The following is a 72089-nucleotide window of genomic DNA, read 5'->3' on the forward strand; positions in this document are numbered from 1 at the left end:
CCCAGCAATCTCATTACTGGGCATATACCCAAAGGAATAGAAATCATTCTATTATAAAGACACATGCATGCATATGTTCATTGCAGCACTATTCACAATAATAAAGACATGGATTCAACCTAAATGTCCATCAACAGTGGGTTGGATAAAGTAAATGTGGTACATAGACACCATGGAATATGATATAGCCATAAAAAGAAATGAGATCATGTCCTTTGCAGGGACATGGATGGAACTGGAGGCCACTATCCTTAGCAAACTAATGCAGGAGTAGAAAACCAAATACCACATATTCTATCTTATAAGTAGGAGCTAAACGATGAGAACACATGGATGTATGGGGGAAACAACACACACTGGGGCCTGTTGGAGGGTTTGGGGTGTGAGAAGGGAGAGGATCAGCATAAGCCTATCTGACTAGTAAACCTAAGCAAAGTTGTCTCAATTACTTTTAATACTGACAATTCTGAAGACATTCCTAAATAGGAATTTTAACAAAATTTAACAATAATTTTAAAACTAGTTTTATTTACTGTATGTTATCTTAAATCACATAGAAATATCATGTAAACAGACAGAGGCACATCTTATAGCTTTCATTAAGATTTTTCATTTGTCAACTTCCAAACAGTTTTTATTTTCCCCATTCAGACTATCAGTCTTCCAATGGCCTGTTTCATTGCCCTAAGCAACTGTTACCTAGGCAGTCCTAAATCTGCACTTCTAAAGGGATAACTTCTAGGTGAAACAAGGTGGGAAATTTATATCTTAAAAGTATGGAGCTGAGACTTCAGACCTAAATATCCTACCATCGTTTCCTCAAACCAAAGAAAAAGCATGTAGGTAAAAGCCTACTTAAGACAAGATAGCCAGGAAAAGCACCTTAAACAAAAGTAAGACTTGTTATGTAAATGAAAATCAATGGTAAGAATTTCTAGTGACTCAGTCCTTCCTCTCTTTGGTGTACAGAGGCAGACACCCTCACAAATGGACAGTTCCTTTAGAGATGTAAATTTCTTTTCAAAAGCATTTCAAAATAGCCACCCAAATGCCATAAAGGTATATTTTGGAGACTGATTTTGTTCCATAGGTGGTCATTTTAACTCAGCTTCTGTTTTTTACCTAAAATTACTGCATTTAGGGTGACGCCCATTAAGGAATAGAGAAAACCAAGCATTCTCTATGTGTAGACTCATGGATAGCTCTGAAAAGAAAAACAGGAAGCCTACTTTACCAGAAGGTCTACCTTTTACAAACACTTTATCCAGTTTTCTCTTCACCTTCAGGGCAGGGTAGTAACTAGACTAAAAGGTTAGAAGACTTAATTTTTCTTATCAATTAGTTGCTTAAGCTTTTTGTCTTTTATAAAGAGCTTTCTTAAAAATAATAAAAATAATGAAATATTTTTAGAAGCATCAGCACATCAATAGGCATCCCTATACTATAGGTAGGTGTTGCTAGAAGATGGAGTACTCAGTTCTGCAGTAATTAAGCAACCCATTTTTACATTTAATCTTCGCTTAATTCTCAGATCCCCTTGATGAACTTAGCCAATGATTTTTCCCTACCTAAGAGCACAAAAGAAACAGAAGATACAAATCCCTGCAAATTTTAGAAAGCCAGAGTTCACATCCCCTGCAGTACTGATGCAGGAGTTACGAAGGAATTAGGCAGATAGCAAGGGCACCCCCAAATCATTTTCTAACAAAGAGCAGCCTGCAAGCTGGGAGCTTGCATGGGTGAATACCGCAGAAGCTGAGGACTAGAGATTTTCAAACTGGTGGCTCCACTTTCCCTTCTCTGCCAGCCACGTGTATTGTAAGGAGCAGACAAGATGAGGCCAATCAACTGAAAAGCCCATTTGCATAAGATTAGGGTAAGGCAACCAGCCTTCCCCATGTGCCATGTAAATGTCATACCTAATTGAACCAATCTGTGAGCCCTACAAAAATCAGACACCTCCTTCTCATACGATACTAAAACAATGGATGCGTTCGCTGCCAGCCAGTGTTTTTTTCTGCGCATCCTTTCCGCATGTTCTTTTCTGCTCAGAGAACCTTTCCTTTAGGGAGGAAGCTGTTTCTCTTTCTCTTCTTTTCTACTTATTAAGCCTCTGCTCCTAAACTCCACGTGTGTCTGTGTCCTAAATTTTCTTGGCCTGCAACAAGGAACCATTGGCATTATTCAAAGGCTTCTGGACTGAACCCGGGCTCCGACAGTCCGTCCAGGTGTTGGTAAAGGATCTCCAGCTATCCCATCACAAAATTTTCCTTTCTTTTCTATCCATGGTCGTTGTCTCCTATCCTCTCTGTATATGCAATGTGCAGGAATGTTTATAATTCAGGGAAACAGTTCTGTTAGGAAAGATCCACAAACATGCAGTACCTCAATGAACGTCTTTGCCATTTGTCAGCAGAGTACATGGTATTTCCAGGCCAACAGCGCCACCTAGTGGAAACAGAAATCTTTTTATTATTATTATTACACTTTAAGTTCTAGGGTACATGTGCATAACGTGCAGGTTTGTTACATATGTATACTTGTGCCATGTTGCTGTGTTGCACCCATCAACTCGTCAGCACCCATCAACTCGTCATTTACATCAGGTATAACTCCCAATGCAATCCCTCCCCCCTCCCCCCTCCCCATGATAGGCCCCGGTGTGTGATGTTCCCCTTCCTGAGTCCAAGTGATCTCATTGTTCAGTTCCCACCTATGAGTGAGAACATGCGGTGTTTGGTTTTCTGTTCTTGTGATAGTTTGCTGAGAATGATGGTTTCCAGCTGCATCCATGTCCCTACAAAGGACACAAACTCATCCTTTTTTATGGCTGCATAGTATTCCATGGTGTAGATGTGCCACATTTTCTCAATCCAGTCTGTCACTGATGGACATTTGGGTTGATTCCAAGTCTTTGCTATTGTGAATACTGCCGCAATAAACATACGTGTGCATGTGTCTTTATAGCAGCATGATTTATAATCCTTTGGGTATATACCCAGTAATGGGATGGCTGGGTCATATGGTACATCTAGTTCTAGATCCTTGAGGAATCGCCATACTGTTTTCCATAATGGTTGAACTAGTTTACAATCCCACCAACAGTGTACAAGTGTTCCTATTTCTCCACATCCTCTCCAGCACCTGTTGTTTCCTGACTTTTTAATGATCGCCATTCTAACTGGTGTGAGATGATATCTCATTGTGGTTTTGATTTGCATTTCTCTGATGGCCAGTGATGATGAGCATTTTTTCATGTGTCTGTTGGCTGTATGAATGTCTTCTTTTGAGAAATGTCTGTTCATATCCTTTGCCCACTTTTGGATGGGGCTGTTTGTTTTTTTCTTGTAAATTTGTTTGAGTTCTTTGTAGGTTCTGGATATTAGCCCTTTGTCAGATGAGTAGATTGCAAAAATTTTCTCCCATTCTGTAGGTTGCCTGTTCACTCTGATGGTAGTTTCTTTTGCTGTGCAGAAGCTCTTTAGTTTAATTAGATCCCATTTGTCAATTTTGGCTTTTGCTGTCGTTGCTTTTGGTGTTTTAGACATGAAGTCTTTGCCCATGCCTATGTCCTGAATGGTACTACCTAGGTTTTCCTCTAGGGTTTTTATGGTATTAGGTCTAACATTTAAGTCTCTAATCCATCTTGAATTAATTTTCGTATAAGGAGTAAGGAAAGGATCCAGTTTCAGCTTTCTACTTATGGCTAGCCAATTTTCCCAGCATCATTTATTAAATAGGGAATCCTTTCCCCATTTCTTGTTTCTCTCAGGTTTGTCAAAGATCAGATGGCTGTAGATGTGTGGTATTATTTCTGAGGATTCTGTTCTGTTCCATTGGTCTATATCTCTGTTTTGATACCAGTACCATGCTGTTTTGGTTACTGTAGCCTTGTAGTATAGTTTGAAGTCAGGTAGCGTGATGCCTCCAGCTTTGTTCTTTTGACTTAGGATTGTCTTGGCAATGTGGGCTCTTTTTTGGTTCCATATGAACTTTAAAGCAGTTTTTTCCAATTCTGTGAAGAAAGTCATTGGTAGCTTGATGGGGATGGCATTGAATCTATAAATAACCTTGGGCAGTATGGCCATTTTCACGATATTGATTCTTCCTATCCATGAGCATGGTATGTTCTTCCATTTGTTGTGTCCTCTTTTATTTCACTGAGCAGTGGTTTGTAGTTCTCCTTGAAGAGGTCCTTTACATCCCTTGTAAGTTGGATTCCTAGGTATTTTATTCTCTTTGAAGCAATTGTGAATGGAAGTTCATTCATGATTTGGCTCTCTGTTTGTCTGTTACTGGTGTATAAGAATGCTTGTGATTTTTGCACATTAATTTTGTATCCTGAGACTTTGCTGAAGTTGCTTATCAGCTTAAGGAGATTTTGGGCTGAGACAATGGGGTTTTCTAAATATACAATCATGTCATCTGCAAAGAGGGACAATTTGACTTCTTCTTTTCCTAACTGAATACCCTTGATTTCTTTCTCTTGCCTGATTGCCCTAGCCAGAACTTCCAACACTATGTTGAATAGGAGTGGTGAGAGAGGGCATCCCTGTCTTGTGCCAGTTTTCAAAGGGAATTTTTCCAGTTTTTGCCCATTCAGTATGATATTGGCTGTGGGTTTGTCATAAATAGCTCTTATTATTTTGAGGTACGTTCCATCAATACCGAATTTATTGAGCGTTTTTAGCATGAAGGGCTGTTGAATTTTGTCAAAAGCCTTTTCTGCATCTATTGAGATAATCATGTGGTTCTTGTCTTTGGTTCTGTTTATATGCTGGATTATGTTTATTGATTTGCGAATGTTGAACCAGCCTTGCATCCCAGGGATGAAGCCCACTTGATCATGGTGGATAAGCTTTTTGATGTGCTGCTGAATCCGGTTTGCCAGTATTTTATTGAGGATTTTTGCATCGATGTTCATCAGGGATATTGGTCTAAAATTCTCTTTTTTTGTTGTGTCTCTGCCAGGCTTTGGTATCAGGATGATGTTGGCCTCATAAAATGAGTTAGGGAGGATTCCCTCTTTTTCTATTGATTGGAATAGTTTCAGAAGGAATGGTACCAGCTCCTCCTTGTACCTCTGGTAGAATTCAGCTGTGAATCCATCTGGTCCTGGACTTTTTTTCGTTGGTAGGCTATTAATTATTGCCTCAATTTCAGAGCCTGCTATTGGTATATTCAGGGATTCAACTACTTCCTGGTTTAGTCTTGGAAGAGTGTAAGTGTCCAGGAAATTAGCCATTTCTTCTAGATTTTCTAGTTTATTTGCGTAGAGGTGTTTATAGTATTCTCTGATGGTAGTTTGTATTTCTGTGGGGTTGGTGGTGATATCCCCTTTATCATTTTTTATTGCGTCTATTTGATTCTTCTCTCTTTTCTTCTTTATTAGTCTTGCTAGCGGTCTGTCAATTTTGTTGATATTTTCAAAAAACCAACTCCTGGATTCATTGATTTTTTGGAGGGTTTTTTGTGTCTCTATCTCCTTCACTTCTGCTCTGATCTTAGTTATTTCTTGCCTTCTGCTAGCTTTCAAATGTGTTTGCTCTTGCTTCTCTAGTTCTTTTAATTGTGATGTTAGAGTGTCAATTTTAGATCTTTCCTGCTTTCTCTTGTGGGCATTTAGTGCTATAAATTTCCCTCTACACACTGCTTTAAATGTGTCCCAGAGATTCTGGTATGTTGTATCTTTGTTCTCATTGGTTTCAAAGAACATCTTTATTTCTGCCTTCATTTCGTTATGTATCCAGTAGTCATTCAGGAGCAGGTTGTTCAGTTTCCATGTAGTTGAGCAGTTTTGATTGAGTTTCTTAGTCCTGAGTTCTAGTTTGATTGCACTGTGGTCTGAGAGACAGTTTGTTATAATTTCTGTTCTTGTACATTTGCTGAGGAGTGCTTTACTTCCAATTATGTGGTCAATTTTGGAATAAGTGTGATATGGTGCTGAGAAGAATGTATATTCTGTTGATTTGGGGTGGAGAGTTCCATAGATGTCTATTAGGTCTGCTTGCTGCAGAGATGAGTTCAATTCCTGGATATCCTTGTTAACTTTCTCTCTCATTGATCTGTCTAATGTTGACAGTGGAGTGTTGAAGTCTCCCATTATTATTGTATGGGAGTCTAAGTCTCTTTGTAAGTCTCTAAGGACTTGCTTTATGAATCTGGGTGCTCCTGTATTGGGTGCATATATATTTAGGATAGTTAGCTCTTCCTGTTGAATTGATCCCTTTGCCATTATGTAATGGCCTTGTTTGTCTCTTTTGATCTTTGATGGTTTAAAGTCTGTTTTATCAGAGACTAGTATTGCAACCCCTGCTTTCTTTTGTTCTCCATTTGCTTGGTAAATCTTCCTCCATCCCTTTATTTTGAGCCTATGTATGTCTCTGCGTGTGAGATGGGTCTCCTGAATACAGCAGACTGATGGGTCTTGACTCTTTATCCAGTTTGCCAGTCTATGTCTTTTAATTGGAGCATTTAGTCCATTTACATTTAAGGTTAATATTGTTATGTGTGAACTTGATCCTGCCATTATGATATTAATTGGTTATTTTGCTCGTTAGTTGATGCAGTTTCTTCCTAGCCTCGATGGTCTTTACATTTTGGCATGTTTTTGCAATGGCTGGTACCGGTTGTTCCTTTCCATATTTAGTGCTTCCTTCAGGGTCTCTTGTAAGGCAGGCCTAGTGGTGACAAAATCTCTAAGCATTTGCTTATCTGTAAAGGATTTTATTTCTCCTTCACTTATGAAACTTAGTTTGGCTGGATATGAAATTCTGGGTTTAAAATTCTTTTCTTTAAGAATGTTGAATATGGGCCCCCACTCTCTTCTGGCTTGGAGAGTTTCTGCCGAGAGATCTGCTGTTAGTCTGATGGGCTTCCCTTTGTGGGTAACCTGACCTTTCTCTCTGGCTGCCCTTAAGATTTTTTCCTTCATTTCAACTTTGGTAATCTGGCAATTATGTGTCTTGGAGTTGCTCTTCTGGAGGAGTATCTTTGTCGTGTTCTCTGTATTTCCTGGATTTGAATGTTGGCCTGCCCTACTAGGTTGGGGAAGTTCTCCTGGATGATATCCTGAAGAGTGTTTTCCAACTTGGTTCCATTTTCCCCCTCACTCTCAGGCACCCCAATCAGACGTAGATTTGGTCTTTTTACATAATCCCATACTTCTTGCAGGCTTTGTTCATTTCTTTTGCTTCTTTTTTCTTTTGGTTTCTCTTCTCGCTTCATTTCGTTCATTTGATCCTCAATCGCTGATACTCTTTCTTCCAGTTGATCGAGTCGGTTACTGAAGCTTGTGCATTTGTCACGTATTTCTCATGTCATGGTTTTCATCTCTTTCATTTTGTTTATGACCTTCTCTGCATTAATTACTCTAGCCATCAATTCTTCCACTTTTTTTTCCAGATTTTTAGTTTCTTTGCACTGGGTACGTAATTCCTCCTTTAGCTCTGAGAAGTTTGATGGACTGAAGCCTTCTTCTCTCATCTCGTCAAAGTCATTCTCCGTCCAGCTTTGATCCGTTGCTGGCGATGAGCTGCGCTCCTTTGCCGGGGGAGATGCACTCTTATTTTTTGAATTTCCAGCTTTTCTGCCCTGCTCTTTCCCCATCTTTGTGGTTTTATCTGCCTCTGGTCTTTGATGATGGTGACGTACTGATGGGGTTTTGGTGTAGGTGTCCTTCCTGTTTGATAGTTTTCCTTCTAACAGGACCCTCAGCTGTAGGTCTGTTGGAGATTGCTTGAGGTCCACTCCAGACCCTGTTTGCCTGGGTGTCAGCAGCACAGGCTGTAGAAGATAGAATATTGCTGAACAGCGAGTGTACCTGTCTGATTCTTGCTTTGGAGGCTTCCTCTCAGGGGGGTACTCCACCCTGTGAGGTGTGGGGTGTCAGACTGCCCCTAGTGGGGGATGTCTCCCAGTTAGGCTACTCAGGGGTCAGGGACCCACTTGAGCAGGCAGTCTGTCCCTTCTCAGATCTCAACCTCCGTGCTGGGAGATCCACTGCTCTCTTCAAAGCTGTCAGACAGAGTCGTTTGCATCTGCAGAGGTTTCTGCTGCTTTTGTGGTTATCTGTGCCCTGTCCCCAGAGGTGGAGTCTACAGAGACAGGCAGGTTTCCTTGAGCTGCTGTGAGCTCCACCCAGTTCGAGCTTCCTAGCGGCTTTGTTTACCTACTTAAGCCTCAGCAATGGCGGGCGCCCCTCCCCCAGCCTCACTGCTGCCTTGCGGTTAGATCACAGACTGCTGTGCTAGCAATGAGGGAGGCTCCGTGGGCGTGGGACCCTCCCGGCCAGGTGTGGGATATAATCTCCTGGTGTGCCTGTTTGCTTAAAGCGCAGTATTGGGGTGGGAGTTACCCAATTTTCCAGGTGTTGTGTGTCTCAGTTCCCCTGGCTAGGAAAAGGGATTCCCTTTCCCCTTGCGCTTCCCAGGTGAGGCGATGCCTCACCCTGCTTCAGCTCTCGCTGGTCGGGCTGCAGCAGCTGACCAGCACCGATTATCCGGCACTCCCTAGTAAGATGAACCCAGTACCTCAGTTGAAAATGCAGAAATCACCGGTCTTCTGTGTCACTCACGCTGGGAGTTGGAGACTGGAGCTGTTCCTATTCAGCCATCTTGCTCTGCCCCCACAGAAATCCTTTTCATGAAGCACATTGTGAGTCCTTTGCCATCAACTGCAGTTTCCCAATTCTTGCTTTTCGCACTGCTAGAAAAGTTTCATCTGTGAATGGGAAAGCTCTGCCCTCAACGATTAGGAGTAAAATGTCCTCTATAGCCAAATTTTAGTCTCAATACTGTCCCATCGGTAGACAAATGGCCATTCAGTCCCTATGTTCTCTTACAGCACCTAATCTGCCTCCAATTAGAGTGGTACCTTACTAGTAAGGGGATTTTAAGTTCGAAAGTTAGCCAAAACCATTCTATAAAGGTAAATGCTTCAGCACCGGGCATAATAGCAAGATACAGACTTTAATCTAGCACGCCCCTCAACCCCCCCCCCATTAAAGGTGCCTTGCCCAACTATTACATAGTTTTTCTTGAGATCCATTTTTCAGGGAGCCAGGTAGGTCACACAAGTCTAGGAAGTCAAAAGGAAATAGAAGGCAGAGGACTAGAGCCACCTGGGTGAGCATGACTAGCCCCAATCACTTAGTTCCTCTGGAGTGCATTCTGAAGCACAAGGACTCCTGTGACTCTGAAACTTTAACAAAAATGTGACTCATTTTATTTTGCACAAGGGCATGGCCTTTTTACTAGACCTCTGCAAGCATTGCAAAATCAACCCAGCTCTTTTAGCAATCATATCAGGCAGGCCCAAGGAGAATAATTCCCCAAAATTAGAGAAGCAACTTCCAGGAGAACTATCTGAGGATCCCCTTTATTTGGGGCCACTTCAAGTTCTCTTCTCATTACAAGATCTTAGACAAATAAAGGGAGACTTAGGTCAATTTTCTAACAACAATGACAGGTACATAGAATCTTTCCAAAATTTAACTTAGGTATTTGACCTCTCATGGAGGGACGCTATGCTGCTCCTAAGCCAAACCCTAACCACAGCTGAGAAGCAGGCAATTCTGTAGGCAGCAGAGAAATTTTGAGATGAGCAATATGTCTCCGATAGCAGGCCTAAAAGGAAAAGAGAAAATAGGAAAGGTGAAGAAATAGGGGAAATACTGTTCCCAATAGGAAGAGAGACAGTACCTCTTGACAACCCTCATCGGAACTCCTTGACTTTTCTATGGTGTTTTTCCTTCTTTCACAGTTTAAAATGGCTCTTTTATAATGTTCTTCCTACCTGGGAAAACTTAATTTCCCCAAATCTTAAAATGCTTGGCTTAGAGTTGAGCTAGGAGGAAGGGAGCCTAGAAGCCTGACATGCCAGCAAAAGGGTAAAATATTTTTTATCCTTTGGCTTCTCTCCCCCTATGAAAACTGGCAAAAGGGATAATTATTGTTTATATTCTCTGTAAAGTTTTAATTAATGAAAAAGAATTTGTGAGGTTAGTCTTAAGCTATAGCCAATCTGGTATGCTTTGTGTGTCTTTCTGTATGGTTCTGTCAAAAGAAAGGTACCTTAAATTAGAATGCAGGCCCAGGACCCCACAAGCCTGCTGTTCAAGCCAGCCCAACAAAATAGTAACAAACTTGACTACAGACCTCCATCTTGTTTCATGTCCTTGGGAACATGACCTGTAACCACGTGGCAATACTTTGTTTTGGTCTCCACCATTTTACAATGGTGGTTGTCTTCTTGTGTTAAGTCAGTTCCTGGGTGAGGCCACATAATCAGATAAGCCAGTCTGTCGATCTAGGTGGTGCCAGCTGGTCCATTAAGAGCAGGGTTTACAAAATATCTTAAGAACTAATCTTGAGAGCAGTTAAGGGAGGGTCAGAATCTTGTAGCCTCAGCTCCTTGACTCCTAGGCCATGGTTTCTAATCTTATGGCTAGTTTCTTGGTCTGTTCCCCAGGCAAGAGGTAAGCATTTCTTAAGAAGGGGCTGTTACCATCTTTGTTTTAGACTGTAAACTATAAACCCAGCTCCTCCCAAAGTTGGTTTGGCCTATGCCCAAGGATGGGCAAGGACAGCTTGGGGGCTGGAAACAAAATGGAGTTGGTTGGGTCAGATCTCTTTCACTGTCTCAGTCACAATTTTGCAATGATAGTTTCAAAAGCTGCTGATCACCCCTTTGAAAACACCATGTACACTTGAGTTCAGTCATAACCTAATTAAGGCTTGTAAGTTTCACCTATGAGATTATCTTTTATAAAGTTCACAACCTGAAAATCTTAATTGCTTGACATGGCTAAAGTCTAGTAACAAGAGATTTAAAAAGATTTTCTTAAAAAGCTCTCAGCTTAATTAAAAGTGGATATTCAAGTTATAGGTATAGTTAAAAGGCCTTTATGTGTTTCCCTTCTTGGATCTTGTCTCTCTAGAAAAAGGTTTTTTTCCTTCTCAGTCGACTGAATTATTTTTCTCCACTTTTTGTCTTGCCACTTTTAATGCATGCATGAGAGGCCCTAAGATAATTTCTGGTAGCATGGGACTCTGAGGTACCACAGACCCCGTTTTGGGAAAAAACCTTTGTTTTCCTCATGAAACCCCAGGAATTAAAAGCAGATAGTTTAATCTTTAACAGTAAAAATAGTCTCAAGGATTATTGGTAAAATGCAAGTATCATCAAAATGCAAATAGGTGGCCTAAATCATTCAACTTAGATACTAGGTTTGCTAAATAGTTCAAGGTTGTGTACCACCTGCTTTACAGTTAGGTAAGGCCCGTGGCATTAGAAGCTGGAAAGAGACAAGCCTTATCTGCACTTCTGTCTGGATCCTAAGCTACACACATGGTACATAATTAAAATCACTTACTAATGAGGTTTTTCACCAAAAGTAAAAGTTGCTAAGAGTTAACAGTGCAACATGTATTGAGATCACTAAATCATTTTATATTAAAGGCATATAAAAACAGTAAAATGTGTTTTTAGTAAAAGATTATAGGAAAGCATGGAAATGTTAATTCTGCCCAGGGATGAAGGATTATATTAAATTTGATAAGCTAGAGCTAGAGGTTTAAGCCAGTTAGAGAAAGATTGTAAAAATTAACCTTGCAAAAGTGTGTAAACATTAATTCAAAATCATCTTTTCAATATATGGTCTTTTCATAAACTGAGCGTCGAAATAAAAGCACAGCAAGGTTGTCTTAAGATGCTTATCTGGCCTTTAGCAAAAGGGTTATAAAAAGTTTGTAAAGATTTCACCTCATGGTCAAATTGGTTAAGATTAGTTGGAATCATCTATAAGGTTTCATTTAAACAAATTGGGGCCGGGCACAGTGGCTCATGTCTGTGATCCCAGCACTTTGGTAGGCCAACACAGACAGATCACTTGAGGTCAGGAGTTCAAGGCCAGCCTGGCCAACATGGTGAAACCCCATCTCTACTAAAAATACAAAAATTAGCTGGGCGTGGTGGTGCACACCTGTACTCCCAGCTACTCAGGAGGCTGAGGCAGGAGAATCGCTTGAACCCAGGAGGCAGAGGTTGCAGTGAGTTGAGATTGTGCCTCTGCACTTCAGCCTGGGTGACAGAGTGAGACTCTGTCTCAAAAAAATAAAAAATAAATAAAATTGGGTTAACATTAATAAGCTAATGCAAGGGTAAAATATGGCTTTAAACAGGATTTTCATGTAATAGTAATGCTACTAAAAGGTTTTTGCCTTTTGAGTTATTGTTTTGGCAAAATAAACAATTTATAGCATTCTGGAATTCTACTTCATAACATCCAGTGTTTTAAACCTCTAACATTTAACAGACATCCCAAAATCAAACCTCAAGTTTCAAAATTGTCTTTCCTGCTGCCTGGCTTTCTGGATGGTTCCGAGGACCCCTGAAACATCCAGAGGAGAGGTAAACAAGATTATTTGACATGTTTAGTCACATGAGATTTCCAAAATGATGACCAATCTTCTTTAAGTCATAATTTGGTGAATAATACTAATGTATGTTCCAAAATTGTATGAGATTTCTAAAATTCTAATGTCTGAATATATGCTATCAGTCATAATTAAGGGTAAAGTTATCATAAGCCGTGGAGATAACTAAACTTCTTTGTCAGTCATGTTTTAACTGTAACTACCATGAAAATGTTGTCATTTGCAGACAATTGTTGTCTTGCTTTGTTCCTTCTGAAAAGGTGGGCTATAGTAAAGCTATAAGACTCTAACAGTTGTTCTCAAACCAGGTTTTTAATAGCTTTGAAGATTGTAACATTGGAATAGAGAAAGAATGTATCAGACTCATGAAGAACTGAAATGTTGATGAATGTCAAGCAAAACAAGAACTAAATGGACTGCACTCAGAAAGTTAAAGCAACCTTTTGAAATTTTGCTTGGAATATTTCTGGTCTTTTCTTCTGCTCAGTCCTTTCCACTTGCTTGTTTCTGCTCAGAGAACCCTTCCTCTATGGAGGAAGCTATTTCTCTTTTTCTTTTCTTCTACCTATTAAGCCTCTGCTCTTAAACTCCTCATGAATGTCTCTGTTCTATATTTTCCTGGTGCATGACAACGAACCCCAGGGTATATACGCCAAACAATATAGCCGTTCAGTACTGCCATTTACTGCCAATTTCTGTCTGATCCAGTCAGCTATTCGAGGCTTCTAACTAGATCCAATCCAGTTGATTATCAGACCCAGTCTGATCCTTCACCCAGTCCAGTTTCTGTCACAACTTCTGAGCCCAATTCAGATAAAAAATGTGCTCAAACTCATATAACTCAAAACACAAATTCATGGAGCTTTAGAATTGAAGCAAGAACATACCCATGACCCCCGCTTCCCCACTTACTGTGAGGGAGCAATGGACACGCGGGTCTGACGGGTACCTCGCTGGGTCAATCAATGCTTCTGGGGATCACCGAAAGCTCTAGTTTTAATCCCACTTCTAACACCATCTGTTAGAAGATAAACTTAAGACAAATTTAATAGAGTTTAACTGGTGAAAGAATGATTTGTGAATTGTGCAGCTCTCAAAACCAGAACAGGTTCAGAGCAACTCCGGGGCTGCTACATGATCTAATATTTATGTAGAGGAAAAGGAAAGTGACATAGAAAAAAATGGAAGTGAGGTGCAGAAACAGCTAGATTAGTTACAGTTGAGCATTTGTCTTACTTGAACATGGTTTGAACAGTTGACTGCCTGATATTTGTAGAAAATAACATACATGTGGTGGTCCATTTTCAATTCTAAAGGCCTTAAAATAGGTTTAAGCAGGCCACAAAGAAACAAAGAAGCAGGATGTACTAAGCCATCCCCTCTTCTTGCTTTCCCCTTTCACCCAACAGCTAGGCGCCTGTCGGTCGGGCCCCCCCTTAACTCCCCTCTCCCACCCCACCAAAGAATTTGGTTTAGGCTAGTTTACAACCTAGATAACTATACCCTTTCTTATCAGCTAAGCACAGCCACTAGGGCCATAAGTCAAATGTTTAAAGAGTCCTGAAATAGTCACAATGCGTTGTGGGCTGCAATAAAAAGCAGCAGGAAAATCCTAAAGAACACACTTGAAGCCTTAACCCAACTACCAACAGGGGACGTTTGGGAAGATTGTAACCTCATAGTATTCAGCCAGTGAGGAACTGGGGAGGGACTTGCTCACTAGGAAATAAATTGCTTGTTGTAACCATCCCAGGTGTGCCTGCATGCCAGACACCAATCTTGCAAGACTGCCATTAAGTCTTGCTTCTGCTATTCTCCGGGTCCCTGAGTCCATTCTTTGGGTTTGGATGGGTAAGGGTATTTTTCAGAGATTGGCTACAACTTTCCTTGATACAAGAGTAGGTTATAGTCTTTACACATTTCTTTAGGTTACAGTTCACTACTAAAGAGAAACTTTTAGACTGAACTTAAAATATGGAAGGAGGCAGCTTTAGGCTAAACTTAACAAAAGTTAGCACGTTGAACCCTGAACGACTTTAATGGAAATGGGATGTTAATGCCTGACCACAGTGTCTTCATAAAAAGCTTTGCTATCACTGCAGAGACAAATGGCACAGTGAGGTAAGGAGCAGCATTTGTTGTTCTTGTTGTAGTTTATTTTGTTTTTATTTTTCCATAGGTTATTGGAGTACAGGTAGTATTTGGTTACATGAATAAGTTCTTTGGTGGTGATTTGTGAGATCTTTGTGCACCCATCACCTCAGCAGTATACACTGCACCCTATTTGCAGTCTTTTTATCCCTTGGTCCCCTCCCACAAGTCCCCAAAGTCCATTGTATCAATCTTACGCCTTCACATCCTCGTAGCTTAGCTCCCATATATCAGTGAGAACGTATGATGTTTGGAGCAGCATTTTTAATGGAAAAAGAAAAAGAATTATAAACTGAACTGAACAGGTAAAAATATTTTCTTGATTTCATGCTATACAAGCCACACTGGATCACACATGCTTATTATCAGATGAGTGATCATCTTATAATAAACTTTGTGGCTAATAAATTTGTTAAAATTTGCAAGTACCTATTGTCTAGTACACATTCAGATCCCCTCATGTCATTTCCTATCTTAAACATTCAAATGGCTTTATCCTTTGGATAAAGTTCATACTCATACTGCTTAGCAATGGGAATAGCCCTGCATGATCTAGTACCTGCTGTCTTCTCCAGGGACTTTCCTATTGTGTGATGTTCTATTGTGCCTCTGTGTCTTTGCATTTGATGTACATTCTATCAGGAATGGTTTTTTGTTTTTTTTTTTTAAATCAAATCTGACTATGGCTATCTCTCCGTGGAACTAGGACTGCATTAGTATTGTTTACACGGTGTGTCAATTGTACCCTTCATCTCACATCTTTGCAGACTGGGGAAGGTGGTGTAGGATAGAGTAGCCCACGTGCAACTCCAAAGATCATGTGTAGGCAGAGGGAAGCTTTAGAGAACATTTAATACCCACTTCTTTTTGGCTGTCCCTTTCCAGGAAGCCAAGGAGATTGCAGGAAAAACTCAGCCTCAGAAGGAAACTGCCCCCTGCCCCCTCCTTCTTTTCTCAGTACAGAGGGCCTACAAGAGTCTCTGCTCATCTCCAAATGGCTGGGATGGTCCTTGTTCCTGTTTTTGACTGACTACTCAAAAAGACATTTTCCAAGGGATAGGCAGAAAAGTCCTCAAAGCACATTTGGGTGCCAGGGTCTGGCCCCCAACAATTACTTATGGTTGGGCTGGCTTCTGTGAAGATTCAAAGTGGAAGCAAACACTTCTCTTCCCTTCCCTATGGCAGCATTTCCATTTTCTGTTGCTGTGAGATCAGATTGTAGGATGAGGTCCAGGCAGTGAGTCCTTTCCTAGCAGGTCTTTTTAATACTCCACTCAGTTTCCACAGCAATTTGTTCTAGTCACTCAGCAGAAATGTATTCAGCATCTAATACATGTCAGGCACAATCCTGGTGCTGATGGCATGGTGATGATCAATACCTGCCATCAAGGTTAAACTGAACAGGCGTAGTCATCACAAACTTTGAACCACTGTCAAATTTCCAGTGTGGGGAGGTGTTTTCAATCCTGTACCACACAGCATCAAGTAGTTTTTCCTTCCTTTATAGTTGCCATGTGTAACTGCAAAACACTGTTAGACATGGTAGATACATTAGTAGGTGTGGTAGATACATCATTATTTAGTGGAAACACCAATTTTATGACATAAGTATTATTAAACCTAATTTAAAGACAGGAAACAGGCCTAAAGGGAGAAATCGGGTAACTTACGTACAACCTGAAGCATGGCCGGTGATCTCTCCACTACTCAGGGTTGCCCAGTCTATGAACCTATGAATAAGCAAAGGATTGATAAAGACAAATTGGATGAAGTTGTTGTAAATAATAGCATGGTATATTTTAAATGTATACTTATATACATATATTTATGCATATGCAATATACTATGTGTATATGTACATATGCACACACAATATACTGTACCTGCATGTGTATATGAGTATGTGTGAGTGTGCATATGTATGTGTCTTCTCAACCAAAATATCACTACCCATGTTATATGGTGTGATATGATTTGGATTTCTGTCCCCACCCAAATCTCATGTTGAATTGTCATCTCCAATCCAGTGTTGGACTTGGGGCCTGGTGGAAGTTGATTGGATCATGGAATCAGATTTCCCCATTGGTGCTGCTCCCATGGTAGTAAGTAAGTTCTCACATGAGATCTGGTTGTTTAAAAGTGTGTAAAACCTTCCCCCCACGTCCTCCTGTTTCAGCCATGTAAGATGCCTGCTCCCACCATGAGTCAAAGTTTCCTGAGGCTTCCTCAGAAGGCTCTTTTCTTTATAAATTACCCAGTCTCAGGTATTTCTTTATAGCAATGCAAGAATGGACTAATATACCATGCTAAAGGTTCATAGTTCTGTGGGAGGGACACTCAGCCACAATATTCAAAAATAAAATGTTCCCAAACTCAGGGATGCTACATTGATAGAGCTGAAGGAAAAAAGGATTCTCGTGCACACCAGGGTTCAGATCTCAGCTTGGGCTCTTGGGTAGATAAATTAGAATCTTCATCTGTATGATGAATATGACAAATCCTCATAGAGATGTTACAAAAATTGAAATGCATATAAATTTACTAGCACAAAATCAATAATAATAGGGATCTTTCGAGTGTTGTTTACATATAATTCAAGGATTAGATATTCTATATGTTTTTAAAAAATCAAATTATGTTCCTGGATATATGTGATAATTATCCATGTCCAGAGGTGCATTGGTCATCTGGGTCTGTGTTTCATAACCACCCTTAATCCCAAATTACAGTTATAGTGTCAGGGAAGTACCAATTTAAGCTATTTATTAAGCTATTGGCAAAGGCCTCAAAACAAGTAACCCTCAATTACAAAAAAAAAAAAAAAAGTAGACCTTCTGGTGTCTAAAAACTCAATAGTATGAAAGAGAGTAAAGTGGATGGAGAAGTTGTTTGAGAATTGATTTGGCAGGTAATCTGAGTTATCACAGGTTGGGAGCCCAGAAATACAACTGAAATGTTGATTTTAGTTCAAGTAGTTTATTTGGGAGATGATTGCAAGATGAAATAGATGGGGAATTAGGAAGAAGGAAAAGAAAGAAGGGGAAGGGAGGGGAAGGGAGGAGAGGGGAGGGGAGGGGAACAGAAGGGAAGGGAACCAGTAAAGGGATCAGTTTATCCTCATGGGCAACTGGGTCTCAATTCCTTTAAAGATCTCTTGGAGGAAGTAAAACACACCTGAGAGTTGTACTACATGAGGAGTAAGAAAGCGAACATCTTCAAGTAGGTTACCACTATGGGCAACTAAAACTCAGTTCCATTAGAGATTTCTGGGAGGGAGTAGAACCACTCAGGGAGTAGAACCACCACTCAATTATACCACCCAAAGAGTAAGGAAGTTGGGTAATGATCCTCCAACTTCCATTTTCACTGGCTAAGAGATGCTCCAGGACTATTAACTTCCTGGCATTCCTGGTTTGCCACACAAGGGAAAACTTTCAGATAAGAGACACAGGCTTGCAGTAAGACATGGCACCAACAACATCTGGTATACATCTTATTTATGGAGAAATCATCAAGAATCTTAGGTTTATAGATGATCCTTCCATCTATAAACATATCTACGCCCATTCTTGTCTCTTTTTCTGTATATAGAGTCAGGTATCTCTCCTGTCCAAGATAACTTCACCACCTGTTCTCTGAATACCACGCCCTCCCCTATCTTCTAGGACCCATCCTATCAATATACATCTCATTTGTATCTTTAGCCTCTTGTTCTTCACTAAATCTGTCCCCTTAGCAAAATCAGAGTACCTGTCTATCTGCTGCCTTTATCTCTATGACCTTTTACAACCACTCTGAACCAAATAATATACTTCCATTTTGTCAAGTTATTCTTGTTAAGATGACCAATGGTATGTTGCATAGTTAGCATATGAGGGAGAAACAAAACCAGGTTCAGTCATTGGGAAGCAAAGTACCATGAGGAGCAGCTGAAGATGCTGAATTGGGGAAGGATCGCTTCTTATTTAGGCATCCAAGTACAAATGGCATTGCATACAAAATAACCAGATCTTGATTTGTAGAGCCAGGGATTCACCTTACAGGGCAGGAAAGTTTTCTTCCTTCAGTCAAATGGTAAAAGTGGAATAATTCTACCTGGGCTAGAGTAAATTAAATTCAAAGTAAGTACAGATCTATAAAGAATAGTTTAGGCCTTTGGGTTGTTACAGCCATGAATTAGTAAACTGTATTACATATGTTTCTCTGGATTTTTAAAATTCTGTTTTAAGTTGTATCATAATAGAGAGATGACTAACTTTCAGGAAACTGCATGTCCTATCTATAGTCTTTCCCTGGGCACCAACTACATTTCACAAATTACCTCTGGTTCATTTATTGGTTAAACCTTGATCAATGTTGTAGATTGCAGAGCTCTGGAACATGGGTCCAAGCACAGCAAATAACATCATAAGCAGATAAAGAAGAAGTTTCATTTTCAACCAATGTGGGAGGCAGGGGGGCAGGAGGCAGGAATAAAATAATCACAAATCCTAAGGCCAATAAATAAAGAAAGGAAACCTGTAACAAGAATGGCATTGCTTTCTTAATCAGATTGGCATGGAAAGAGCAGCATCAGATGCATCATTTTAGTCATCAGATAAAAGAATGACAGAGTGCCTTGATGAAGAGATACAGAGGTATCTATAAGACAGTTTTAGCTTTAGAAGTGGAAACAAAGTAAGAGTGTATCAGCAATTGAAGGAAAAAAATCCTTAGGAGTTGAGTAGAAAAAGAAAATGAGGGCGCATGGCAAGACATTCTGATCTAGGCAATATGTGACTCCTATAAGGTAGAGAAAAATGGAGATAATACGTTTTTTTAAAAAATGATGGACCTACTTGTACGGACAGGAAAAAAAGAGGGAAATAGAGTATTAAAGGAAGTTAAAGTCATAGCTTACTACTTAGTAAAAGAGGTAACAACATTTATAGAAATTCTGGAGAATGTAAAGTCTAAGTGAGGAGAAGAAATAATCTCAGACGATGTATATATCCAAGAATAGGTCTCTGGTCTCTAAAGGCTTGGGCTCTGGAATAAAACAGAAGCTTATGTTCAGGAACCAGATGATCATGATTTTATAGCTCTCATGAAAGTGGCCAGCAATAGTAAACCTCCCGTGGACAGCCAGACTCACAGACCTAACGAATTCCAGTGCACGAAGAAGGCACTTTGGTGAAGAGCTAAAGAGTCCTTGGAAATTTGTGATAGATGCCATGAAATACAAAGAAAAGAGGGGTAATAAGAACTGTGGAAAATGTCAGGACTTAAACTTTTTTTGAAATGTATTTTTGCTCAATAGAATGCATCTCGTTTGACATGGTTTGAATATATTTGTCCCTCTAAACTTTATATATTGGAACTTAAACCTTAATGTGATAGTATTAAGTAATAGAGCCTTTAGGAAATGATTAAGCCAGGAGGCCTCTGCCCTCATGAATATGATTAGCAACCTTATAAAAGGGCTGGAAGGGACGCATTAAGCCCTCTTGCCCTTCTGCATTTTCTGCCATGTGAGGACACAGCATTCATACTCTCTGTAGGGCACAAAGTTCAAGGTCCCATCTTGGAAGCAGGGACCAGGCCCTCACCAGACACCTAACCTGCCAGTGACTTGATCTTGGGCTTCCCAGTCTCCAGAACTGTGAGAAATACATTTCTATTCTTTATCAATTATTCAGTCTCAGGTATTTTGTCGTAAGAGCATAAACTGACTAAGACCCTGCTCAAAAGAATGTAGCTATTTCTCTCCAAAGGATACTCCCAATGCTGCACTGGGGTGCTTGGAACAAAATGGACAAAGAGGAGATGGAAAAGAAAGAGTGGAGGTTTTGTAACATGCATACTACTTAAGGGAAGAATGGCATATTGCAAATTTTAATTTGAGAAAACAGAAGTGTTTCATACACCACTTCCTTCAAATAAAAAATTATTTAAATAGGTGGATTTTTCTCACATTGTAAGAAAATCATAGTGTCACTCTTAACTTCTTAATTGGAAATACTCTGAGTTAATTTCTGGGCTCTAGACACCAAATGATAGACACCAATTGACAAATAAAACAATTCTGAAAACCTGAAACCATCAATCCTGTTTTCTCCCCTTGTGTTTCCTTTCTGGTCCTCCCCAGAGAGCATTATAATTCTCCTTAAGGACTGTGGCCAGTGATGGCAATGTGGATCTAAACTTCTCTTTGACTAGGGAATGAGCTATTATACTACATGGTAGCCACATTTTGTTCTGAGGACTTACTTGTGTTTTCTAAATTTTTGTGAATGTAGAGTTTGTGCCTGTGGTGGGTATTTGTCATTCACTGTAGCTGGCACTTGAATGATCTTCCTATGTTTGATCAATTTTCCTTTTCTTGGGGCGTCTACTTCTCCCCCAAGAAAAGCCATAAAAATCACCTTCCTACCTAATTAATCAGCTTTTATACTATGACAAAAACTCCAAAGTCTCAGGGGCATACAACAAATGTTTTCACTCACACATCATGCCCTTGGCTGCAGATAGGCTGCTAGGATCCCAGTCTACATGTCTTCTCATGCAGGACACAAGCTGAAGCAGGAGCCTCTCTTTGTGATATGCCTTTATTGTGACAATGAGAAAACAACAAAAGGTGGTACAAACATGCAATGTCTCTTAGAGCTTCTGTATGGAACTGAAACACTTCCCTCCATCCCTATTTCAATAACCCAAGATGGTCATATAGCCAAGTCTCATAATGTCTTAGAAAGCATTTTCCAGCTGTTGGGAAGCACTGTGGGTCATGAGGCAATGGATGAGATTGTATGCTCCCCTCACAAAAAGGGAGAAAATAGATGGGAATAATCACCCACCATGGGAGAAGGCATTTTGTCTAAGTGCTGTCAATCATGCACACCTGCAGGAAGACAATTCAGAAGCTAGGAATATAAAAGCAAATATGCCACTTTGAATCATTCTGTTGAAGAGTGCTGACAGAAGAGTAAATCCTCCAGAGGTATCAGAGGCAGAGATTCTAGTGTCAGTCTCTGCACCCAGGTTTAGAAGTGAGATCCGAGTTATCTATGCTCAATGGAGGCAGTAGTGATAGCTCCATCAGAGTGGACCTATGGGGTAATTTGATGATGTTCCTGCATACATAATACATCATCAGTGGACTACCAAATATTCTTTAATAAGTCCTTTTTGTGCTTAAAATAGGTTTCTGGTGTTTTCAACTCTTGTTTTTAGTAGGCATTTTGATTGACTGGCTCTTCCCTCGGTTGTCTGCTATTCACAGGGCAATGAGTTAGGCCAAATCCCTACAAACACATTTTATACTCGATAAGAAGACTATATAATTTAGTATTTTCCACTATAGACAATATGCCTTCTTTTCCAGTACCTTCTGAACAATTATATAGCTGGCCACAAAACAGTTTCCCAAAGGATAAGTTACAATGGTATTTTTAAAACTCTTATTGCATCGTGGTTATAAAATGCTAACAAACCTAAATAAATTATATATATATAGAGAGAGAGAGAATTTCAATTAAATTAAGTAATTTCAGGAGAAAACCAAATTTAAAACTGTGCTTACATTTATTTAATAACAAATGATAATTAAAGCACCATGATGATTTATGGTATATAGCCTGACTTATATTTAGGGAAAACTTTACACTCCTCAGTCAATGCAAGAAGAAAGAAAAATAAGATAATGAATATAAGTAAAATAAATCAAGAAAAATAATACAGATAAAATCAGAAAAAAAAATGAAATAACAAGTTAACAGTTTCTTTGAAAGGAACAATCAACTAGACAGATCTTTGGAAAGAAAGATATGTCACTCAGGAAAAAAAATAATAAAGTAGTGGTAAATATAAAATATCAGGGATTAGAATCAAGGAAAAAACTCAGAAGTAGAGACAAATAAAAATAAAAATAATTATTTGTGTAATTGTTCATAACTATGAAGACACTGACACTTTGAGAATTGTAACTTACTGAAACAGATTTGACATTTAAAGAACTTGAATTAGACATCAAATACAAGAACTTATAAAGCTACTTCTTGTTTTAATCTAATATAACTCTGATATCAAAACCAATAGCAATATTTGGCTTGTTCTGCTTCCCACTGTACAAAGGTCTTGCTGTTAGTTGTGTGTAACTATTAACAATTGCTATTGTAATATACAGCTATATTCTGATATATACCTTGTTATTTAGTTATTTTTATGTCTGTCTCAGGCACACACACACACACACACACACACACATATATGTTGTCATTTTCCTGTCCATGGCATCTCACACTGAAACTGCCCCACCACATCCTTGCTAGATCTTCCTGTTGCTGTTCCTTGCATCTGCTTCTGAAATTATTCTCTCTTTTCTACTTCCTGCTTCTCAATTTCTTGGAACACTTAAACCCTAATATACAATCTAGGTGACAGCCTCAACCCAGAAGCACTTTCAGAAAGGCTCTCCACCACCTCCAGAAAGAATGCTGTGTTTTAATTTCTAGACTCATCACCCTTTCCAATCCCTGACCTCCTTCCTCTGCCAAAGTGAAAGTGGTAACAAAGTCCTGCAGATTTGCCCCTCTAGGCAGGAATTTCCTCTCTCTTAGCCAAGGCTAGCACTGAGCAGATAGGGAAGGGAGGCCCTAACTTCTCCTGCTTGGACTCCTGGGAGATGTCAGTTTTGCCTTCTGGAAACTGAAAACAATCTGGAATAGCGGAAACAGGAGGTATTAACTCCTTCATAAGAGGTCCAGTAGGAGACTTTCAAGGTGGAGTGGGGTATCTATCCATGGTCTAGGCTGTACTCCTACCCTCCTCCTTCCACCCCTAGCAGGTTCTCCTGATGACTGACATGCCACTAACACAGGCAGCTATTTCTTCCCCTTTAAAGCCTTCAAGCCTAAGATTATATTCTTCAAGCCTAAGATTGTACAGAACTAATTGAGGGTGTGGCTCATACTTCCTCAGAAAGAGTAAGAGAAGAAAATAAATTAGGGGTCTCTAAGCAAGCATGTTGCATGACATGCAATATAGTCAGTCTCTGGTCTCTTTCCAGAATATCAGACCTCAGATTTCTACTAACTCCCTAACTCTTCCTTAGTCCTATTTATTCAGTGCCTATATCTCTTTCCCTGTTCCCCAAACAGTTCTCAGTTCATGCTTCTCCTGTGATGCTACTCCTCCCCTACAGCACAGATGGGCACCATCCTACAGTCAGCCACTCATCTTGTTGTCCTGTTCTATCTTGGATTCAGGGAAGAGGGTTGGGGTCTGCAGCTACAGCTGTGGAATTTGTCCAAGACAGAGCCTCACCTGGACACAACTGTCTCACAGCAAACAAATAAACAAAACACTCTGAAGATATCTGTAAAGGAAAGCTTCTATGCCTTGGAAGTAAACTGATCTGTCTTCAAAAGCCCTCTCTCCAGCCTTCCCCGCATGAATACAAGCCCCCGCCCCCAGTTACCCTGATTGCCAGGGTTCTTGACAATCGGTCATAGTTACAAATTTCACCTTACACATGAAAATGATCTTCCCATTAACTGTTTTAACTTCACAGAGATTCCAGAGCACTACAACCAACTTGACCTTCAGCTTCTTAAAGGCAGAGACTATATGTACCATAGTTGTAATCCCAGCACCCAGTATAATATTGTCAAAAAAATTGATGTTAAATAAATGTTTAAAATGGCTTATTTCAATTAATTAATTCATTATTCTATTAGAGCAGCCATTTCTCCAAAACTGGGTGAGACAGACTGTCTGTCCAGCTCAGACCTAAGATACTTTTGTCTTTTCTCATAGCCCTATGTGTTGCAGGAAATTTCTGGGCCTCACCCTTCAGAATTTTAACCATGGCCTGCGCTCAGACACTGGCATGAGCATTCTGGAGTCTCTGTCCTAACAATTAAGATATTATATAATTTGGAACCGAGCTTCAATTGGAGGATTTCCTGGTTATTTTCTACGTAGATAGGAGGTGCCTTCACTTGCTTATTAAAACCTAAGTGTCAAGAGAAGGACAAGGCCCTGGGAGTACAAAGAAAAACCCAAATCGCTGTCTTAAGTAACAATTTTTGTGTGTGCGTGCATGTGTCTATGTGTTTTGGTGAGGAAGGGATTACCAGTTGTGTAATTTTTTTCTTCTTGTTTTAATGACAATTTTTGACCAGGGATTCAATTTCTCCATCAACTCCCGGTCTCTGTTGTCTGTTTTTACCTTTTAAAGTGGATTGCGGCAATAGTGATGACAAGCTGGTTACTTAAGTATTGAAGTGTAAGAGTATGCCAGGAAAAAAGAGAGGGTTTTGTTTGTTTAAGAACCCAGTACTTGCAGCCTGGAACCATGAGAGGTCGCGAATATTGCCAGGAACAGCAGAGTCCACACCATATGTGTGCCCAACCCTATGCTAAGCTGGGTCACAGAACGAGACGTGGCCAATCTCAGGCTTCTGAGTATAACAAGACAAACTGGCAAATGAATAGCCACCTGAGTCTCTCAATGCACAGCCTGAGGGGCATCATTCGGGAGCCTCAATCCTTTGACCTATCCTGGAACTAACTTCTGGAACCCTCTACAGTTTAAGGGAATCTTGAGTGGGTGAAGGGACCAGAAAAACCCAGGAAGTAGAGAAAAAGCATTGACATGCCTAGAAGCGCCGGAACCCCCGTCTCATCACCAATTGGCTAGGGTTACCCTGGTCACTGCCTGTGATTGGCTGCCCCCACAAACACACCGCCCCCTGGGCGAAGCCATCCTGGGCCCAGCCGGCCGCTCATTGGCTGCCGTCCTGCGACCGGGGCCTGGAGCCGGGTGTAGTATCCTAGGAGCCGCGGGCTACAGGGCCTGCACTGCCGGGCTTTGGGCTCTGGGCCTCCGGCGCTCTCTGGCCCTAAGTGCTGAGCTGCTGGGAGCGGCCGCTTCTGACGCTGGGCCACTGGACGCTGCGGAACCGGGCTTCTTCACTTTGAATTTCCGCCGCGAAGCGCCAGTCCAGGCCCAGGAGGGAGGTGGGTAGAGAACTCTGCCTTTTCTGAAGTCAGATCCTGCAAGCTCACTTTACCCCGACCCGCCCGCTGTCCTGGGGACCTGCCCAAAGCCCTGTGGCGAGGCCAGGAGCTTACTGTCCCCAGCTGCTCCCTGACTCTGGAGATTACCGCCCGCCCCTCTACCCCCTTCCCACTGGGGTCCTCCCTGGAAGTCTTCCAGGCCCCGCCCCCTTCTCAAATGCTCTTCTCAGACTCTCACTGTACCCTACGGAAGGCACAGTCAAAGCGACCGAACGTTTAATTATTTGAATTTTCTCAAAGTAATTCATGTATAATAAAAAGTCAAACATTGAAGCTGGACTTATTTTGAAGAGCAGTGCCTACCCATCCCCAGATCTTTGCAGAGGCTGCCACTTTTAATTTTTCCCTATTTAGATGTTTTTATCACCCTAAATCAAAATAATGTGCGTTCCTCTGTATTTCTGGATTTATCATTTTGATATTTCTTTGCCTTACTTTCCTACTGCCCCAATCTTGTCAGTTTTCTATCGCTATTTTAGGTCTTCCATTTGTAGCTTCAAATAATAGGTATCAATTTCCATTTATTGTTCTATTGACTTTAGATGGTGTCTCTTAATGTCTCTACTGCCTTAGCTAAGGATATTAACACATCCTCCACTTAGTCAATCTATCAGTTGGAACTCAACATTTACATTTAGTTTTCACGTATTCAACAGGTATTTGAGGCACTGTTCTTGGCATTGGGGAAATAGAAATGAACAAAACAGACAATGACCCTATCTGCATGAAAAAGTTCTAGTATGGGAAGTAAGACAATAGACAAATACATGGCAAATGACCTCAAAAGCAGGATCATGCAGAAGTCATTTTCAACTGGGAGAACAGCAGGAACCCAAGTCAGGTAGATTTAATGGACGAGGAGTTTGCAGGAGTGTGCGGAAGTTTATTCCTTTGCCTAACTGGACACAGGTGCTGTTTCAAGGAGAGGTCTTGTTAACTGGGAGCCAGGATAGATTCTTTAGTAAGTTAGTGATTTACCAAAAGGAGGTTTTAGGATACTGGATCCCACAGTTTGGTAGTGATAGTGAGAGGAAGAAAAGCAGGAGGCAGGGAATCTAGTGAGAAGGCACATGCTGCCAGTGGCATATCAGAGTCCTGCAAAATTTACTGCCCTGCTTCCTGCTTCCTGCTACTGGACTAACCTAAACCATAGTGATTTTTCTCTCTCCTTTTGAATTTGTATTATACCTTAAAGCTAAAGAGGTTAAGAAATTTGCCCAAGATAGATGGCAGAGCCCCAAGCCAAACATCTGTAAAATGAGAACAATAATGGTCTCTGCCTAGGGTTGTGAAATAAACCAACTTAATTCATGTAAAGTGCTCAGAACAGTGCTTGGCACATCATATAAGTGCTCAAAGAGTGCTTGCTTTTATTATTAATGTATGCTCTCAATTTACCTCACAAATTCTAAAAGGATTTTGGGTTTAGGAACTGTTTTCTATGTCTAGCTGGTTTATTCATTCAACAAATATTTATTTACTCAGCAATATCTGCATTGCAGGTGCTATTTAGGTGCTGAGGATACAACAGGAACTAGGACCAACATGGCCCTTCCTTGTATAGACTCTAGCTGGTAACACAAGCTAGCAAAGTGAATGAATAAATATTGCCAACTGAGCCAAGAGCCTGCCATTGACCATGACCATTTTGTCATGCCCATACGTGGCCCTGACAAAAATCTCAGATTTCTTGCTGGAGTAGTGATTTCATCAATATGGGTGTGATGATCATCAAATGATCTTTGTTTTAATCTCCAAGGGATGTTATTTCATCTCTGCTTATAACATACCACTAAAAGCTCAGAAGAATGTCTTGGCATCTTAGTGAATAATAAGTACACTAGTGCTGGAGCAGTGGGCAGGGGTTTAAAAGGCACAGGAAAAGAACTACTGTTTACAGTTTTTACATTTTAGTGTGCAACACAAGAAAACAAATTGAGCGTGTAGGCAATGGGCTTCTGGCATACTATCTTTTGACACTTTGAATTGTATAAATGTAAATATAAAGATACCAGAGAGTGAGGCTGGAGGTATTTATGGCCTTACTTCAGATACTGAAATACCACATTTTATGTGAACTTACCCAAGTTTAAGAGAAATAATGCTGATTTGTAGAGCATGATTGGAATGGTAATGGTCTAGTAGAACGATCCCAGAGGAGAATCAGAGTTGGCCAAGTGAATGAAGACTGAGGACTCCCAATATTCACTCACTTAGGCATCCCCATTATCCCCTTCATGATGTGAGTAATGTGACCCATTCAGACCATGCACCCTTCAGTTGGAAAGGCGAATGCTTACTAAAGAAGGTCAGTAAAGGGTCAAAAGGAAGGTGGTTTTTCCCCAGAAATTAATTATTCCTGTTACTGATCTCTCCGTTCCTCTGTTACCTTTTTCTCTTATTTGTCTTTCTTTTCTTCTTCTCAGCCTTTACCACTTCTCCCTGATTTCATTCATGTTCTGAGGAGGGTGTGAGAAGGAACCATGGATCCCACAGCCTTGGTGGAAGCCATTGTGGAAGAAGTGGCCTGTCCCATCTGTATGACCTTCCTGAGGGAGCCTGTGAGCATTGACTGTGGCCATAGCTTCTGCCACAGCTGCCTCTCCGGACTCTGGGAGATCCCAGGAGAATCCCAGAACTGGGGTTACACCTGTCCCCTCTGTCGAGCTCCTGTCCAGCCAAGGAACCTGCGGCCTAATTGGCAGCTGGCCAATGTTGTAGAAAAAGTCCGTCTGCTAAGGCTACATCCAGGAATGGGGCTGAAGGGTGATCTGTGTGAGTGCCATGGGGAAAAGCTGAAGATGTTCTGCAAAGAGGATGTCCTGATAATGTGTGAGGCCTGCAGCCAGTCCCCAGAGCATGAGGCCCACAGTGTTGTGCCAATGGAGGATGTTGCCTGGGAGTACAAGGTGAGAGATGGAAGCTGGCCACTCCAGTCTTCCAACTTGGCTATTACTAGATCAAGGGCTTGACCACCAGCATCACAGACTGCAAGCTGATTCCTTTGGTTCCTGACACCCACAGATCCTGGAATCTGATACAGGCAGCTATACCTTTCCTTGTATTCATGACCTTCCTTGATTTCCTGCCCTCCCACTTCCTCTACACCCCATCCCAGATCCTAACATGGCTCAATGCCTAACCCAAGGCTGATTTCAATACTGAGAATGTAAAGGAAATCAGTTTGGGTTTTAACTAAATTCTGAATGCCTTGGATGAGTTTAGGCATGAAGCTCTCGTATAGATGGTCAAGGCTACACCTGACCTGCAAACTCCTCCTGGCAATGCTGCAAGTAGTCATTTGGCATTGAATGGATCACTTACTCCTTCATTTTATAGACAAAAGTGAGGCTTAGAAAGTTGAAAACATGGTAATTTATTTTAGAGGGGGAAAGAACTATGGATGAATCACAGGAGTAAGAGAGGTCATCTAATCTTCTCAGGTCCTTTATGACTTCAGGTCCAGTTAGTGAAAGGAAGATCAGAGGCTGTGACTCAAGTCTTCTTGCTCTTTCTCCTCTCCCAAGTTTGTTTATTTGACAAGTCATCTCTGACAAACCTGGGACTCCTTTTTTGTACCTTACCTCATCAACTTCCAGCTTCTGGGCTTCTCTTTACTCTTCCTCAGATGCCCATAATGACACCTTTATCAGAACCATTATCTCAGTGATTCTGTGATCCAGTGATCCAGCATTGGTCTTAATTCTGTTTTTTGGAGTTGAAATAGGAAGGTGAGAGTGTAAGACAAATACCCTGAAGAGCTTTTCTCCTATATGGGAGGGATTTCTAAAATATGAAAAGTGTTTACTAACTCATTCTGTTTTTGAGAATATTAGAAAAGGGAGATAGTATAACACAGGGGTAAAGGGCTGGATTAAATCCCAGCCCAACCATTTATTACCTGAATGACTTTGGGTAGGTCACCCTCTAAGCCTCAGTTTTCTTGTCTATAAAATGAGGTTAATACCAGGCTCAGGGGATTGTAAATATCACATCCATATTTAGAGCTTAAAATATACCTGGCATTTGATAAATTTTAACAAAATAATTGCTATTTTGTTAAAATAGCAGAATTAAATGGTGTGTCTGCACACTTTATGCTTTTCAGTAGAAATCCCTTGCATTACTATTCTAGGAAAGTGCTTCTTACCCTTAATATGCATATGAACCACCTGGGAGATCTGGCTAAAATTGAGATGCTCATTTGGTAGGTCTAAGGGGAGGCCAAGATTCTGCATTTCTAACAAGCTCCTAGGTGATGTGGATGCTGCTGATCCACTTGAACCACATTTGGAGTAACAAGGTTCTGGCAGACAGCAAGATAAAAATAAATAAGATAAGGATAAAAATTGACATGGAAAGGAAAGTCCAAGGTACTTTTCTGGAGAGGCTGGAAATGGACCTTTTCTTCCAGTTTACTGACATTTAGAGACTGTGGGAGTTGAAATTATTCTCGGCCCAGCGAGCTACCTTGGATGTCATCTGGGCAGAGTCTACTTCCTCTGTCGCACTCCCTTTCCCCACAGCCTTCACTGTGGCCAGTTGCCTGAAGGACTCTGGTTCTCCCACAGCCTCCCAATGCTAGGAAGCCTAGGCTGCCGGAGGTGGCCTCATGAGGGTTTTGTCTCTTGCAGTGGGAACTTCATGAGGCCCTCGAACATCTGAAGAAAGAGCAAGAAGAGGCCTGGAAGCTGGAAGTTGGTGAAAGGAAACGAACTGCCACCTGGAAGGCAGGTTGCCTCGTGGGGAAAAGAGTTTGTGTCAGTCGTCCTGTGTGGTCCTGGAGCTGGCCTGGGGTAGCATTCTTATCTCTGTGAGGCAGAATGTAAGGCTTGAAATCACAGAGCCTGGGGTTCTAATCCCTGCTTTCTCTGTCCCAGGCTTTAGGTAGGCCATGTCACCTCTTAATTCCAATTTCTCCTTGGTGATGTAGGGATAACCTCTGGTCTTGTATCCTCATATATGAGAAAGGGAAAGCATGTGCTCACGTGTGTCAGCTCACAATGGTGTGGCTTATATCATGCTTAGTAAAGCAGAGTTTCTCTTTCACTTTCCCAAGTTAGAGCATATTTGCTAAGAGTCTGGTTATTAAAATATTGGAAAATCACCTCTGAAATAAATTTGAGGCCAATAAGTATCAAACTACTAGAACTTTTGATCAGCAGAAAGTAACACTGAACCAATCTAAAACAGCACATTGAACAGATATAATATCAACATGAAAATGAACCACCTAACAGTGTAGTTAAGTTACACTGCCTTAGAGACTTAAATGTAACACATCTTGTCATTATTCTGAAAATGGAAAATAGTCTAGAGCTTGTAGTATTTAGATAATATCCTGGACCCTACTGGAGTCAGTAAGAGTGACAATAGAGACTTAGAAGTGTGTGGTGGAGTTGGAACAGGAAGCTAGGAAAAATAGTATCCTTTATCTTTGCCCCCGCATAGCCTGTCACGTGGTTGGTACCACTGCAGAGTATGTGTGTATGCATATGTCAGTATGCTCAATACTGGGTAACTGAAAGTATCAGTGCTGATTTCCATCTTGGCTCCACAGATACAGGTGGAAACCCGAAAACAGAGTATTGTATGGGAGTTTGAGAAATACCAGCGATTACTGGAGAAAAAGCAGCCACCACATCGGCAGCTGGAGGCAGAGGTAACAGCAGCTCTGGCCAGCCTACAGCAGGAGGCGGCGGAGACCATGCAGAAACTGGAGTTGAATCATAGTGAGCTCATCCAGCAGAGCCGGGTCCTGTGGAGGATGATTGCGGAGTTGAAAGAGAGATCACAGAGGCCTGTCCGCTGGATGCTGCAGGTGAGTAGCAGGTTTTCCTGGTAACCCTGAGTGATAGCTGAAGATAGACTGAGACTCCAGGAAAGAGCATCCATTACTCTTCAGTAGGGACTGTCAGCACTCTGCCAGCTGATCATGGATCCTGTGTTTCCCCAGCGAATACCTGCTGTTTCCCTCTCTCTGGCTGGTGGATGACCTGGTCTGTTGTAGTGTCATAGGTGGGACAGTGCTCAGGCAGCTCTGGCATCATTCTAGGCCCTCTCCTCTAGCCTGAGAGTCTTGAGATGGAGCCTGAAGTTGGCCAGTTCAGCCAAAGCTCAGCCTGCTCTTCCATCCTTCCATACGCTTCTCCTTACCTCTGCATGGCATCTCTCCATTCTTGGTATCTGTCTCCCTTCCCGTAGAGAAACTCCCTGCCAGTTTGATGTCTGTTCCCTCCAAGGAATAGCACATACTCAGGTGTTGCATTTTTTTTTCTCCTCCTAGGATATTCAGGAAGTGTTAAACAGGTATGTTCTCACCCTTGGAGCCTCTAAGCAGCCCTGTAGGGGATAGTGGGGCCTGGCTGGAGCCAGAAGTAGGGACAGAACACAGACTCGATGCACACAGAAAAGCAGGTGCTGGTCCACAGTCTCGTCCCACTTACATGGTAATGGCTAAGGAATCTTTGTTGATCTTTCCTTTTTCTTCTTTGTACTTTATCAAATGTATATCAAGTGAAGCTATAAAGTACGTGGTTTCAAGTTGATTGCTCAAAGAGGAAAAAAGACTGCCCATGACTCCTTCATGTCCAGCAGAAAATATGTGCACTTCTTCCTCTCCCAGAATCAAATATACATCCAAACCTTCCCGTAGCATGAGCATGCGGGTGTTCTCACCTCTGCACACAAACAGCTTGAGGCTCAGCCAAATAACCATAACCATCATGTCTCTGCTTTGCTGGGGTGGGGCACTTCACTACGTCCCTGGCCAAGCCCCTCTTCCCTGTACTAAGATGAGGCCCATGTGGCAAAGCCAGGACTCCTGGCCCTGAGGTTCACCCTCCTCTACCAGGAGCAAATCTTGGAGCTTGCAGCGGCCAGAACCAATCTCCCTGGAGCTGAAGACAGATTGCCGTGTGCTGGGGCTAAGAGAGATCCTGAAGACCTATGCAGGTAATGGATCCTGAGGGAAACTGTAGTGGACAGTCGGAGGGACCCCTCCCAGAGAAAGAAAATGGTTCAGTGCCCTCTGGGTGCTCCATCCAGCCTCACCCACTCATTATTGAGAAATCTGTGGCTGAATTTATCAGACAGCCCTCACCCATGCCCCCTGACCCTATATCACTGTTACCAACCAGGACCTTTTTTTCTAGCTGATGTGCACCTGGATCCAGATACTGCTTACTCCCGTCTCATCGTGTCTGAAGACAGAAAACGTGTGCACTATGGAGACACCAACCAGAAACTGCCAGACAATCCTGAGAGATTTTACCGCTATAATATTGTCCTGGGAAGCCAGTGCATCTCCTCAGGCCGGCACTACTGGGAGGTGGAGGTGGGAGACAGGTCTGAGTGGGGCCTGGGAGTATGTAAGCAAAATGTAGACCGGAAGGAGGTGGTCTACTTATCCCCCCACTATGGATTTTGGGTGATAAGGCTGAGGAAGGGAAATGAGTACCGAGCAGGCACCGATGAGTACCCCCTCCTGTCCTTGCCAGTCCCTCCTCGCCGGGTGGGAATTTTCGTGGATTATGAGGCCCATGACATTTCCTTCTACAATGTGACTGACTATGGCTCCCACATCTTCACTTTCCCCCGCTATCCCTTCCCTGGGCGCCTCCTGCCCTATTTTAGTCCTTGCTACAGCATTGGAACCAACAATACTGCTCCTCTGGCCATCTGCTCCCTGGATGGGGAGGACTAAGAGAGCTATCATCCTAACCAGAGAGGCCTTGGAATTGGGCCTGGCCCCCATGGGGCTTGGAGGACCCAGCCACTGACAGGTATCCCCTGAAACTGACGTGAGCTCAGAATCCAAGGATTCCTCTGTCTGATCCTTTGGTCATTGCTACCAGGCTAAAGTCTGTCATGAAACCACTTATTTTAAAAAGCAGAGGCCCAGTCAAATGAGCACTGCACCCCATGAGGAAAGCGTGACAGGGCTGATGGTGAGGATCAGAGCAGTTCTAAGGTGACTTGTTGGGGTAAGGATCAGGACTTTGTCCGTGGAGTAGCCAATGCCCCTCTTCCCTGATTCCTGTCCGGTGTCACAGTTAAGTCAGTGAGGATGATGAAGTAGACACAATCTTCAGGACACTATTAGATAGGCTTTCTCAATAGGCCAAAAAAATGCTGCCCATACCCAGAGCTGGTTGTTGTGCTGAGGCCAGTCAGAGGATGCTTCCCCTGAGGTTTGCTACAACTAAGCAAACTTTATGTGACCCTCACCCTCTTACCACCTGGCAAGAGAAATTCAGTGCAGCAGGGGGACACCGAACTACCCAACCCACCCCACTGCCGTTCCCTCTCTGAGCACAACCTGGGCAAATCACTGTCCCTTGGACTCCTGAGAGACCAGTGTCCTAGTTCTGCTTTTTTTCTCTAAGTGGCAGGATCAGAAAACCTGTGAGCCTTAGTTTGTATTTTCACTTTATGAATGAGGAAACTGAAATGACCTTAATGGAGCAAGTTATTTCTTTTTTTTTTTTTTTTTTTTTTTTTTTTTTTTGAGATGGAGTCTCACTCTGTCACCCAGGCTGGAGTGCAGTGGCACAATCTCAGCTCACTGCCAGCTCCACCCCCTGGGTTCATGCCATTCTCCTGCCTCAGGCTCCCAAGTAGCTGGGACTACAGCAGGCACCCACCACCACACCTGGCTCATTGTTTTGTATTTGTAGTAGAGACGGGGTTTTACCATGTTAGCCAGGATAGTCTCGATCTCCTGACCTCATGATCTGCCCACCTCGACCTCCCAAAGTGCTGGGATTACAGGCATGAGCCACCATGCCTGGCCGCTGGAGCAAGTTATTTCTTACAAAGCTGCTGAAGATAAGATTATAAAAATTATAAAGCATTTTTCACACTCATATGAAACAAGGTTGACAAACTCACTTCACAGGTCACATGCCTGTACATCATTTATTATATTTGGGTCTGAAACTTCTCACATGTTTGGAAAGTTTTATGTGTCCTCATTGGGAAAATGGGTGTAATTCAGCATAAAACCTCTTATTATTGTCCTGCCTCATGGAACTGTTATATAGATCCCAGATCCATCCCATGCATTTGTTCCGTCTGAGACACAGAGGCAGGCAAGCCACAGATTTTGCACGTGGTGACCTTGCCACTGTGCCACGATACAGCCCGCATCTTATAGCAATGCCTTTGTCTCAGGGCCTCTCCTGACAGTCTAGAGCCTTTCAGGCAGAAAGGTGCTTCAAATGGCTGTGATAAGAAATACTAAAAATTGTGTTTCTACTTTTATTGTATTATATTGGCTGTTCACGTATGTAGGAGTTAAAACAGGCCAAACTTGGAGAAATAAACTCATTCTGCCCACCATGCTTCCAGGCTGCATCTTGAGAATTAGCAGTAGAAGAGGAGAAGTTTCCATCATCTGCTTGGAGGGGAATGAGCTGGTGAGTCACAGACCCTGGTGCTGGCAAAGGGTTGAGCCTGCCACCATTAGAGAAGCATCTTTGTCGGGGGATTCCCTGGGGATAATTGAGAAGTAGGTCCCTAGGAAGGACTTCAGTTAATGTCTGTGGACACTTGGCACAAAAGGGTTAAGGAAAAATCAATGTTGTTCTTTCGCTATTAGGACAAATCTTGGAAGTTTCCTAGAAACGGAGGATTGTTAGGTGATTAATTCATTCAAACTTAGAATGAAGGAAGGAATGAAATGGCGTCATTGGTAATGTACTCTTTTAGGTTAGTTTGATTGTTTTTTACATTTATAAGCCTGTTTGGGTACTCTGATTACTTGTTAGAAGAGTTGTAAGGTTAAATAATCCACATTATTACAGATTGTCTGACTTTTAAGACCAGACAAGAAGATTGAAGCTCTAAGTGCCTGAAAACCGTTTTCTACAGAGTAGAAAAAAAAAATGAGAATGAAATATAGACCTGGTAGGGCAAGCTTCCTGATGGAAATGCTGGGAAGAAATTAGTGTCTGGGGTGCAGGCTGGACTGTACCTTTGTTGCTTTATATTAGATTCTTTAATGCATCCAATATGCTTTCATTTAATGGACCTAGCCAATTTTTCAGGTTACTTATGGAGAAAGAATAATGTGACATTTCAAAATGAAAATCTTACCAAATGTGTTTAACAACCTTATAATCTTATAATCCTTTTTTTTTTTTAATGTTATAACCTTATAATCTTGTTTTGTTTTTATGGTAGGGGGTTGTGAGGGAAAAAAGTTTCACTTTACTACCCTTTGGGACCTCAGTGCATCATTATCAGATTTTTAAGAGGTTGATTTCTACTCTGCTGGTATTCAAAAATTGAATACATTCTTGGCAGGTAAACAAGTCTAATATTAGCAAAAGGTATGGATGTTAAGTTACTAAGGAGCTTGTCTATTTGAAAGAATTGTCCTATGAGTACTGGTCTGTATAGGACTACTCCCTTGAAATTATGGAATTAGAAATGTATTGGGCGTATTTTTAAGTTCATACAATATGTCAGAGATTGTGTTATCTGCTTTCCATGTTTTATTTAATTTTTAATACTCTGAATTAATGTTGTTTTCTCTATCAATAGACAGGAAGTGTTAAGACTCAGGTATAGTAACTTGCCGTCAACAGATTCTTCTCACACTGTGCATTTTAACACTAGTAGGAAATTATCTTTTTATTAAGATTTTCAAATGTACATATCTCTTATATATGAGATCTTTTTCTTTTAACATATACTGATTACTCAGTTCAAGATTTTCTGAAAGGGAAAAAAACCAAAAATCATGTAAGCATCCAGTAACCTGAAGAAGAGTGCTTACATTTCAACTTCTTTATCTATATTGTTCTCTATTAACCTCTTCATCCCAGAGCACACCCCCTGAGAGGTGCCCACAAGAAGAAAGACCTGTGTATATTTGATCCCTCTCTTCTATGCCTTAAGGTTAAGTTATACAGATGGGGACTAGGAAGCAACAAGAAAGATTTCCAAAACCAAACTTGTATTAACTTACCTTCTGTTGCTTAAAAACAAAAAGCTGGTAATTGGTATACTAACTCCAACTAGCTTAACAATAGGATATACATTTAAAAGTTAAGTGGTATTTTATAGAACATATGAATATACCTGGGTGTCCAAAGTGATTTGGAATCAGAGAACCAAAGACTTATTCTCTTCATCCATTCTTGGAGATTGGCCTTTGATGCATGGGCCAATCCCAATTTTCTCCTTCCAGTTTATGTGTTGTAGAATTACCACCATCTCTGATCCCAAGTTTATATCTCCCTAGATGAACAGTAAACCATATGGCTTGGGAAGGACCCTGGTCTAGGTGTGAACATAGAACCCAAATGGAGTGAGATCACTATTGGGCCAGAGGGCAGGGTCATATATTAATAGCTTCTTCCATGTAATCACTTGGAGAAAAGAACAGTTCTGAGAATATCAGTCAGGTTTCGGGGGAGATACCAAACACTTGGTTTCTTCAGCAGAGGGGATGGTAGGATAGTAGGTAGGAAATATGGGTCAGAAGCTGTAGAAGGAAAAATTCCAGAGCTGTATTCTATACCAAACTTACTCTGATTCAGACACTATTGTATTAACCCATTAAAAATGTCAGAAAATTAGAAACATTTCATTCATATTCTTGGTAGAAATTTAAAAGTGACACAAAGATATCCTTTACAGCTTCATCTTAGAATTCCTTATAGTACCAGGTAAACCAATCCTGCTCCACAAATCTCTAAGGCATCTTTGAAGGTGGCTGGAATGCTCCAGATCTGAACAGATATTGTGTTCATGAACCCAGGTTGGAGTGGTCAAAGAGGAAGTGCATCAGATAACTCCATATTCTCTCCCACAATTGTTTGGTCCTCATGCCATAGATGATGGGATTTAAAGTGGCGGGGGTGATCATGTACAGGGCAGCCAGCAGCACCTGGGTGTGCAAGGGCACTACATCCTGCCCCAGCCAGGCCGCATAGACGGATGCCATCCCAGGTAGATAGTACAAAGCCATTACCCCCACGTGGGAGCCACATGTGCTTAATGCTTTCAACTGAGCTGTCTTTGAGGAGAGACCAAATACTGCCCTGAGAATTAAGATATAGGAGGCAGCAATGAAGACCACATCAGAGCCCACCATAATAGAGGAACCAATCAGACTATAGAGACTGCTGGGCATGGGGTCAGCACATGCTAACCTGGCCAAAGCTATGTGCTCACAGTAGGAGTGGAGAACCACATTGGAGCCACAGAAAGGTAGATGACTCACCATCCAACTCAATGGAGTCATGAATGTGACAGCTCTAATGGTGATGGTCAGACTCATTCCCAGCATCACTTGAGGTGTGAGAATTCTCTTGTAGTGTAGAGGCTTGCAGATGGCTACATAGCGGTCAAAAGCCATGGTTAGCAGCAGCCCTGTCTCCACAGCTGTGGCTAAGTGGACAAAAAACATCTGCGTGAAACAAGCATTAAAGCTGATGGAGCTGTCTCCTGAGCAGAAGATGCTCACCATCTTGGGTACCACCAAGGAGGCCATAACAATGTCCACAGCAGCCAGAACACACAGAAAGCAACACATGGGCTCATGTGGAGTGGAATCCATCCAGATTGCAGTCACAATGAGGGTGTTTCCTAACAGGGCTATGATGTACATGGCACTCAGTGAGACAGCCAGCCAAAGTTGTGAAGATTGCAGTCCTGGGATACCCACAAGGAGAAAGGAAGCAGGGTTTCCATTGTGTGGTTGTAGGCTGGACCCAGCATCACAAGTGAGACTTTTTTCCCATTAATGCACAAATGATGTATGAGAAGAATGCAATCCTGTAAGATTTGTTGACACGTGTGGTGCTGGGAAAACCTAGGGATATTCTCAGCTTGGTGGTAATCTCAGGATAAAAAATGTGGCATCTGACAAAATTATCCTGTGCCACTTTTATCGTCCTTAATATTCTTCCCTTACAAATTTATATTCATTGTTCGTGGATCAGCTCATGGCTTACCTCCTTTGGAAAGCCTTTTCTGCTTTCTTCCTTCCCCAGTCCATACCCTTTCATCTGAGCTTTCATGCAGTCTCCCATCATGACCTCAGAGAGACTAAATTGATCATTGTAATGCTCTCCCTAGACTTTATTGTATGCATTTAGGTGTATGTCTCTTGTTTATGATCTTATACAAAGGGTGTAATCCATAACTGAGGTCACAAGTCTATTAAAATAAGTCTATTAATATATATTTATTATGGTAAAGTTTCCACGGAATGAAGGATAAACAGAGAAATGAATCTGTCTTTCATCTCTGTATGCTCAGTTACTCATTGTTGTATGAACAAAAGCTTCCTGAGGTCAAACATATCATATTTTTTATCCTTGGCGCAGTGCCTATAAAAAAATATGAAAGAAGTATCCTTGTGGTGAAAGAAATACATGAATGACTTGGGAAAAATAAGATCATTAGAGAACAACAAAATCACCTTCCATAGGAGATAATAAAGTACCTGGAAATATTTATAATCCTTACCTTCTCTAAACTTTGCCCTGAATATCCTATTTACTTAGGTTCAATTAACAGATTAAATTAGTACAAACAAAACCTTGGGACTACCTTATAGATGAACTTTCCCCAATAAGCTTTTATGATTTTTCAGTGCAGCTAACTCTTTTTTCATGATAAACTACCAAGTCATTCCAGGCAACAAGGAAGCTTTATCCTTTAGAAAGTTAAGCACTTTATTATGAACATAGTATGTGACAGTACTATGTTAAAAAGCGTAGTATTCATAATGTGAGTGTATTCCTCCATTTTTAAAATAGATCAAACATCCATTCCATACAACACAGTTTATATGACTTAAATGAGATTAAATATTCTAGCCAAGATCATGTAGTGTGTGATATGTTTGGGGTTTAAGCTGTAACTCCCAGGTGTCCATCCAGCCCAACGTGGATAGTGAAGAAGACAACTGTGGATAAAACAAGGTTAGGGGTTTCACTTGGCCAGGTTTGATGAGACAAAGATAGCTACTGCTATGCACAGCCTGCAGCTGAGGTACACCACTTGTTGATCTCTGTTTATTGCTGCATTCACCATCCATTGCCTCTGTCAGGTGTTACCATATCATACAATGTGTAATAATCTGGCTGGAGAACCTAAAATAGAAGTAGTCAGCCTAAACTACCATTACAGTCCTATGTGGTAGCCCTTTAGTTACTTTCTCCATAGGATGATTGGTTTCCATGATTTCATATGGTGTTTGGTCATGGACACATTTTCCCAGCCATGTGAGAATATTCTTTGCAAGGGTTGCTGCTGCTTCTGGTGGTAACATTCAGCTTTGGGAGACAGTGGCTGATCTTCTTCATGGAACCCCTAGGTTTTTTTCTTCAGAATACAGCCTACAAATCCTGCATAGTTTCATGTACCACACTCAAAATGTGGTACTGTTCCTACATCATCAAGAGGCAAAAAGCACTGGTTCTACATTCATACCTCTAGACTTAAAAATCCACTCTGTCACTTGCTAGCCACTTTGCCTTAGTCAAATTATGTAAACACACCAAGCCCCAGTTTCTTCATCCATAAAATGGGGGTAACAGTACTTACATCATAAAGATATTTTGAGACTTAAGTGATAAGCTTTGTAAAAGTGCTCAGCGTGATGCTTGGTGCTTTGGTGCTCAATAAAATGTAGCTAATATAAAATGAAACTGTTTTCCCTGCATAAATCCCATACTTTTAGATTGCTCCAAGTAGCATCCTTAAATGAGAGTGTGTGACTTGAAGACCACTATTAAAAAGTAAAAGCCACTCAACCCGCATTGCCTGAAGCTTTTCTCCTGTCCTCCCATAATTCACCGCTGAAGATGTCTCACCCACAGGCTATACACAGCAAGATTCTTCTAATTGGACTATGATGAGGAGCTCACTGTCTGTCCCATTATAGATCAGGTCTCAAGGTTAGAATTTTTTTTGTTTGCTAGTTTGCTAATTTTTTTTTCTTTCTTCATCACACCTGTGACAACATCTTCCTTACTTTTGCCTACAACCCCTCTTTAGTAAGGAAGCCTAAGAATGGCTCCACTTCTGCTGTCATATAACAAGTCTTGCCAAACTGAATTCAGATTAAGGATGGAGCAGAGGCAGGTATGACAAATATTTCTTTTTCAGTCTAAATTGCTACTTCAACTCTTTTTCCTATTGCCATTAGATCATTTTGCTTCCAGAGAAATGGACATGTAGGTTGGTCACAGACCTGAACTCTGGATGCCAAGAATGGACTAGAATATGTTAAGGACATGTGATCTCTTTTCTCAAACCCTCATGGTTCTAATTTATATATCTCAAGGCCTCAGCCTAGTAGTTCACCACATCAATTGCGTGATTTGTGTTGACGTAACAGTAGTCCTATATAGCCCAAGAACTGTCTTAGGTGTTCAGGCACTCTTAAATGATGTGTGCTTATTTGCCAAACCTCAAGACTAGCTTGCTTTATCTATTACTTCCTGTGCTTCTCCTGAATAAAGGGTTTCCATAGTAGGAAGCTGCCATTGTATACTGTCTCTAGTTTCCCCTTTTTATACAAGCTACCCTTGTATACTGTCTCTAGTTTCCCCTTTTTAAGTTCTCATCAGGGGCATCAGTTTTGCCGGAGTGATGAGGTAGATCAGATTAATGGAATTCTATACTCAGAATCCCATCTACTGCAGTAGACATTTTCCCTGTTAGCCGAGCACTAGAGGAACGTTTACCAGGTTCTCAATCCTAACCAAAAGACATATGCTTGCCCCTTCAATTAACCTTCTAGAAAGCCTAGCACTGATTGACTCCACACCCAGGTGCCAACAATAGCTGTGATGGGAGTCCTCAGTTGTTTTCTAAAAAGCCAAATTTCTGGGACATGATTACACTCTGTGGTCTGTATAAAAGAAATAAACCTACAACAAGAAGAAAATCCCTGAGTTTAAGAAATGCTATTTCATGGAACAGATTGAATAGAGTAGTGAGCTCCACATCACAGTCAGTTTATAGGGGCTTACTGTAAACTGCTGGGACACTGGGTGAGACATTTTAAGTGATGGGTCACAAGAAGATTCGGGAAAGCTTTTGAAGTAGAATGGTAGTAAAGAGTGAAAGAAAATTTAGGATCTGCTTGAAACTACCGCATGTGTTCTGGATGCCACAAACTCAGGCTTATGCATTATTGCATAAAGGGCTGCAGAAAGCTTGGGGATCCAAACAGCCTCTTCCCCACTCACCTTTGATGCAGGATATTCCTCCCCTGGCTGCCCTGTGTAAATTCACCTTTCTTCAGGAGGCAGCCTCAGCTGATGCTTGCCTCAATCCTCCAGCCCTGGAAACTAACTGGGCATACCTTTCATGCCCTCGAGAATGTTGTTGTTGTTTTTTTTTTTTTTTTCATTTTTCATTTACTTTTCTTCTTAATTAGCACTGTTGGAGATTTAATTGTTGGTAATCTTTTCAAAGAAAAGGATATTTGATTTTGTTGGCTGTTTCTTTTTAAAATGTTTATTTTACTCAATGTATTGATACTGAAAATTTCTTGGCGAAGATCAAGTGTCATCTCCATTAAGGATCTGTTGCCAGTCCAGTGACTCTTTTTCTTTCTGTTTTACCAAAACATCTCACACAACTGCCTGTTCCTTAATTTTTTGGTTTTCTTTTTGAACCATTATGGACATACTGGAATATGCACAAATCTCAAGTGTTCAGTTAGATGAGTAATTACAATGTGAACACATGAACACACCTATGTAGAAATAAACCAAGATATACATACTGTTGCTCTCAGGCTGGTAAGGCATACTGTTTTCAGAACGCTGTGTCCAAGCTCTCCTAAAACATTTTTCTAGCCCCGCACCTGCCTTTGTTTTTAACCCTGTGGAAACATTCACATGCAGATCTAGAGGCCCAGTCACTGAAACGTAGCTTTAAAAAGTTTGACCGGGCATAGTGGCTCAGCCTGTAATCCTAGCACTTTGGGAGGCCGAGGTGGGAGGATTGTTTGAGCCTGGACAATATGGCAAAACCACGTCTCTACAAAAAATACAAAAAAATTAGCTGGGCCTGGTGGCAAGCACCTGTAGTCCCAGCTACTCAGGAGACTGAGGCACGAGAATCACTTGAATCTGGAAGGTGGAGGTTGCAGTAAGCCGAGATCATGCCACTGCACTCCAACCTGGATGACAGAATGGAGACGCCGTCTCAAATAAAAATAAAAAATAAATAAATATAAAAATAAAAAGTCTCTTAATGTCAATAACTCATGATTCACAAAGCACAAGACCTGTGAGGATTTTTCATTTCTATTAAAAGAGAGGGAAGTACATAATTCAAGTTGAAATTGTCTTACAGGTAAAAGAACTAATGTGTAACTCATTTGAATAGAGCCTTTCCCTTTATGACAACCCTGTGCCTCTTCCTGAGTACCTCCACTGTCCCACCAAGCATACTCACAGTCACCCCTATTGCTTGGATCTTTTCTTATAACTTCTCTTGGTCCCTGAAAACTGTTACTCCACCAACTCAAAATTGGACTTACCTTTCCTCTCTCTGCTTTGAATCAAAGTAATCATATTTCCATTCCCTCTCCACCTCCCTCATCCAGACATCATTTCCATAAGGTCTTGGTGTCAGCAGATATACCACCAGACCTAGACAGCCCTATATGGGAGGCATGAGGGCTTGTAACTTTCATTCTGGGGTGACCCAGGCTTGACGTCAGGTCATCAGCCCAACATTCGATCTCTATCAGCCCAACACCTGATTCCCAGGTCAGTTACCTACATCCTTGGAGTTTTCTCTGTTCAAATTTCCCTGATGGGTTGATGCCCGGTAGTCCACATTTCTTTTACTCAAAAGAAGAGGGTTTGTATGAGAGGGTTTGTTCAAGAGGAGCCGGAAAAAATGACACAAAATCAATAAACAGTGGAAAGTCATGGGGAGGAGTATTTTCTTTTCCAAAGAATTCCCACTGGGAGCCCTCTTTTCCTTCTGGATACTCTATCATCCTGCCTTGTCCCTGGACACCCACCTTACTTTGGCCTCTGCCCAGCAGCCAAACACTGCACCTCCTCCAGAGACTGGTTTTTCTTTGTGTTCTGGCACTTGGGGCTTTCCAGATTGCAGGAAGAGACAGAGGCTTAGTGGCTGGAGAGTCCTTGTTTCTTCAAGTCCTCAGAGGATACCTAAAAGACCAAGAGTATAGAGTACAAACTGAAAGAAAAAAGAAGATCAAATATTGGTAGGATTTGTGAAAGGTTACTATGTGCCAGGCATCCTAATAAATGCTTTTCAAAAATTATCTTAGTCAGTTTTCAGAACCTCCTGAAGTAACTGTCATCATCTCATTGACATCTTATAGATGAAGCCGAGGTTCATAAAGGTCACAAAGTTAGTAAGCAAGAGAGTTAAGATCTAAATTCTGATAACTATAAGTCACTTTATTTTATTGTAGAACTGTTCACACTAATAGTGTACTTAATATCTTAAAGTCCAGTTCACTCTTCCTCCTTCTGCCTGGGTTCTCAAGGTAGGCTTTGCTAGTTAAATGTCTCCCATGACACTACTATAATGGCCTGTTGAGTGCAGAAGGGAAATAGGATGTTAAGGAGAGCAAGAAAGATGAGCTTTTCAAATTGGAGATAGGAAATGTGCCTGAGCACAAAGGTATGAGAAGGGAAATGTTCTCCAAATAGATAATAAACCAGAGGTGGTAGAGTCAGGGGACTTCAAAAGGAATGAAAATACAAGAGCCTAGAGGGGTGCATGGGGCTATGTTTTCAAGGTCATGACTTCTGCCTGGGCATCATCTTTGGGAAGAAGTAAACTTGAGAGAAAGAAGTCAACAGGCAGAAGATATAAAGTTGATTGTATTTTTAATGGCAAACATATAAATATTTGGAAATACAAAAAATCAGGGGACAATGCTGCATATTCCCAGCTCTCCCAATCCTCAATGGAGGTATTTATGAAGAGAATGATGAGAGGCCATTTGTTGTCTTATTTTGAGGGGTGATGAGAAAGGAGTGGGAATAGGCTTTGTGCCTTCTTCAACCTAAACTAGCACATTCTTAAAGACCAGGTGGACTTCAGTTTAACTTAACATCTGATAGAAGACCCATTCCTCAAGCGTGCAAAACGACTAGTCCTCCCAACACCTGCTTAGTATCTTAAACTCCAAAACCTGATTCCCTGTAGAGTCATTCAGTGAGCAGGCCATAACATAAACATCAGCAAGCATATTGAACATTGATAAGTGAACAATCAAATGCAGAAGACAATTGAGATATGATTTCAGTAACCTCAGCATGAGATGAGTCAGCTAAACTGTGATACTCTTTGCTAAGATTCAACCTGTTCCTACTGAAGCATTCAGAGCAGTATTAGATCCTCACAAACAGATGGTGGCCTTAAACTCACATTTTCATTCCCAGTCCCATGGGGGAAGACTTCCAAATAGAAATATTCCAAAAATGACAGAGACCAAAGATAACAGAATAATGACATGAGAAGGTATTCTATATGGAAGCAAGAGCTTTCAACATCTTTGATTGTGCCTCCTTTATCATTATTTGCTTATAGTCCTTGCCATTCAACCTTTATAACCTACATCATATAGAAGAATGCTTAGGATGACATAAAACCAATCATTGAACAAAGTTGTCATAGCCTATAAGAGAACAGAAAAAGCAGACAAAAATAGGCAAGAGTTGTATATCTCAAAAATTGAGCAGAAATGTTTGATTTTGTGTCCAGCTAAAGTTGCCTTCTTGTGTTCAAGATAATATGGCTAAAGAAACCTAAGAAATATTGACATAGGTCTTCAAACTTCAGAAAACAGTTCAGTTCCTTCATCTCTCCTTTTTCAAATCTCCACACTGTACTCCAACACAATAGAGGCATTTAGAAATACATAACGATCTATCCTCAGGAACACACATGTCATCTAAGTCTATTAACTTGGCTATTTACATTAGTTGATGCAGAATCTTGAGGTCCTGAAAGTCCCCCGCCCCAAATATTACTAAGACTTCCCCAGGAGGTACCTGTAGTAGTTATCACAAATGAAACCCAGTGTTCCATTTCTAGCATTTGTGCCCCAGTGTAACCCCCTCTTCCTGAGTGGTGCTGGACCTAACGGTTTACTTCTAATGAATAGAATTCTGCAAAAGCTATGAGATTTCACTGTCCAAATTAGTTATAAACACACAGTGCTTTCCATGTTACCCTGTTTTACTGCCTTTCTCACCCTTTAAGAGGTAACACAGTATTGATGGTTAGTGTTGATGATTGAACTTGGCAAACAGTGTGCAAAAAAGAAAAACTAAAGACTAATCTTATAAGAACTGACCCAAAAATACTAAATAAAATATTAGCAAATATTGGAGTGTTTTAGAATAGGGACTTCTCAAATGTTAATATGTTGTATAGTTTTTACATCAGTGTTGTAGGCATCAGGGATATGTTAGGCTCCAGAGTGAAGCCAAGAAAGAGAATTTAGATGCTGAAGTTCTAGCTGATAAAGTAACATATACGTCTGAATTCAGTAACTCTAATGACTCCAACCTGTTTGGATCCATTTTGTAGTCTTTTTTTATAATGGAAATTTGCACTTAAAATGGACTAGGACAGACATTAGACAGCTGAAGAAAGTATAGCATAAAAGGAAGAGATGATATAGTTGACAAGTGGCTGGATTTTGGGGTATAGTGGAAATCTTTGACTGCCTGAAGACATTATAATCTCAGAAGTTATCCTGAGGGGAACTAGGGATTAAGTCTACAATTCACTAGGCCAAAGCTTTGTTCATATTTGCCACCTCGGCATAAAGGCAAGTGTCAGGCTTGTGTGTGTATGTGTGTTTGTGTGTGCATACATGCATGCGTCCAAGTATTGATACACAAGTCCCATTTCAATCACACAGCCCTTTTTGCTTGAGCTAATTTTCACTAGGAAGAACCCTGTCACATTTTCCAAGGGAATAAATTCATTTTGGGCCATCAAGAGCCAGCCATAATACCACCTAATGGAAAAATCTACAAGATTCTGGTTATTTCTTCACAAAAGTATCTCTTTATTACAGAAAATGCAGTAGAATCGTTCAAACAGCAGAATATCCTTAGAGATGGATGAGCTTAATGAGTCTCTTGAGATTGAGGTTCAGGTCAAGACACATCAATTACTTAAGGTCTTTGGCCTCCTGCCAGGAGAATCTATCACTTCCGGCTCTCTATGTGTGTCCTTCTCTACAGTTTCCATTGCTAAAAAGCTAATCAATAAATACAAGCACATTTTAAGCAAGCTTTAAATGTATTTTCCAAATTTGTCTCTGTTATTTTAGTTCTGTTATTTTATGCCTGGATCTTTTAAAAATCAAAATTGAGAAGGTGAATATATTTTTATGTTGGCTTATATTGGTTCTTACTGACTTTTGTTTATTTTTTGGTCCTCATTATATTTTTAAATTATGTTTAATTTTATTCTACCTGTTTCATAATTTCTTAACAAACAGGAACTATGATAAGAAGCATGGGAGCAACAATGGGAGAGTCCATTCTATCATCAGGAAAAGTCTGACCATTTATTCCCTTTACCCATTGTAAGGTATATGGATGTGTTTTGGTCAAGGAATAAGCCAAGGCAGATATCCAGGCCTGCATGATTCAGCGAGTTTGTTGGACAGGTGCACACTTCTACTTGTTATATAGATTGTTTGTGTAACTTCATACTTGACTCTGAGCCACTACTGTCTGTAAAAGGTATAATCGCCCTGCTAACACTGTACAGGGGCTTTTGGGGCTTGGCTTAACTCAACATGGTGCTGGGGCCCAGAGAAAGACAGGCAAAGCTGTCCATCTTGCAGATGGACAGAGGGGCCCCACAACATGGCTCACGCTGGTGCCCAGAGAAAGAGGTAAGCTGCTGACCCTGAAGGCAAGGGAGAGCCAGCCATGCAGCTGCAGGCATGGGGGTGGCAGGAGCCACAGAGCCAGAGCAGACAGTTGAGTTAAGGTGGACAGTGTGAGAAAGTTGTTAATAAGAACTGCTGCTGAATGAAATCATCTTTCACCTGCCTACGGACCGCCGAGTGTTCTGTTCATCCATCCATTCCCCTCAGACTTCAGCATGGGCTGGACCCAAACCCTGAGATCTGACACCCATCTCAAGTCCTCTCAGAAGACTAATCAGATATGACTTTCCCCAGTTGTAAACTGTGTCGCTCCACACAGATCCCCCTTGAAGCACTCATTACCTCATAAGCTGGGAGTGTCAGCTGCTGATAGTTCACACCTACATTTCTTTCCAGGAATTATCTTCAGCCAAAGGGAGCTATATTACCCTAAATTAGCCACCCTCCATTTGCAATGATTGTATTTAATGACTAGTTGATGGTGAGTTTAAAGGCCTGACTCCCTTGCCTAACTCAGGACAAGTTTCTCGTAAATCAGCTGGGAAGTCTGATGAAACTGCGTTGTAATTCACCTCCCTCTGCAAAATTCTGCCTCCTTTGCACCTATGGAGACATTGTTTCTGAGCTTACTTTCTGATAAACTTTCAGCATGGAAAAGTCTCAAAGTCAGTTTCTAAGGAACCCAACTTAAGACAGTTGATAGCAGGAATGGTCCCAGAAAATGGACTCTCAAGTGTGATTATAAGTTGACAGGCTGGAAATGAGGACCCAGAAGACTGTTTTCTAAGTTGTCCTGAACACAATTACGGCAGGAGAGTCCTTACCATGCTAAACCATATGCTTCCCTTTTCTTCTTCTTTTGCTAGTTTAAAAGATAGTTTTTGATAGAGAGGAAAAATTCACTGAAAGTTAACTAATATTGGTTATGTGTCTTTATTCTGAGTTGGTTCTAGATCTGATCTAGAATCTAGGGAGTGATGTATATTTCACAATGTTCAGAGTTCATTATTTTACTGTCAAGTTTAAGATTCTAGCCCATGTCTGGCAATTGCAACTTTTTTTTTCTTGTGAACCCTGATGTTAAATGTTGGAAGGTGAATTATGATACCGTAGTTACAGGTGGACACACTCAGGAGTCTCCCAATTTAAAAAATCAACACCAGCTCTCAGCTGCCACTTTGCTTCTGGTTTAGTGGGTTCAGGAGACTCCGTGGCTCCAGCTAATCCAGGCTTCAAGAACTCTGACCAATGGCGCTCTCTCACCTTCTACTTAAGTTAAACTTCAACTGTCTGTAGGCTCTGTAAGCCACTGACTGAAATGAGGTGGGTGGGGTCTGAGTAGTTTGGGTAGAGACTGGGAGACTTCTTAGGTTTTTCCTTTCTGTCTGTGTCTTTCTTTCAGCTTTTTCTGTTTCTGCTTCCTTTAGGAGATAAGAAATTCCCTGCTGATTGTCTGTGAGAGAGACAAAATGAATAAGGGACCTAGGTTTAGTCCCATTTCCTTCCATGTCTCTCATAATCCCACGACTTGCCCAGGAAGTGAGACTGGAACAAGCTCAACATTACTCACTTTCACTAATGAAACAGTGAAAATCGGCACTGAACTGAGATGCTTTGGGCTGGTGAAATACTAGAAAATACTTCTTAGTTCTGGTAAAGCTCATCCTTTCTCTCACCACTTTCTTCCTGTGGTTATTGTGGGGCCATTGGAATAACCCCAGACTGGGAACAGTTTCTAAAGAAGGGCCTCACTAAGAAGCTGGGATAGGAGCATTAACCCTGCTTTCACTAGGAAGGCTATTTCTAATTCATAGGCTTAACGTCCCTTACAACAGAAGGCTAGAGGAAGGACCTTCTCAGCTGGGCGTGGTGGCTCACGCCTGTAATCCCAGCACTTTGGGAGGCCAAGGCAGGCGGATCACCTGAGGTCAGGAATTCGAGGCCAGCCTAACCAACATGGAGAAAACCCATCTCGGCTAAAAATACAAAATTAGCCGGCCATGGTGGTGCATGCCTGTAATCCCAGCTATTCAGGAGGCTGAGGCAGGAGAATTGCTTGAACCTGGGAGGAGGAGGTTGCAGTGAGCAGAGATTGCGCCATTGCACTCCAGCCTGGGCAACAAGAGTGAAACTGTTTGTTTTTTTTAAAAAAACAAAACCTCTGGTTGGCTCAAGCTTCACTTATGACTCAGGCACAAACTGGCCTTACCATTATTGATAGGGAAGGTTGTGAGCTACTTTCCAACCAACTCAAAATATTCCCCATCAGAAGGAACTTGCTTATACATACATACCCCATCCTCTTGATGCCTTTACTTATTTTATAGCTTTCTTTTCTGAAGCCATTCAAATATTCTCTCAGGAAGGACTAAATGTTATTTCACTTTCTAGGATGCTTGCCTTGGCTAAGGCTTTTTTCCCTAACAAAGCCTTTTTTCAGAACATGAGAGTTCCATTATTATGACTTAAGTTTTCTTCTCTCCCTTCTCTCTCAATTGACCTTTCTGGTGGATTAAGACTTAGAAGACCGTTTGGTATTCATTTAGGTTGATTCCCCTTGTCTTGATGGAAATTGGGAGACCACAAGGCTAAGGAGTGACTTACTGGGAAATGGACATATCCCTAGTGTGCTCATAGCCACTGTTCATTGCTTCCTCTTTGCCATTCAAGCTTACAAATCCAGTCCGGGCATGGTGGCTCACGCGTTTAATCCCAGCACTTTGGGAGGCCAAGGCGGGTAGATCACAATGTCAAGAGATCGAGACCATCCTGGCCAACATGGTGAAACCTCATCTCCACTAAAAATACAAAAAATCTAGCTGGGCATGGTGGTACATGTCTGTAGTCCCAGCTACTCAGGAGGCTGAAGCAAGAGAATCCCTTGAACCTGGGAGGCAGAGGTTGCAGTGAGCCAAGATTGCACCACTGCACTTCAGCCTGGCAGCAGAGCAAGACTCCATCTCAAAAAAAAAAAAAAAAAAAAGCCAGGTCTGGTAGTGGGAGCTTGTAATCCCAGCTACTCAGGATACTGAGGCAGGAGAATCACTTGAATCTAGGAGCAGAGGTTGCAGTGAGCCGAGATCGTGCCATTGCACTCCAGCCTGGGTGACGAGCAAAACTGTCGCAAAACAAAACGAAGTTTACAACTCATTTCATAGAAGTATACATGGTCCCTCTTACTACATACTTTCTTGGGTTCCTAGGTGTTTTCAAGAAAGGGTTCCTAGATGTTTTAGTCCTTGAGATTACTCTTTCTTAGTTGTTTGTTCAGGATCCCTCATGACCCCAAAATTCTAGACTAGAATTGATCATCACACTGTTATCTTGCTTTTCTTATGGGACCCTAGACCCACAAGTTCTTTTCCATACTTCATGTAGAACCTACAGATTTCTTGACCTCGCTTTCTAATAGGGATCTCTGCTTTGATGTTCCTCAGCCTACAGTTTGAGGGGTCTCCACTTAACTTCAATGTTCTCTGCTCTAAGCAACAATACCTCTGAAATGTACATGGCTAGGGGATGGAATTGGACCAGTAAATGGGATGGTGATGCTGATCCTAAAAGTTATCTTCCTTCAATCTCCAAGACATTTCTGCCCTCAGAATGGAAGAACCCTGATAGAGGCAGAAGTCATGAAGTACATTGAGACCCTTGTTGACGGGTAAAACCTAAGTGTACACAGCTATATAGGGTAGAATGACAGACACTAGAGACCCAGAAGGGTGGGGAAAAGATGGATGATAAATTAATGGTAAAAATGTATGTCATTCAGGTGATGACCACTAAAGACCCAGACCTCACCACTATCCATGTAACAAAACTATAACCCTTACACTTGTTTAAAAAAAATCTAAGTGCCCTTCCTGTAAAGGACTCATAGTTGCCTATTGCTTTAAAGGGCTTTCAAAGCATTTTCCTAGGGGTTGCATGAATAGCTACTTCTGCCTGACTGAGGGCAGAGCTATGCCTTTAATTCAGGAGCTCACAGATGCCTTTCATCACATACTGAGACTGTCAAACCAGCAAAGCTAGCCATCGTCACCTGTGGCTGCCTTTCTTTTGAAAAGCTTATCTTGATTCAGGGTAAAATAAAGACTCCTGTGTTTCAGATTGTGATGGCTCATGATAGGAAACATAATCCAAAAATATCCTTATAAACTTCTACAGAGCCTTTAACTTAGATGAGGATGTCTTCATACACCAGGCCAACCACCCACTAACAGTGCTGTCTAGTGTGGTGATGGGTAGTAATGACCACTCCTTGGCAGAAGGTGATAAAAGACCTTGCTATAGGGTACTGTAGGTGTCTGGCCTCAAGGGATGCCCTTCAAGGAATGCAGCAGTGCCCTCGGAGTAAGAAAATACTGCCCAACCTAACATGCACTTTCAGTAGCTGCAGTCCAAACATAACAGTGACCAGGGGTCTCTCTGGTACCCTTTTATAAAGGCACTAATTCCATTTACAAGAATTCTACCAATTACCTCCTGAAGGCCCTAACACTTACCTGGTCTCAACTTATGAATCTTGAGGGTGTACACACATTCAAACCATAGCAGCATATAAAAAGCATAAGCTTAACAAACACTACCTAATAAATCACATGAATTGTTAGTGTCTCAGTTTTTTCACCCCACTTAAAAGGCAAAGTTCCAAGTTGGATTAAACAAGACCCCATACATATGACATCTATAAACTCAAAGAATTGTAAAAAATCATACGGGTGGGAAAAAGGAGTCACTTTTATGTCAGATAAAGCAGACATTAAATGAACAATAAAGGGAATTACATAATGATAAAGGGTTCCATTCTACAAGACTTAACTATCATAAGTATGTATGCACCCAACATTGCAGCACCCAGATCCATAAAACAAGTACTTCTAGATCTATGAGAAGACTTTGCCACTCAATAGTGAGGGACTTTAACACCCCACTGGCAGTGTTAGGTCAAGGCAGAAAACAAATCCTGGACTTAAATTTGACATTTAACAATCTGACCTAGTAGACATTTACAGAATACGCCACTCATCAACCACAAAACATATGTTCATCTCATCAGCAAAGGGGGAAATAATCTAAGATCAACAACATGCTCAGCCATAAAGCAAGTCTTAATTCAGAAAATATCAACTATACACTCTAGGACTACAATGGAATAAAAATAGAAATTGATGCCAAGATCTCTTCAACCACAATTACATGGAAGTTAGACAACTGGCTTCTGAATAACTTTTAGATAAACAAAAATTATGGTAGAAATTACTTGAAATAAGTAAGCAAATGCAATATGCAAGTCTCTGGGATGCAAAAACAGTTGAAAGTTATGGTATTTAATGCCTACAATAAATCTAGAAAGATTTCAGACTAATCATCTAACATCACATCTACAACTAGAAAAACAGGAACAAACTAAATCCCAAAGCTAGCAAAAAAAAAAAAAAAACTAAAATCAGCTGAATGAAATTGAGACACAAAAATCCATACGAAGAATCGACCACGAGTTGGCTTTTGAAAGGATAAACAAGATATCTAGACTGCTCATTAGAGTAACAAAGGAACAAAAAGATTCAAGTAAGTGCAATCAGGTGAGAGGTGACATTACAACTGATCCCACAGAAATACAAAATATTATCAGACTATAATGAACACATCCATGCATACAAACTAGAAAAACTTAGAAGAAACATAAGTTTTTGGGAACACAACCTCCCAAGATTGAATCAGAAATTAAAACCCTAAAAAGACAAATATTTAGTCCTAAAAGTGAATCAGTAATAGACCTATCAAAAACCCTGGACCAGACGGATTCACAGACAAATTCTACCAGGCATATAAAGAGCTAGTACCAATTTTACTGAAGCTACCTCAGGATATTGAGGAGGGACTTGCCTCCTAACTCATTCTATGAAGACAACATTACCCTAACACCAAAACCTGGCAAAGACAACAAAACTACCAGCCAATATCCCTGAGAATGGACACAAAAATCCTCAAAATACTAGCAGGCCAAATCCAACAGCACATAAAGTCAAATCATCATAATCATATACTTTATTCCAGGGATACAAGGCTGGTACAATATAGCAAATCAATAAAAGTGATTCATCATCAAACAGAACTTAAACAACCTACGTGATCATTGCAATAGACATAGAAAATACTTTTGATAAAATTCGACATTGCTTTGTAACAAACCCTCAACAAATTAGGCATTGAAGGAACATACTTCAAAATGAGCCATCTACGACAAACCCACAGGTGAAAAGGACACAAGCACACACTGAAAGGACAAAAGCTGGAAGCATTCCCCTTGATCTAGAACAGGGCAAGTGTATTAGTTCCACATGGCTAGGGAGGCCTCACAATCATGGTGGAAGGTGAAAGTCATGTCTCACATGGCAATAGATGAGAGTTTGTGCAGGGAAACTCCTTTTGAAAATCATCAGATCTCATGAGACTTCCTCACTGTCATAACAGCATGGGAAAGACCTGCCACCATTATTCAATTACCCCCACCAGGTTCCTCCCATAACACATGGGAATTCAAGATGAGATTTGGGTGGGGAGACAGCCAAACCATATCAGCAAGGATGCCCATTCTCACCACTCCTATTCAACGTAGTACTGGGAGTTCTTGCCAGAGCAACTGAACAAGAGAAGGGCATCCAAATAGGAAAAGTAAAATTGTCTGATATAATCATGGACCTAGAAGACCTAAAGACTGTCAAAAGCCTCCTCGAACTGAAATAATTTCAGCAAAGTTCCACATAGAAAACCAATGTACAAAAATCAGTAGCACTTCTTATACACCAATAACATTCAAACTGAGAGCCAAATCAAGAAGGCAATCCCACTTACAATACACACACACACATACACACACACACACCCCTAGGAATACATCTAACCAGGGAGGTGAAAGATCTCCACAAGGAGACTAAAACACTGCTGAAATCAGATGACATTAATGAGAAAATATACATGCTTTTGGCCTGGCAGAATCAATATCGCTAAAATGGTCATACTATCTAAGGTAGTCTGTAGATTCAATGCTACTTCAAACTAATGTCATTTTTCAAAGAACTAGAAGCTATTCTAAAACTCATAGAACCAAAAAACTTGAATAGCCAAAGCAATTCTAAGCAAAAAAAGCCAGAGGCATAACATTGCCCAACTTCAAACTATACTGTAAGGCTACAGTAACCAAAACATCATGCACTGCTACAAAAACATTCAGCCCAACAGCCCAGAACAGAGAACACAGAAATAAAGCCACATACTGACAGTCATCTGATTGTTGACAAAGTTGACAAAGATAAGCAATGGGGTAAAGACTCCCTATTCAATGGAGGGCTCTGGAATAGCTGGCTAGCCATATGCAGAAGAATGAAACTGGACCCCTACCTTTCCCCGTATACAAAAATAAACTTAAGATGGATTTAAAGATTTAAATGCAAGACCTCAAACTATAAGAATCCTAAAAAAAATCTAGGAAAGATCATTCTGGACATTGGCCTTGGGAAATAATTTATGACGAAGTCCCCAAAATCATTTGCAATAGAAACAAGAATAAACAAGTGAGACCTAACTAATAGAGCTTCTGCACAGCAAAAGAAACTATCAGAATAAACAGACCTACAGAACTGGAGAAAATATTTGCAAACTATGCATCTGACAAGGGCTAATACCCAGAATCTACAAGGAACTTAAAGCACTTAACAAGCAAAAAAAAAAAAAAAAAAAAAAAAACCATTAAAGTGACACCATGAATGCTTCTCAAAAGACATACAAGCAGCCAGTAGACAAATGCTCAATATTACTAATCAGAGAAATGCAACTCAACCACAATGAGACACCATCTCACACCAGTCAGAATGGTGGTTATTAAATCAGATGCTGATAAGGCTGTGGAGAAAAGGAAATGCTTACCAACACTTGGTAGGAATACAAATTAATTCAGCCACTGTAGAAAGCAATTTGGACATTCTCAAAGAACTTAGAACTACCATTTGACTGGATATATACCCAAAAAAAAATCATTCTGCCAAAACACATGCACCTCTATGTTCATTGCAGTGCCATTCACAATGGCAAAGACATGAAATCGATTTAGGCTCCCATAAAAGGTAGATTTGATTGGGAAGGGGAATGGGAGATGTAGTACATATGTAGTACACCATGGAATACTATGCAGCCATAATAAAGAGTAAAATCATGACCCTTGCAGCAACATAGAGCTTGAGGCCATTTATCCTAAATGAATTAACACAGGAATAATAAAACTAAATACCACATGTTATAAGTGGGAGGTAAACATTGGGTACTCATGGACATAAAGATGGCAACCATAGACTCTGGAGTATACTATGAGAGAGAGGGCAAGGGTTAAATTATTGGGTACTATGCTCATTACTTTGGTTATGGGGATCATTTGTATCCCAAACCTCAGCATTACACAATACACTCATATAAAAACCTGCATGCATACCCTGAACCTAAAATAAGTTAATTTTAAAACTTCTCTCTTTTCCACCAAGTAAGTGATCCTTGCTGATAAAAACATGTTACTGTGCCTACAAAAAGACCATAAGTGGTTGGGTGGGGGTTGGTGGATTTTGGGGCTGGGGTTCAGGGGTTAATCCAGAGAAAGGACATGGAAAACAAGAAGGGTTTTCCAGATTAAAAAAGATTCTTTAGATAAAACCAATAAAATGTTTGTACACACAGAACCACAAGGAATTGGCAAGCTAGAAACCCAGGAGAGCTGATGGTATAGTTCCAGTTTAAGTGTGAAGACCTGAAGACCAAGAAAGCTGATTGTGTAAGTTCCAGTCCAAAAACTAGGCTCGAGATGAGAGCCAACATTTGACTTTGACTGGAAGGTAGGAAAAGACGAATGTCCTAGCTCAAGGCAGTCGGGCAGAAGGATGCTCTCAATTACTCTGCCATTGTGTTGTTCTACAGAGGCCCTCAACTGATAGGATGAGGCCCACCCACATTAGTGAGGGTAGCCAGCTTTAATCTAAAAATTCAAATACTAATCTCATGTAGAAACCCTTCAGACACCCAGAATGTTTGCCCATGTGTCTAGGCACCCCATGGCCCTGTCAAGTTGATAACATAAAATTAACCATCACATAATATGTCAGGATTTGGAATCAAGAGGAAGATAGTAAGAGGCCCCAAAGACCAAGTGACTGACAGAAGTAGCTAAGATACTGGTATTGGGATGCAGAGAAGACCTAGTTCAGGAACTGAGCTGGGAAGTGAGGTGCTAGCTTCCCCTTTTCTGCTCAGGGGAAGCGGTCTAGAATAAAAGCTAATAGAAGGAAATATGGGACATTTCTATATTTATCATGTGGGATAATACAAATAAATAATACAAAGTTCAATATGAAAGTGATATACCTTGAAATACTGTCCTGAAGTTTCAGGACAATGCTTACTGCAGCTCCAGTGTGCAAACCCTAGCTGGAGTCTTAGTCAAGAGTCTTTAGACTCAGAGTGGACATTAAGACAATGGCTCTCCTGAATGACATGCCTCCGAATAATGCCACCCCGCACCCCACCTCAAGTTGTGTCAAACCTCAAGGTCAAGAAGCCTTAAATGCTCTAACTGGTCCATTACCTTGATAGCTGGAAAAAAGGATACTGTGTGGCATGTCAAGATTTAAACTGTCAACCTTGTCCTCAGGAGGTATTAGAGTTAAATTGAGGGGACAGGTTTCAACAGGCATCTTCCATCTGATATCGGCACATCTGAATCTTTAATCTCGGGGTTAGGTGCTGAAAACTTCAAAACTGCCAGGATGGGCAGAAATGGAAGAAGCCAAGGCATTTTGGTGAATGGTAAATTGAATTTCTGTAACAGTTATCTTCCTTTATGTGCCGCCTCCTAGAGCTCTTTCATTTCAACATCGCTTCTCTTGCCCTTCAAAGACCTTGCTATCTGGAACATGTTTCCAGTAGAGTCTCTATTTCCTGGATCTCAGCCCTTCTACCTGTGGGAGCAATGAAACACCAGCTTCTATGTTACTTAATGGATCTTATCATGCTCTTTCTGGTTAGCAGGTCAGGTTTAGGCCATGTCTTTTTCATGTCTGTGGGGAATGTCTTACCCTGTGGTTTCTAGCTGGATCTCCTAGAGACTTCTTGGTGCCCTAGCCATTAATGGGCACAACAATGCCATAGAATTTGAATGGTTTTAGAGCTACTTTGGTAACAGTAATCATCTTTCCCCTTCTGGTCACATTGTTTTTTTGGTCTCTTGTGGTGTGAAACGAAGTGGGTACTTCAAAATTTCAAAATATTTCTGGGATCTTCCCAGCATCTACTCAATTTTGATGCTTCTCTTCTGTAGACATGCTCATGCACTACTCCAATTCATATGCCTCTGTTGCATTCCAACTTGTTACAGGTCTTCAGTTATTTTCTCCTTTCCTGCCATTGACCAGCAGTAAAGTAATTTGCCACTGAACATTAGTATATGTGTGTAGCTTCACCATGAAATGAAGGGCTTTTTCACAATGAACAACCAGACTCCACCTGAATATGTCCATTGGAAATATTTCCCTCCATTGTCATTCAAGGTATGCTTAAATGGAGTTATGCAGCAGCCATCCATCTTTTTTTTTTTTTTTTTTTTTTTGGCTCGTACTCTGTGATCCATCTATGAAACAAACTTGGGCGTTTTCTTAGTGTTTGTTCTTCATGCTCTGTAGTGTATGAGCCTTAAAGCTACCAACATGCAACACTGCAAGTGTTCAATAGCCACATGGGACTGGCCATTGAATTGGACTGCACTGATTACAAAACACTTCCATCAGAACATTCTGTCCTAGCACTGCTCCAAGTCTTTGTAGGGCAAAACTATGTGTATGGATCGTGTTTTACTTCATGTGGATGTGAACTGTTTGAAGTCCCTGCCCTGATGTAGAAAAATATTTGCCAAATCAATGACTGCAGTATGGTGATCATTAAATCAGATGCTGATTCAGGTGTTACTGTGCTGTGGCAGATACTGTATCTGGCAGAACAGTTTAATTGGGGCTAACATTTGGTTGAATTTGAGGTACTCTTTCTGTAGGATCTTTGTGTTTTGGGTGCTATACTGGTGAACTATGTAGGGATATGATGAGGGCCATTAACTCTGCATCCTTGAGACCATTTTAAGTGTCAATAACGTTCTGTATACCTTCCGTTACATAACACTGTTTACTGTCTTGTGCAGAGAAAGGGAAGTTTCAAAGGCTTCCATCTAGCTTTCCCCACTGAGAACACTTGCCTCATAGGCCAAAGTTATAAGTAGACATATCTCTTCTGAGTATACGTTTGAGGAAAATGATCACCAGATGCATTCGAATATCGGGGATCCACTATGAGCTGGCTATCCATTATACTGCACTATGAACTAAAATCTACTACCGGGCTTCCTATTCCCCCAATGACTGGGGAGCCATAATGAATTTTGGGTTGCTGGGTATCAATGTTCTCTAAAGCTTAGGTCACACATTCTGTAAATGGTTGGTTATTCTTTTCTCCAGTGTAAAGTTACCTGCATGAATAACCATAGGTCCCCCTAGGGGAAGGATTAGGGGAATCACTATCAAACTTGTAGCAAGCTGTTGACACCTTCCTTGAAGGAAGACACATGCAATCAATGTGTCCTAAGCCTAAACACAGGGGAAAGGGTTATAAATATCGTAATGTAATAGACTATAAAATGGTCATGGCCTAGCTCTTTTTTTAAATAGTTAGTCACAGATCTTATGTTACTCAGTAGTTACCTTCCACAAAGTCTAGAAAGCCCAGGAATCTAGTGGTCAATATTCCCCTTATATATCCAACCCCCCTACCACCCCCAGAAATCCACAAATCTCATTGCATGAGAATTTCAAAGGTCTGTATTCCTACCAGAGAAGTGCTGCTATCCAAGCATCCTTTGCATTTAATAAATAAGATGTTTGAGAATTGCATCATTGGAACTGCCTGACCTAGGATTACTATTTTCAAAGTCTACTGGCAAATGCTTTCTTTCAAAGCCTAAGTACTTTTCAGCCAAGTGACCTGTTTCTACATTTTCTAATAAGATTAAGTTTGCTGCTGATAAGGAAACAATTTTACCTGACAACCAAGGTTAGCAGTTGATGATGGAATAAGAGATAAACCGAATTAATTCCTAGCATAAGGAAAGTCTGTATGAACTCCAAGCCTCCATGTTAGGTATCTCCCCCAACACCCTTATAACATGCTTGTGGATGTTTTCCAACTAGACTATTGAGTATAGACCCTCCAATAACTCATATTACTGAGTTAAGACACACGCAAAATGTATAAAGGAGCCGATTTACTTGAAACTGCAATGGGAAAGTTCCCTAAGCCCCCTCTCACAGGATGTGTGACAGGGGTGTGGCTCATATGTTTGACTGAGACCCCTTACACACTGAGAAGTGTACACAGAGACTCCTTACAGGAGGGGGAGCATGCAGATGGGCAGATGCAGGAGCCGGTGTGAGCACCCCTGGGCTCTGGTCCCATGGTAGCGTCCAGGGGTCGGTGCCTGTGACTCCCAAAGCCAAAGTGGGCATGTGTTACAGTGTGCTCTTCTAGCTTTGCCATCCCCAGACAGCTTAAGTGTTAAACAGCTCAGCTGACCCTCTGCCTTTTCACAAGGACAGAGGGCCAATGTGACAGCTTTCTGTATTCCAAGCTCTTGTCTGGTATCCAGGAAAAATCAGGTCACACACAGACTCAAAAGATGAACTCAGGGGTTTTATTCAGTGGTGGTGGAGGTGGCTCTCAGAGGGATGGGTGGGGAGCTGAGAAGTGGACAGAGTGGGAAGATGATCTTCCCCTGGAGTTTAGCCATCCAGTGGCCAATCTCCTCTCCAACTGTCCCCAGTTGAACTTCTCTTAAACATTGTCGTCCTCCCGCCATTTAAGGTTTACAAGGGTACAGGGTCCTGCCCTCCTCCTGCCGCCCTCCTCGCCTTGGGTTTAGGGTTTACAAGGGTACAGGATAGGTAGGTATGGTGGACCAAATGGCAACTTTTGGGCACAAAACCAGGAATACCTGTTGCCATTTAGGGCTGTGGGTTTCCAGGCTTGAGGGTGGGGCTTTGCCAAGGAACCGCCCTCTTCTACCCAGTATTTCTGTCTCCTGTCCGTATCAAAACTGGTCTGAGATTGATCATATCTGGACTCAGGAGCCTATGACACACATCTTGGACTTATGTAACTGAGATAAACTGGAATACCAGTGCGGTGATCCATGTCAAGGTGTCACATATGCATTTTTGTCTCATCCTTGTCAACCATTCACATCCCTGCAGGGGTGAAGGATCTGAGGACTAAACTGACTTTTTTTAATCTTGCCCAAGTTCCTGTCTAAGGGGTCTGGGGACTCATGCCCTACAAACCATACATTCTCATCAGATGGGTTTTATTTAACTCTTATATATTTTGACTTTCCAATCTGTCTCTGGCATAACATTACGTGACAAAGAAAATCAAAATACTTCACCCCAAAAACATGTTTCTTTGGCATACTTTGAAAGGCCCTGCAAAGCCAACATTTGTTGGGGGTAAACCTGCATCTGTAAAGAATCTAACAAAGCTAGATCCTTTTTCTTGCAGGCTTTCCAAATCCTAAAGAGATTAACTGAGTCTAGCACCTTTTAAAGATCTGAATAGGAAACACTTGTCATCTATTGTCTAAGGGCAGCCACTATGAGACTTCAAAAGAACCTTGGTCTCTACAATCTTTAATCTGAACATTTCCTTTATTGATTCCAGGTCTTTTAGATAAACCAGAAGTTTTTTCAACCAGAAAATGTAAGTTGACCTATAGCCTGGAAGCGCCCCCCACCCACCCCATGTACTACTTAAATGTATTTGATGCCTCATGTCTCACAAATGTATAAAACCAAGTGCACCCTAACCACCTTGGGCACATGTTCTCAGGACCTCCTGAGGGATGTGTCATGGGCCATGGTCACTCATTTTTGGCTCAGAATAAGTATCTTTACAGTTTGACTCTTCTCGACAGACAGTTGTATGGCTTCTCATTGAGACTGAGGATAGTGGACTGCTCAGCTTCCTGTCCTCTCTATAAAACTGAGTATAAACTTCATGCCAGGTTAAGGCCTTACTGGGTCTTATGGACATACTAGTTCAAACTTGTGAACACTGCTGATAATGGCTTAGCTGTTCTAATGATTTTTCTGATGGACTCAATTCAGCTGCTTTTGAAGTACTTGTTTCTCAAATGTCTTTGTTTTGTCCTATTGCGTTTAGGATAGAATAACACATAGTCAGGTAATGCACGTTCACCACAGACTTCCCAGCGCCAATGAGAGGGTAAATGAATGCTAGGATGAAAAGGCCAAGACACCAAAAATGAACAGCAAACGTGGCCGGGTGCAGTGGCTCATGCCTGTAGTCCCAGCACTTTAGGAGGTCAAGAGTTCGAGACCACCCTGACCAACAGAGAAACCCCATCTCTACTAAAAATACAAAATTAGCCAGGTGTGGTGGCGCATGCCTATAATCCCAGCTACTCAGGAGGCTGAAGCAGGAGAATCGCTTGAACCTGGGAGGCAGAGTTTGCAGTGAGCCGAGATTGGGCCATTGCACTCCAGCCTGGGCAACAAGAGCAAAACTATCTCAAAAAAATAAAATAAAAATGAATAGTAAAACTTCCCTCCCCACAAAATGAAACCTATCGCCCTTAGGGAGAAGCAGATCTAAGAATTCTTCATGAATAAGTAACCAGTGCTGAGAATATGAAAAAATGATGGGAACACTATTGCCTAAAGTCACTCTCTACCTGCTTTTCATGGCTTTCATGAGCACAGGGCTTCCCTGCTGCCCTGAATGTATTTCTGGGGACATATGCACCAGGGCTCTGAGGTGATGCAAGTGTTAACTAGGCACTGTTTGTTCCAAGGCAATGCAGGGAACTAACAAGGCCCAAACTCTGTTTGCTTTCTATTGCATCTTCCCACAGCTGTGCTTGAATATCTCCTGTCTCTGGCTAAGGCTACCCCTCACAAACCTACCATCATTCTTCAGTCCAGCCTTCTTCAAAGTCTAATTTGTGTTTTTGTATATGTGGTACATCTCAGACTGACCTTGGTAGAAAAGGAGCTAGCAGTTATGCTAGTTTGCCACAAAACCTCACACCTAGAAAGTTTTGGGAATGCTCAGGACTCAGTCTTTAAAAGTTGGTCTTAACCCTGTTTGTTCAACTTTGTGATTCTAATAGGCCCTTCTAAGATTTGTCCATGTTTGTGACATTTGTATAATGGATTCTGTATTACAGAAGAATACTGATTTTTTTTTTTTTAAACTTATGAGGTAAATGAATCCACCTGTAAAACCCTAAGCTTTTAGCCAAAGTTATTCAACAGCATTCAAGGCATAGAGGTTGCAGTCTGAGTAGAAAGCTATGTTTCACTGGAGAAGAAACTTATTTTCTCAACCCTGGTTGTAGTTGGCACAGACTCCTGCAACAGTGAAGAGATTATCAAGAAAACAAGTTTATTAATGTGTCCTGTCGTGCATATCACAAGGCCAAAACTTCAAAAGATAAGCCTAAGGTCTAAGCCTAGGGTTATGTAGCATCTCCAGCACACCCCGGCCCCCTCCCCACCCTGCCCCCACACCGCAAACAAAACAAAACAAAACAAAACTTGTAGAGAAACAAAACAAAGTGACCTTTAGGCTTCCAAAGGCAGGAAACTGGGAGGGTAAATACCTGAGAAGAAACCATAATGGAGTAAGGTTTGTAAGCTGATAGCCTGTTTTTAGGCAGAAAGTGGGGAGGATAGAGCTCTCCTGTTTGCTGCTTAATTGCTTTAGTTCAAACTTCTATGTTGAGGCATATTTTGGGGTAACATATTCTGGTTTCCTTCAATCTCATGTATGAATTAGAAGTTCAACACTGTCACTAAGGATGGGAAAAGACCATTAGCTATAACTGTCCTAATCTCGAAGCTTTAGTTTTGGGCTGACACTTTCCTTTTAGGTAAGAGCCATAAAATAACCGAAATCTGCCGAGAGTGGCTCTGGAGTAGAGAGGGTAAAGTAGCCTTAGTGAACACAGTGGGGCCTCCACTTGGGAAGTATCCACACAACTAAAAATTCAGCTGAGTGACTGAAAGACTGAATTTCCTGAGTTAAGATAAATGTGAAAACTTAAGAGTATTTCTCAGTCGGCTTAGGGTATTTCTCAGTCTGCTTGCTCTAAGAACCCAGAACTATCCAGTTTTGTCCTAGCAAAGGTCAAGCACTTATTCATATTTCTTATATCCTCCCACTTGTTCTGAGTCCAAGAATTGGGAAGGGGAGAAAGGAGCAGCAGTTCAGAACAAAAACCTTAAAGCAGGAGTATTGAGTTCTGTATCCATAACTAGGATTAACATAAAAATAAGCTCCTAATGGAGAAAATCAAGCTGGATTGTGATTGTCAATCTGCTAGTGCAGAGAAGTTAACAGCTTATTCCTATAGCTGTGCTTTCATGCCCTTTAGGTGTATTAACTGCATGTAATGCCTATAAACTTCAAGGGACCTGCTCTGCATTTAGGCTGTACCTTGAACTCAAAATGCTGTAGGAGATGACTAACACCAAGTCATTCAGATTTATGTCTGAACTAGAGCTGATCTCCCTAGAGAGAAAAAGGAAAAGCACTGTGAAATTGCATATTGAGTGTTTTTAGTGTCTCTATCTACTTCAGTTCTGCTCTGATCTTGGTTATTTGTCTTCTGCTAGCATTTGAATTTGTTTGCTCTTGCTTCTCAAGTTCTTTTAATTTTGATGTTAGGATCTCAATTTCAGATCCTTCCAGCTTTCTGATGTGGGTATTTAGTGCTACAAATTTCCCTCTTAACCCTGCTTTAGCTGTGTCCCACAGATCTGGTATGTTGTCTGTTTGTTCTCATTGGTTTCAAAAAAAACTTTATTTCTGCCTTAATTTCATTATTTACCCAGTAGTCATTCAGGAACAGGTTGTTCAATTTCCATGTAGTTGTGTGGCTTTGAGTGAGTTTTTAAATCCTGAGTTCTAATTTGATTCCACTGTGGTCTGCGCAACGGTTATGATTTCCATTATTTTGCATTTGTTGGAGTGCTTCCAATTATGTGGTCAATTTCAGAATAAGTGCTATGCATTGCTAAGAATAATGTATATTGTTGACTTGTGGCAGAGAATTCTGTAGATGTCTATTAGGTCCACTTGGGCCAGAGCTGAGTTCAGGTCCTGAATATCTTTATTTTCTGTCTCGTTGATCTGTCTAATATTGACAGTGGGATGTTAAAGTCTGCCATTGTGTGGGAGTCTGTCACTTTGTAGGTCTCTAAGAACTTGTTTTATGAATCCTAGATGCTCCTGAATTGGGTGCATGTATATTTAGGAGAGTTGCTGCTCCTGTTGGATTGATGACATAAAGGTAAACTTTATGTAATGCCCTTCGTTGTCTTTTTTGATCTTTGTTTAAAGTCTGTTTTATCAGAGACTAGTATTGCAACCCCCGCTTTTTTTGTTTTCCATTTGCTTGGTAAATATTCCTCCATCCCTTTCTTTTGAACCAATGTGTGTCTTTGCATATGAACTGGGTCTCCTGAATACAACACACCGATGGGTCTTGACAGTTTATCTGATTTGCCAGTCTATGTCTTTTAATTGGGGCATTTAGCCCATTTAAATTTAAGGTTAATATTGTTCTGTGTGAATTTGATCCTGTCATCGTAATGCTACCTGGTTATTTTGCATATTAGTTGCAGTTTCTTCATAGTGTCATTGGTCTTTATATTTTGGTGTGTTTTTGCAGTGACTGATACTGGTTTTTCCTTTCCATATTTAGTGCTTCCTCCAGGAGGAAGGAACTCTCATAAGGCAGGCCTGGTGGTGACCAAATTCTTCGTTTGCTTGTCTCTAAAGGATTTTATTTCTCCTTAGCTTATGAAGCTTAGTTTGGCTGGATATGAAATTCTGGGTTGAAAATTCTTTTAAGAGTGTTGAATATTGGGCCCCACTCTTCTGGCTTGTAGAGTTTCTGCAGAGAGATCTGCTGTTAGTCCTATTGGCTTCCCTTTGTAGATAACCTGACCTTTCTCTCTGGCTGCCCTTAACAGTTTTTCTTTCATTTCAACCTTGGAGAATCTGATGCTTATGTATCTTGGGGTTGTTCTTCTCGAGTATCTTAGTGGTGGCCTCTATTTTCTGAATTTCAATGTTGGCCTGCTTTGCTAGGTTGGGGAAATTCTCCTGGATAATATCCTGAAATGTGTTTTCCAACTTGGTTCCATTCTCCCTGTCACTTTCACGTACCCCAATCAAATATAGGTTTGGTCTTTTCACATAGTCCCATATTTCTTGGAGGCTTTGTTCATTCCTTTTTATTCTTTTTTCCCTAATCTTGTCTTCACACCTTATTTTCAGTAAGGTGTGATCTTCAGTCTCATATCCTTTCTTCTGCTTCGTTTGATTTGGTTACTGATATTTGTGTATGCTTCACAAAGTTCTCGTGCTGTGTTTTTTCAGCTCCCCCAGGCCATTTATGTTTTCTCTAAACTGGTTATTCTAGTTAGCAGTTCCTGTAACCTTTTATCAAGATTCTTAGCCTCCTTGCACTGGGTTAGAACATGCTCCTTTAGCTCAGAGGAGTTTATTACCCACCTTCTGACACCTACTTCTGTCAATTTGTCAATCTCATTCTCTGTCCAGTGTGGTGCCCTTGCTGGAGAGGAGTTGTGATCATTTGGAGAAGCATTCTGGTTTTTGGAATTTTCAACATTTTTGTGCTCATTTTTCCTCATCTTCATGGATTTATCTACCTTTTGATCTTTGAGGCTGATGACTTTTGGATGGAGTTTTTGTGTGAGGGTCTTTCTTGATGTTGATGTTATTGCTTTGTTAGTTTTTCTTCTAACAGGCCCTTCTGCACGTCTGCTGCAGTTTGCTGGAGGTCCACTCCAGACCCTGTTTGCCTGTGTATCACCAGTGGAGGCTGCAGAATAGCAAAGATTGCTGTCTGCTGCTTCCTCTGGAAGCTTCATCCCAGAGGGGCACTGGCCTAATGCCAGCCAGAGCTCTCCTGTATGAGGTGTCTGTCAACCCTTGTTGGGAGGCCTCTCCTACTCAGGAGGCACGGCGGTCAGGGACCCACTTGAGGGAGGCAGTCTGTCCCTTAACAGATCTGGTGTGCTGTGCTGGGAGAATCCCCCTCATCAGAATCAGCTGCTCTCTTCAGAGCTGGCATGTAGGAAAGATTAGGTCCACTGATCCGCACCCACAGCTGCCCCTCCCTCCAGGTGCTCTGTCCCAGGGAGATGAGAGTTTTATCTGTAAGCCCCTGACTGGGGCTGTTTTCCTTCAGATATGCCCTACCCAGTGAGGGGGAATCTAGAGAAGTAGTCTAGCCACAGCAGCTTTGCCAGGCTGTGATGAATTCTGCCCAACCCAAACCTCCCAGTCTCCTTAGTACTCGGGGGAAAACTGCCTACTAAAGCCTCAGTAATAGTGGATGCCCCTCCCCCTACCAAGTTCTATCATCCCAGGCCAACTCCACACTGCTGTGCTGGCAGTAAGAATTTCAAGCCAGTGGTTCTTAGCTTGCTGGGCTACGTGGGAGTGGGACCTGCTGAACAAGACCACTTGGCTTCCTGGCTTCAGCCCCCTTTCCAGGAGAGTGAATGATTGTCTCACTGGGGTTCCAGGCAGCGCTGGGGTACGAAACAAACTTCTGCAGAGCTAGCTCAGTGTCTGCCCAAACAGTCGCCAAGTTTCATGCTTGAAACCCAGGGCCCTGGTGGTGTAGGCACACGAGAGAATCTCCTGATCTTTGCATTGCAAAAACTGGAAAAACCGTAGTAGCCAGGTAGCAGAGTCCCTCACAGCTTCCCTTGGCTGGGGGAGGCAGGTCCCCCAACTCCTTGCCCTTCCCAGGTGAAGTGATGCCCCATGCTGCTGCTTCTCACTCTCAGTGGGTTGCACCCACTATCTAACCAGTCCAAGTGGGATGAACTGGGTTACCTCAGTTGGAAATGCAGAAATCACCTGCCTTCTGCATTGGTCTTGCTGGGAGCTACAGACCAGAGCTGTTTCTATTTGGCCATCTTGGCCCCTCCCTCCTTCATTCCTGCCTAAATTGCTTTGAAAGAAGTTTTTCAAAAGAGATCTCAAAGGACTCTACCCCTAACAGGTATTCTTCCCAAAGACAGACTGCTGTGGCCTTAAAGTTGAAGACTTTCCTGTGAGACTTGCATAATTGTGTTAGAATGGGTCTTCCCAAGAACAGATAAAGATGGAATTAGGTAGCTCAGGTTTATTGAAGGAGGCTGGAGGGGAAAATGGCCATAAAGCAAGATGGAAAGAGGGATCTCAAGAGGCTAGAAGAGCCATGAGGTCACAATCCAAGTATCACCTTTGGGAGGGCGGAAGGAAAATAAAGAGGGTCTTAGGTTTCTGTGCATCTCTAAGAAAGTTTTGGCAAGGTTAATGAAGACCTTGAACCAGAGGCACCTGTAAGGAATACAGCATCTCACAGGATTAGAACTGTCTTAATAGCTCTGTGCTCATTCGTTGGTCAGAAACAACCAAAGGGAAGTGAAGCCTAGACAATGCCATGTATTTCTAGAGCACAGTGACTGAGGCCATCAAATATGTTCTCTGCATTCAAATCTGAAAGACATGTTTTCATGGCCACCACAGTCCATTCTTGTATTGCATGGATCTCCTTCAAACAGATGTGGGGAGCATCTTCATAGCTCCAGTGGGCCTCTCCCTTGCTGAACGGGAAACTTAGAGGAAGGTTAGTAGAACAAACTACAGCCCTTGTTTTTGAAGTTCTAGGCCACAACTTTTCCCCCATTCCTTCGCTGCTCAATTCTTCTCACCCTCCACTATTGCCATTGCAAATCGTGGTAGCTTACCTAGTGGGGTGACCTCAATCCTTTATTCCTGAGGGGACTGGACACATTAATCATACCCTTATCTGGGGAATGATCCCCAGATATGTATGCCCATAGTCACAATGGGTCAAGGAACCACCAGAAAATGTCCAAATGGATCACCTGGCTTCACATATTTTACATATCTCTTCTTTCATACATTGTATAAAGGCATCCCTCTCTTCCCGCTAATCAAGATCAATTACTTTTGCCAGTATGGCAACTCCTCCTCACCTGTTGGTCCCAGGTCATAGTAGTCCAAGGTATCCTGATGGCAGCTGTAAGTTGTAGCTTAATGGGACCTTAAGTCCCTTGCCCAGAGTGAACCGATTTTGGGAATCAGAATCTCCAACCCTGCAGAGCCAAGACTTCCAGAGATGGGAAGTAAGTCTCCTAGTGGACTATTAGAAATGACTACATAAGGATATTCCTGCTTTTACCCCCTTGGCTTCTGGTATATGGTACTTCTCCTATTGGAGACCCAGAACCATATTGATCTCTAATTAAAGACACACAATGTATTCTGAAGGCTAACATTCTGCTTCTGTGAAGAGTTTTCTGAGATGCTGCTTTAGTTGGGTTCTTAGAAGGTACCCTCAATATTCTGAGGCCAGCTGCTTCTGGTAGTCGAGATAATGTCATACTACTAGTCAATCCCATGGTCAGCAGCCCTATTCTATCCTGCATATCTTTTGCTGTGAAACATGTCTACGTTGATCTTGTGCCATGTGGGGTCCCTTGCCTGTAGACAAGGGATTTTGGAAGCCTTTAAAATAGTACTAATAGCCAAGGCTCTGTGGACAAGAAAGGGAAACCCATGCCCAAAACAGACATAACTGGAAGTAGAAACCACTGGCCCTTCCAGAATAAAGAGGCTCAATGTAGTTCTGAACTGCCACTAAGTGGCTTCCTTGAGGAGCAATAAATCAACACTGGCTTCAGTGTTTATCTGACAGATTGGATATCCAGAGGTGGGTGGCAGCAGCTATTCAAAGTTGGCCAATGGGAGCCCGCATGGTTGGAACCATACATAGGATCTTCTGCTGCCACTGATGCCAATTCTGTAACCCATAATTCTAGTTCTGAGCTGAACAATGAAAGCTAGATAACTTCAACTGGCAGAATCACTTCACCTATTTGATTGTTCAGTGTCTTTTCTGGTTGATGTCTTTTAAAGACACAATCTTCACAATTTGTGCCTAACTTCCATATACTCACATTGATGCCCCTCTCCCAGTCCTTCTTGCTTCTAACCATCTGGTATCTAAGCCCCTGACCAGACAGAAGGCCATTGGCCACTACCCAGGTATTTAGAGAAATTCTCATCTTGGGCCACTTTTTCTTCCACAGGAAGTGGATTACCAAGTATAACAAGTTTCACTAATTGAAGACTACTTCTCCACTCTCTTGAAACTGCCCCTGGATATGCCAGTAATGCATGTGCCATGCACGACCATGGCTTGCCAACCCATCTGTAAACAGGCTCTTTTTTCCTTCAGTTGGTCATATGGCACTACTCCATAGGGTCACTGATGGGATGTGAGGAAGGAGGACTGGTACAAATATTGTGGGTGTCATGAGTCTGGGCTACCTGCTCATGCAACTTACTTATGCTCTCTGGTTCTGTCAGGCATGCTCCCAGATAAACCACTTCCATCTCATAGACCTGGACAGGTCCAGTGCAAGTCTATGGTGTAGTAAGTCATACAAACCCATTTCACAAGAGGCTGTTTTGAATACGTGATCACTTGGTACCCCATGACCACAGCCCAGTAAAATACCAGGAGCTTTTTCTCAAAAGATCTACAATTGTTTTGCTCTAGATAAGACTAATTTCAAAATACCAGGGATCTCTATAGTGATAATTCCATAAGCTTTATCCTGCATCTCTTCTACACTGGTACCTCCAACATTAGTCTGTCAGTTCCTAAGGCTTAAGTGGCAGTGATGCTTGCACCAAAGCCTGGACCTGCTATAGCACTCACTCCTGCTTTGGGCCCTCTTAAATTTGGAAGCCTTCTATGGCTTTTTATATATGGGTCAGGGCAGGATTCCTAGGTGACAAATGTTATCTCCAGAATCCAAAGAGGCCTGCCATTCATTGTGCCATCTTTGGGATAGAGAATGCAAGATGAAAGCTGCTTCTTTACTCTGGAGACATTCAATGTAACTCTGATCATTGGACCTACTTAAATACTATTGACATGATGGGTCCTAAAAATTCTTTGGATTTGTCTCTACCCTCTGGAGCATGTGTCTTACTAAGGCCTTTACTGTACAAAGAACCTTGTGTGTGTTTGGCACAATCAACATGCCATTGGATCGCTGCGATGTTCTCTGGGATGTTCAGGCAGTCCGTCTCTTAGGACTATATTATGACACATGACAGTAGAGTTAATGTGCCCCGAAGCAAACTGTATGAGTTCTATTTTCTATCCCATATGAATAGGAACTTTCTGATCCTCTTATAACTGGAATAGAAAGCAATACAACTGCCAAGTTCTCTATCATGCATTTAAAAAGCTTTCTATTTTAGTGGGGAGGGCAGTTTCAGAACAAAGTCTATATGGTAGTTATTCAAAAAACCTGGTATAGTAATTTAACTTTAAGTGACTAGAAAAATAACCAGTGAATGAGTCTGTGGAACCAGGATACATGGAGACTGTTTAAAGTAGGGGCTCTATTCTAGATATTAGTCTATGCAGTAAATAGAGGAACAACGACTATGCTTCCAATTTCTGGATGTCAATGTCAACTCAAACTGTTCAGTAATCCTCAATGTCTAGTTGTTCTTTCCCCAAAGTACAATTGCCTGAGTAAATTATCATAGGTAACTTTGAGAAGGAACTGTGATAATCATGATATATAGTCAGGGCTTTTTCAGGGCTTTTCTACTTAAGAATTCAGGTACCTCTTCAATGAGTTCTAGATCTAGAAACTGACACAAGTTTGGGAACTAGGCAGAAACTGTGACTTCATTAGTGACCATCTGAGCCTTCTGATCCTCCATTTTTGCCTTGTTCATAAGTGGTGAGCAGAGCCTTGCTGGCTGCATATCTAATTTGGTCCTTGGAGGACAATGCTTAACAATCTCCAACTCTCTCTGGGTCAAGCCCCCTTAGTGTCTCCTCTGACCTTGCCAGCTCTTACAGAACTGCGGCCTTCTGACTTCTCAGGGTTAAATGTTACCACCTGGCCTCACTATAGCCCCCTTATCCCCATAGGTATTGATCAGCCTATGTCTGACTACCTCTGCTCCCATGTGTTCTGGCCTGAAGAAAGTCATCACTGCACTAGCGTTGGTGTCCATGTCATCAGATCATTTATGATGGCCTTGGTGTGAATATTGTCCTCTGGATTCTCTCATTGGACATAATCCTCTGAATCTTCTGCCCTTATATATATATTATAATATGTTCCTGTCCCTCTTCTTCCTCTACCTTCTTCCAGGGCAATCTAAGTATTTTTGCTTTGCTGAGCACTGGTCATCACTACTTCTCAGGCTTACAAGAGCCACTCTAGTGAAACAGTTCCCCCAGCCCCCATTGCAGGATGTGTGACAGGGACATGGCTCATCTGTTCAACCATCATGCA

The 72089-nt window shown here is 41.5% G+C and overlaps 3 protein-coding genes across 4 annotated transcripts; 2 read left to right on the top strand and 1 right to left on the bottom strand.

The window, feature by feature from the left end:
- Positions 1–25356: 25356 nt before the first annotated feature.
- TRIM68 (tripartite motif containing 68) lies at positions 25357–34993 on the top strand. Of its 2 annotated transcripts, XM_025358523.1 has the most exons (7): positions 25357–25589; positions 28076–28558; positions 30284–30379; positions 31210–31470; positions 31936–31958; positions 32503–32603; positions 32804–34993. In XM_025358523.1, exons 2-7 carry the CDS (start codon positions 28133–28135, stop codon positions 33352–33354), a joined length of 1458 nt encoding a protein of 485 aa, XP_025214308.1. In that variant the 5' UTR covers positions 25357–25589; positions 28076–28132; the 3' UTR covers positions 33355–34993. The 2 variants fall into 2 exon arrangements, with proteins under 2 accessions (XP_025214308.1, XP_025214309.1); XM_025358524.1 differs by lacking the exon at positions 28076–28558.
- Positions 34994–37407: 2414 nt separating this feature from the next.
- LOC112607087 (olfactory receptor 52I1-like) lies at positions 37408–38450 on the bottom strand. Its single transcript, XM_025358151.1, is given in 2 exon segments — positions 37408–38348; positions 38351–38450. Coding segments are annotated over 2 exon segments (972 nt in total). The 5' UTR covers positions 38382–38450.
- Positions 38451–47466: 9016 nt separating this feature from the next.
- On the top strand, positions 47467–58475 carry C14H11orf40 (chromosome 14 C11orf40 homolog; the record flags this gene model as incomplete). Its single annotated transcript, XM_025355814.1, is given in 7 exon segments — positions 47467–47541; positions 51683–51843; positions 57484–57594; positions 57596–57620; positions 58266–58326; positions 58329–58414; positions 58416–58475. Coding segments are annotated over 7 exon segments (579 nt in total), but the record flags the coding sequence as incomplete, so codon positions are not given.
- Positions 58476–72089: the final 13614 nt, after the last annotated feature.

The sequence above is a fragment of the Theropithecus gelada genome, chromosome 14, assembly GCF_003255815.1.
Source record: "Theropithecus gelada isolate Dixy chromosome 14, Tgel_1.0, whole genome shotgun sequence".
Classification (NCBI taxonomy): Eukaryota; Metazoa; Chordata; class Mammalia; order Primates; family Cercopithecidae; genus Theropithecus; species Theropithecus gelada.

Bases quoted from the DNA above. Each gene is read 5' to 3' on its own strand.
- TRIM68 (XM_025358523.1), top strand. From the start codon at position 28,133: ATGGATCCCACAGCCTTGGTGGAAGCCATTGTGGAAGAAGTGGCCTGT. The intron at 31,959-32,502 runs GTATGTTCTCAC...CTCCTCTACCAG, and splicing joins ATTCAGGAAGTGTTAAACAG to GAGCAAATCTTGGAGCTTGC. The intron at 32,604-32,803 runs GTAATGGATCCT...CTTTTTTTCTAG, and splicing joins GATCCTGAAGACCTATGCAG to CTGATGTGCACCTGGATCCA.